Source organism: Aquila chrysaetos, chromosome 1 (assembly GCF_900496995.4).
Source record: "Aquila chrysaetos chrysaetos chromosome 1, bAquChr1.4, whole genome shotgun sequence".
In the NCBI taxonomy this organism is placed as follows: Eukaryota; Metazoa; Chordata; class Aves; order Accipitriformes; family Accipitridae; genus Aquila; species Aquila chrysaetos.
The window spans coordinates 42,544,737-42,616,825 of record NC_044004.1 but is presented as its reverse complement, the minus strand read 5'-3'; the positions used below and the strand labels follow the sequence as shown (position 1 = coordinate 42,616,825).

Below are 72,089 nucleotides of genomic sequence, written 5' to 3'. Positions count from 1 at the left end.
TGGTTGACAGGCTAGAGTCAATTTTTACAGTCTAAATGTTAAGAGTGGATGATGGCAGCAGTAAATACCTGTCAGCAACAGCTTTCAAATACTTAAAAAAAAATCCACTTGTATCTGGTCAGTGATAAAAGCACACGAAAGTTCACAAATTAACTGACTTTAAAAGGATTTGTCAGGTCAGAACTGCTGGATTTTACAATTTATTCATCTTTTTTGAATAATATTTGTAGCTACAGATTAACAGCTATTGTTACAGAAAATCAAGCCAGAGATTAGGAGAAGGGCAAGTATGAGTTTTTTATCTGCATTTTATCAGGCTGCCTGTATTTTTGAATAGTGTATGCAGAACTTGGTAGTAAAGTACCTCATCTCGTGCTGACAAGGCAAGAAAAAGTGTTCAGCTTTGGGCTATAAGCCTAGCTCTCATGTCATCAGCAAACACGTTTAGGATACTAACATTTTAATGTATTTAAACTTAAATACTATTGCTTTAGGTTATATTTCTTTTGGCTTCTATTGTCTTTCAGCTTTAGTACTAGAGATCCAAGAGACGTCGTATCTGACTTCTAGATTAATGCTTAGGTAATGCACAATAAAGCTCTCCAAGCCCCTAAATAGACTGTAAGTCTGACAGCTGCTTTGTTTATTTTGCCATTTGTCTTTAGTTTATGGTGGAAAGGGGGGGAGGGATGGGGTGCCGTTACCAGAGGTGCGTGAGAGCCAATCTGCTGGCAGTATGTTTACAGCATTGGATCTTCTCCTCCGTGTTTAGATCTAGGCTTTTGGTGCAATGCGATGTGGCCAAAATAAAGGCCTATGGCTGCTCCTTCCTTCACACTCTTCCCTGCTCCGTCCTTCTTGCTCACGTTCTCCACTCCAGCGCGGGTCCTCCGCGGCGGCAGGCCCGAGGGTTGCCAGCGCCAGCCCCGCCACAGAGCGCCAGCGCAGCCACCTGCCCCCGCCGCCCCCCTCGGCCGCCCCTGCTGAAACAGCTTCCCCTGGCCGTGCCGCCAACTCCGGCTGGTTCAAAGGCGCCACAGGCTCCCCACGTTGGCTCAGCCGTGTCCTGCGCCGTGTCCGTTGGGGAACCGGCTGGAACCGGCTGTTGCCGGTTAGGGGACGGCCCCCACCTTCTCCCACGGGGGCTCTCCCCGCACGCACCCCCCACCCCTCTGCGACCGAAACGCCGCCATTGACACGCAAGACGAGGGGAGGGGACCTTCAGCGACTCACGGGCCCCGGGGAGCTGCAACGACGCAGGAAGAGCTGCGAGGAGCCGGCGCAGCCCGGTGCTCGCCCTGCCACCCCGGGGCTGTCGAGTCCTGGTCTGCCAGCCCCCCGTGCCGGGCTTTCGCTGGGCTGCTGTCAGGCCTCTGATCTGTGCCCAGATCCACGGAGAGAGAGCTCAGCCCCGCTCCAACATACCTGCTACCGGGAGGAGCCTCATTTCCAGTTTCCCGTGCCACTTTTCCCAGGATTTAATTTACCAGTATGGCTTTGAAGTTAACCCTCTTCTATATGAATGGTAGGGCCCCATAAGCCCTGCTGTGGTTTTCCACCTGCCCCCACTTCAGTGTTGCTATTTTGGACTACTGTTGTCTTCTACTCCACAAAACCAACTCCTATAATAGAGATATCACTCGCAAGAAAAAAATACAAGCAGTAGAAAGTTTTACAAGGCCTCTACTAGAGCTTTCCCACAGGTTACCAGCTCAGCATTTGTCTCACATAAACCACAAATTATACCTTTTCACCAGAAGGGAATAAAAACATTTTACCTCCCTGCTTGCAACAATTCTTTTGTATTAAAAGCTCCTTCAATTTTAGGCTGTGGGTTTAATTTCTATTAGTCCATGCAAGGTATCTATGCCAGACCATCGTTCCCATCCTCTTCAGTTACTGTTTTGGATCCTCAAAGGATGCAACCTTATTTGTTTCTTGAAACCAAAACCACCTTGGGCCCATAACCAAAGAGCTGCTGAGAGACCAGTCACTCAGAAATGAGACATAGCATTTCATCAGTGAAGCATGGAGAGCTGTGTAGCTCCCACACCCACGAGGCCTGGGAGTTTTAAATCTGCTCTGTGCCTCAAACACCTGCTGAGCTGTTTCAAACCTTTCTTTTAAAAAGCAAACAGCTTTTCTTTCTGCTAGAATTTTTTCCTGACAAACACCTCCAGACTTGTTTCCATAGCGCTGTCTTCCCTTAAAAAGAAACTGCTTGCCACTCCTGTTATCAAAGTAACCGTACACTTCATGAGAAGGGCACACAGGTTGTGCCCCTATAGCTTGGATCTGAGCTATTCTCAGTAAAGATTTCAATAAAGATCCCTTTCCATGCTTTGCACATTACAAGAATCCAGCCTGGGCATCTTTGGAAAACTGCTCTGAAAAGCCATGTTCCTCATAAAACAGATCAAGCCCTTGCAGACAAATGGGCAGGGAGTGCAAACCTTGTGTTGCAAATATTCAGCAGCGCAGTGCACATCAACTGTTCATTCACAGAGGCACACACCCACACAAAGACATTTACTGGTGGCAGCCTGGTCCAAGCGGAAGTGTTTTCTGCTGTTACAGATCCCATGTGTGTTGCTTTCCAATCTTTCATCAGATCTGCAAATAACTGTTCTTTTGTTTTCTTTTTCTAGTACTGTGCTTTGTATTGTTTATGCATATGATTTATATCATTTATATTGCTTTTATATTGTTTATACTGTACTTTATAACCAGTTGTTTATACTGGTTAGTCTATGTGCACTCCCTCAGAGCTCAGCAGACTTTGTGGTTACAGCAATAAAAAGACTGCAAAGGTATTTTAGATTCATACTAGAGCTGAAAATGCTGACACCTGCATGAGCTGCATTTGAGTTAAACACAAAGAGATTGTCACATCCCCTATAATCAGAACGACACTAAGAACCTTCCCAAGACATGAATTTATCTAAAATAAACCCCCAACATTGTCCTCTCCAAACTGTACTGTCTTGAACTGATCTTTAAAAAGCCCCAAATCTTAAGGGATCCACTCCTGACGGAGGGTGCTTTTTTGACACCCTGTTCTATTTTTCAAACTGCTTCCCTTTCAGACAGTGCTTAGAAGTGCAAGGCAGTGAACGTTAAGCAGCAGTCCTCCAGCAATGTCCCAGTTTTGCAGTTTCACGTACGGTTCAGGTTCCCCTAGGGATCAGGATCTGCTTACCAACACCCTCCCCACCTGCCTGCAAAAAGCTGCTGCTTCTCTACAGCCTGCCATCCCCAATGGCTTGAGGAAAACCCAAGCCCTGCCTTTGGCTGCTGAGCTGGAGTCATCCTGTTATCAGGGGATACTCAAAAGCAGTGCCCGGAAAAAAACACCTACCACAGTGAACTCCCCCAAAAGCCTTTTTTTTGGTATTAATCAAGGAAGCCATTTTGTTTAAACAAAAGCAATGGAACTTTGGAACAACAGCACCATGTTTCTGGACTTAAGTTAACATGTCCAATGGGGAAAATGTGAAGTTATCAGTCAGGGAAACAAAACAGAACTGAAGAGGCTCACACCCACATGAATATTCAGTTTGAGCAATGATAGCAGCATCACAGGGAGCAGCCAGGGAAGCAGGACAATGAAGGGGTTATAAAGGCACTGGTTCCTTCTGTGTGATGAATCTAAAATGTGGAAAACCAGATGTATTTCTGTGCCAAAAAAGTGTTGAAGTTTGCAAGTTACCCACAAGTGCTATTGCTTTCCACTGGAGTAAATGAGTCCTCAATGTCTTGAAGTTCATGCACCGATGCACAGGTTGAGAGAAGATCTGTGCTCACAGGTTGCCCACTCTCTCTTTGGGTGGGAGACCTCAGGGCTTCTGCACAGCAAAACTGAAGTGGAAGGTTTACACTTATACCCTTAAGGGCAGAGGAAGAAACTGAAAACAGGCACTACTTACCTAGGTGTTTCAGTCAATTAACATGGTGGTTAAAATATCCTGAAGGGAAGAAGTAAGGCTGAAATCTCACCTTTCTTGGTTAGCGCTCTAACAACTAAAATATTATATAAAAACAGGGTTCACATTTCCCTTCTTAGATTGTGGTACTGTTTACTTCAATATTCCTTTACTTATATCTTCTAAGTTTTCCAGGGTTTTTTCAGTTACTCATAAACTGGATTTGATACTCCTCAATTCTGTTTCATGTGTGCTTCCTTCCTGTAGTTAGGCTAGGTTGGCTGAAAAGTGAGTAGCTACTGTGATGCTCATTCTGATTTTCTCACTCAATGATCTCCAGCTTTTTTACTGTTCTGTTCTGTGCATATATGGAGTATTTCAGTTACTTAAGGCTTATTTTCTCTTGATGGGTAACTTGGATTAAAGTTACAAAAGGATATGAATAATTATCCTAGAATAACTGTGTTTATGAGCTACAGAATTGCCACAATGGTTTATCTCAAACTGTTTTCAAAATGGATCATGTTAAACCAGATGTGGCACTTTTATCCTAGAACAAGAGTATTCACAGATGAATTATTCAGGGACTGCTGTTCTGGAAAAAACTATTCTTGAGTAAGTATTTCTGAGCAGCTCACATGTAGAAAGGCTTTTGTGCTGATGTTCTCCACAATTCACTCATCACTCACAACATTTAGTGTAACAGCAGTCTGGAAGCAGAGGTGAAAAGAACCACAAATCTCACTTGATGTGCCATGTGGGTTGTTTTTCCTGCAAGCAGCTTAGATGTTCCTTTCTAGCCATTGAAAGTTTATTAAAATGCATGAGACACATCCATTATAAACCAGAAAAAAGGTCCATTAATATTACATATCAAATGAGAATTATATCCACACATTCTCCCCCGCCCAAACCCCCAAACACTAAAAAAAAGCACATTTAAATGTAGAAATTTAGAAAGGGCAGAAGAATATTTTTATACTGTGTTAACCGAGTAATTGATTAAACTATTAAAAAGTGGATCAATAATGAGACCTTCTGCCTAGAAATCCAGCCAGTTCCAAACAATGCTGGCATAGCACTGTGACATGGTGATGCAGCTGACATTTCCTGACCTTGCATACTTCGAAGGCAAATTGTATGGCCTTCACACAATAGTTCTGGGAAGAACGAAAATAACCCATAAATATTAGAAGGGTAGTGACACTAAGGAAGAAGAATCCTTTAGAATAAACACAGTGGTACAACTAGAGTTAATAGGATGAAATTAAGGAAAAGGGGAAATGTAGGTGGACTGTCATGAGAAAATTCCTGTTTGTAAATTACTAAGGTATACTTGGATACAAAATAATTTCCCAAGAGAAGTGGAGATAACACTCTTACTGGGATGTTTTCATGCTGGTCTATGCGCAGCTATATTCGCATGCGACACTAATATAGTATTGATAGAGAGTAGATTAGTTGTTCAGTACTTGAATGTTTGTCTAGTTTACCCATGAGGTTGTCTTGCTTCATTTACATACTGGGAAACTGATACAGAGTGAGTTTCACAGATGTGTAGAATGTGAAGAAGTGAACAAGCATAAACTGATGTCCTAAAACAATATTCATTCCTGACTGCAGCTTTAAAGATGCTACTGGGTTTTTTTGTAGTCAGCTCTAGCTGTGTTTTAGCTTTTTAGTCCCCTAGGAGACTTCTTACTGCAGGATCCTCTCAAAATTAGGTCTTTCTTTTCCAAAGTATGTGCAATGTTAGTACATCTGTGTAATTCTTGCAGTGCAGCTCAGCAGGCTTTTGCCAAGTAGTAGCTTTCAAGATAACTCCCTATTGGTCTCCTCTGGAAGCAATTGATTAGTAGCTTGGCTTTAAACAAAATATTTTTCCAAAATATTTTCTCCTTAAATAAGCTTTTCATAGCTTGTAACCATTTTCATTCTCCTGTAAATTATAGGACATACATTTTTGGAGGAAAATTATTCTCTTTCTGATGCTAGGAAGTTAATATGTGCTGATCTCAGCCAGCAGAGCCAAAGGTGTCTGTGAAACATGCCAGGTGGATAAGCTGCTTTGCAATTAAAGATGAATCATCACTTGTTTGCATTTATTTCCCTCATCTCTTAAAATTGTAACCCTGAAAGATTAAGAAGAAATAAATTAGGTTTTAATAAATATTCTCCTTCTTTATGACAACTTCTGAAATTGTACTGCAGAACTTAATCCTTCCTTGCAGAAGGAGCTCAATTTTCACTGTATCCTCAGTAGTGCAGTACACTATTTCAGGTGGTCTTCTCCAGATAGAAGCTGTGAATGAAATTCTCAATATAGACATTAATCTGCTTCTGCAGAGTTTACCTGCAAGGTCAGGAAATGTTAACAACTTTGTCCATTGAAACAGCACAAACCTTTAACACGGCAACATGAACTGTAATATTAGTCACAAAAAGTCTCCTCTGTCTTTGAAAATGCTATGGTTTCTTCTACATATGATGTTAGACAAGTGGACACTGCAAACAAGTGCAGAATAACTTGATATTACATTTATAGTGAATTGGAAGCGTTTGGGATACATCACATCAACTTTGCTTACAAATCAGGTCCCAATCACTTTTTTCCTAATTTTTTTAGATACATTTCAGTATATATCAGCCAGAAGGAAAAGAAGAAATAGCTGATGTGCAAAATTCCTGACATTTTTTCTTGCAGCCAGGTGATAATGTGCTCACCTGGATGATGGCTGAAATCTTTCCGCATATCCCGCAGATCACTCAGGGATAGGGATCAGGTGATTGATTACCTCTGGTTCTGCCTCTTTCTCCTGTTCTCGTGATGACCCTGGTTCATCTTCATCCTTTGCTTAATAATGTTATTGTTATTATTATCATTATTAGTTTCTTCCTTTCTGTTCTATTAAACTGTTCTTATCTCAACCCATGAGTTTTACTTTTTTTTTTCCTGATTCTCTCCCCCATCCCACTGGGTCGGGGGGGAAGTGAGTGAGCGGCTGCGTGGTGCTTAGTTGCTGGCTGGGGTTAAACCACGACATACTGTTACGTATATGAGTAGTGACATATTGCAGTAGCCAATTTATTGAACAGTGTTGTTTGGTTTTGAATCAAGAAGAAAAAGGTTGTATTGCTCATAAATAATTGTATAGTTTCTATATTCAAGTTTAAGAAATGTACTGAATATGCTGTAGCAGATTTATGATGTCGAGCTATTTCTGTGGCATAGTATTATTGCAGAGAAGGGAAGGAACCAAATATGACCATCTTCTGTGAAAACTGTTGAACATTTACATTGCAAACTATTTTGTTATGATTGTAATGTCTGTATTAATTAAACTAAGGGTTAGATATCATTTTGAGAAAGATTAAAGTCCTTCAGCTGCAACTTTGAAATGCTTAGTTTCAACCTGTCATAGCTTAGATGGAAAGGGAACACACAGTTTGGGGCATATGGCTAGGGAATACTCAACACAGGTATATTACACATCTGTCCTCGTTCTTTCACAATCTGAGATTTGACACACGAGTCAAAAGAGCCTGAAAATGGACTTCACATAATGTTTCAATGCACATAGACTGGAGCCACTTGTGTGTATAAATCCACTTAGTATTAATGTGTCTGAATTGTTGAATTATACAAGCAGAAAGCTTGCTTTTTACTCAGATTTAAATCACTGAAACTAGTTCTGTCTAGAATAATACATAAACTTTAATGTTATCACAGTTTTCCATGGGCTTTAGGAAAGATTAGTAGCAACTGGTCATCTGCTCCAAATTTATATGCATTTAATCAGAGTGGCTCTGTACTGGTAACTACAAAGAAATTCTTTGTTAACTCTGCCCTTAGTACATTTCTGTAGATATTGCCAAAATATATCTACTGAAAATACGTGCTTATCTACAGGGAGTTTTGGAAATTTCCATACATTTTTTTATAGTTTTAGGCTTGTTTGTATATTTCTGAATTTTAAAATTTCCTGCCCTCTGGCTTGTAAATTATCTGTAAAAACATGTATTAATGAATCCTTGTATTTTGCCTCTAGATAAATAAAACCAATGTGAACTTGCTTACTCTAAAAGTCCAGAGTATTTCTAATGAAATTGTAAATCCTGTATTTCATACATTGCTATATTTACACCACACTTTTGAATTCAACTTTCAGGCACCATTTATCCTGAGAAAAAAATTAAATTTAATTTTAAATGTAAATATGAATGTTAAAGAGCATTAAACATTGATTAAATTGTAGCCAAAGGTTAGATTTCTGTGGCTATGAATGTGAACAGGGTTAGTCTGGCAATGAGTAGTTTTTAAAATCTATGCTATGTACCTAATTTCCAATGATTTTCAATAGGATTTGGTTTCTTATGCTCTGCAGATGTCATAAAATCATTTAAAGAATGTATCTAAATCTGTACTGGAGTATCATTGATTCACAAGGATGTTGCAGCAAACTTTAGAAATTAACAAAACACTGAGAGTCTGTGGCATGAATTTAACATTTAGATAGTATAGGTATCTAAGTTTTTAGATTTTGGCATTACTAGATAGAATGAATCACTAAAATATAGTAAAATTCAGGGTAACGTGGAGACTGATAACCTGTAACTCTTTCCCCTTTTGACTGTTTTTATGTCATGGTTTTACTAGCCCTGTAGTTTGAATAGACAAAACATACTTTAACGTCTTTCCAAAATCTGTATTCAAACTTATCTACAGAATTCTGGTTTGATGATAACAAATATTTTCCTAGTGTCATTAATTACGTTAATTCTTCTGCCAATTCCAAGTAAGAAATTACACTGTTTATCCAAAAAAGACTGCCTGAGAATTATTATCATGGAACCATGAGAAGGGAAAATAAGTTGAATGTAAGACCTGTATGTAGGTTAAAGCAATGCTGTAAAATGATATATAAAAGAACATAGAGAATATATTAGAAATGTGATGATTCAAAGAAAATAGTGCTTAATCATTGTGTTAATAGTGTTAATCAATGAAAACTATTTTTCTGCGAATCGGTACTTTTCAAAAATTGGGGAAGAGTAAAGGCGCTTTTCGTGTCAAAAAGTGAAACACTTTTTTAATCAAAAGTGCTTTAAAAAAAAGTCAATTTCCAAACTAGGAAATATTTGTGTAGCTCTTGTGTCTGGGTGAAAAGGAACAATGAAATAAGCAGGAATGCCTCTGGAATATGAACACTCCAGGAAGAGTCAGAATGGCCTCCAGGGATTGCCACAGCAAATGCAACTTAGTAGAATTGTCAATTATGTGTTGGGAAGGACCTGTTCCTTGGTTTATTCTGGAATGAGGAAGTAAAACTGAAGTCTTCTGCAGCCCTTTTCTGACACACTCATCTGGTGCTCAGTTGATGCTAGGCCAAATATTTTCCCTATAATATCTTTTCGGAGGAAGTACTGGAAGTGACAGTGACAGTCAGATATTTTAAAGAAAGGGGACTGATTTTATTTTGGTTTTTTAGCCTGTGAAAAAACTATTTTATCATCCGAAGTTGTCCTTTACTAGCTGAACAAAGGCAATTCATCAGTTTGGATAATTCTTATAATACAGATGAGATAATTGTAATAGTATAGGTAACTTAAATCTTTTGCTCTTTTGTATTTTTTGTGAATAATACGGCCTTCCTAACTCCATACATAATGTGATACTGTGAAACTAATTTCCAGTGAAACCATTGGTTTCAAGGCTTTCTTTTAGCCTATTTTGGTTTTGTTTCTCCTGACTCATTAGTATTCAGCTTCTTATAATGAGATTTTCATCAGAATAGTACAGGTTTATTCTTTAGTACTCCTCCGGGGGTGGAACAAAGCTGCTTAGATTAGCTTTTTGGTGCCAAAAGGGGTCAATACTTGCTCTGATAAAAAGAAGCAGCTAGACCAAATTTCCCGTTATTGCTCCCTCATCTGGATGTTTTTTTCTAATATTATTTTCTCTGTTCCATTTTTGTAGTTACAATTGTGTCTTGGTCTACCTGGACAGAGCAATACAATTTGATGAAGTACTAACTGCAGACATAAAGTCCACTTAAATCTTATCCTAAGTCTTGCAGAGTTACAAGAGCAAAAGTTGTAAGTCAAGCACCTCAGTATTCCTCAGCAGTTGGCATCAGAATATTATTTTACACTGGAAGCTGTGTAAAATACAACACTATTTATAAAAATAGTTTCTAACCCAAAGGGAAGGAAGTTAGGGAGAAAACTTGCTGTATGAGTTCTTCAACATGTCTGTTTCAGGGTCCACCAGGCCTGTGCTGTCATACAAACAAAACAATCCCGCCCAAACCAATCTTATTCCACAGTATTTATGAATTGTTGGCTTGTTCTTTGTAAATGAACAATTCAATGCCAACCATCTTTTTTAGTTTGGCAGGCAGCTGTCTTCATACTTTTGATACCTGTAGTGTTATCATAAACACTTGAATGTTATCATAAACATTTAGAGAAAATATTTTCTACAAATGAGTGCAAAAAAAAGGACATGCTATTATTCTGTTTGACTGTTTCCTATTGGTTTTCTTACGTTACCAGAATGACTGTGTGTTTAGTTGATTTTTCTGGTTGTTGACTGAGACTAAGTAACAAACAACAATAAAAGAATTCTCAGCTTCTGGTTGCCAGTCTTGCATTGCTCTCAGAGCTCCAGCTGATGCAGCTGACAGTTTCCATTGGAGTCTCCACTTTTGTTAAAGAATGTAAATTTCTAGCTTTTCAGGTGAAAATATAACCTGATTGCAAGGATGGAAAACTGATACCCAAACTGGTTATCCCCATGCTAATTTTGTGTGTTACATTTTGGTAAAGAAGAAGGAATTAAGAGAGGTCTGATTCACAGTCTTGAACACATAGTTGGCAGTGTTTAATAACAGAGCATGATAAATGAACAGTCTTCTATATTTCTGTATGTATTTTGCAGACAAGTCTTTGCAATGGAATATTTTTTGAGAGGAAATTGCTGCTTGGCCAAAACCAAATTTTGGGGTGGGACTGTATTTACTTTGGCTAATTGGCAGTTTGCCCGATTTCCTTACTTGATTTGGGTGTATCAGCAAATCATCAATATTAGGTAACTTCCTATTTTACAAATAGGTTCTAATCAGGTTGATGACCACACTTTACTGTTCATCTTGGACATATATAGCATCAAGACAGAGACTGTCTCTGACCACACCAATGTATAAAAAGATATTGCTCCATTCTTACTTTGTACATGTGGAGTAACACTTTTATGCTTTTGAGAATATGAAAAAAATTTAAGCTGTATGTGTGAAGTGTAAGGCAGTCACTTTAATTTCTTATTTCACCCTCAGTCAGTAACAAAGCATATATTAAAGAGGAGATAAGCAACGTATATCCCAGCTAAAGTGAAGCTTTATGTCTCGTATATTTCAACAGGAATTGACCAGATACATGAATTAATCATGGACTGGATCCACTAGGAAGCATATTGAAAAACATAGTTTTCTGTCCACTTGGTGACCTAAACACCATTAAAATAGTATTGCTAAAAGAACTGCAATTCTGGGGGAATCCTCTTCACCTTGAACAATGTGCAGTGCTCCATGTATAAAACTCCAACTATGCAATAGTGATCTTAGAGTTGTAACTGAAGTATTTTACTGAAAATAGGGCAAGAAATCTGGAAAAAGAACATTAGACTGGAAAGGGAAACAAAGAAGGGGAACCATGGTACAGAATAATTATTTGTAGATGTGTCTCAATCTATGCTTAACACATTTTTGCAAATTGCAACTCAAATTCATGCATTTTCACTTTCTTCTTGTCAATGTCCTGCTTTAAGCTTTGACGTAACTTTTGCAGTTCACATTTTTCCATTGAGAAAGCCGAAAATATAGTACATATACTATTGATATCTTCCTCAAACCTTTTGCAGGTCTTATGGGTCCTCTTATGGATCTGCTGTTTCAATTACACTGTCCCTCTGCCTTGTAACATCACAAAATGCTCTTTTCCTTGTTGAGAATCTTCACACTGATTTCAATTGCCCCATCTGAAACCTGTTGGTGCACGGTTGATCTGACAGCTCATTGGGCATGGATTTTGATGGTATAGTCATGCATATGACTCAACAGAAGGCTGAGACTAGTATGTAGTACAAAAGATTAATATGACTTTTGTCCCATGTAAAAGGACCATGGGTCTCTGAAATAATCTTGTCATCTTTCCGTAAGAGGTCAAGAGATAAATTCATTGTATACTGTTTTTGATATTTGTTTATGCTGAATTATATTCATAGAACTGTCTTAGTATGTTTTATTTCTACTAAACAGATTTTCTGTAATAAATACCTATTACTGAATTACCTTGTATTTAAAAAGAACATAGCAGAAATGAGGATGCCTATGTAGTCCTCTACTGCAGAATTACATCATCAGAATCTGATTATCCTCTGAGCTGGCCAATGATGTAATAAGATTTATTTTTAGTAATGAGAGTTAAGATATTTAACCTCTGCTATTAGAAGAGGATCAAGAGTTTTATTACAACTGCTAAAGGTCTAAGCCTGGATTTCTTGTAAATAATGCAGGATGGCTGGTCTCCACCAACCCTGGAAACTGAAAGATGCTGAATTCCTGTTTCTGGAACATATTTTACCTCAGGGGAACTGTGATATCTTCTCACACTGTCATCTAATGAGATAAGCAAAATTGAAAATAATGTAACCAAACCATGTCTTAACTCCCACCCCCATCCTTTCCCCCCTCCCTAGTTTTTGATCTCTTTGCTACAACTGCTAGTTTTTCTTAAATGTCTGGGACAAAATGCAAAACCAGTGAATGTATTTGAGGAGGAAATAGAATATGTATCACTACATTACAGTTCTAACAAACTGGATAACAAACTTGCATAAGTTTTTAAATACTAAGTTTCAGTTTGGAAATTTAAACTGGGAAAATTCTGTCCAAGGTTATTGAAAAAAAAAGCTCTCCTGGGTTCTGGTATTATTTTTGCACTTAATTAGATGTGTCAATGGACTGTGGTGGTCAGTGAGCTATCTGGAATACATACCAGATGCCAGAAAGAAAAATTGCATTGTAGTCTGTCTTTAGATGCTGACAATGAGATACTATTGTCTGTCCCCTGCCGAGTGTGTGTGTGTAGATAGGAAGAGGGAGAGGAGAAAGCTTGGCCAGATTGATATTTTCCTTGCTTTTGTTATGCTTTGCTTTCTCTGCTTTTATAGCAGGCTTATTAATGTCTGTGCTCCCAACAGTGCTTTTAGCTTCCCCACAGGCAGCTGCCTGCTACTACCTGTATCTGTAGTAGGCCTTTGTCTTGCTTGCTGTCTGTTTCTGAATCTGCACACCTCCAGTGCAATGGCATACCTACTGTTAATTGAAACCTCCTGATTAAGTATTCTGTTGCATCAGCACAGAATTAGAAGTCTAACCTCAGCTATTAATGACAGCTCACTTATCAAAAGTGTTGCTTGAAACAAATGCAATAAAAACATTACAGAAATGCTTGATTGAAATAATTTTTTGTAATTCATTCAGTCTTTTACTATCAAATAATGTTTTGGCTTGTTTTAAATATTTTTATCCTATAAATGGTTTGATGGCTTAAATATTGAAATACATCCAAATATATGCTATATACACTCAATATATATTCAATAAGCATATATACTTGATGTAAAACTGTATGTGTTTAACATTAGTAAAGTACAGATATATGAGACAATTTTATATTTATTGATAATTCATTTATTATAATATAAGACCAATACCATTACTATACTAATAGATATTTGACATAGGAACCATTTACTTACCCAACAGTTGTGTTTTATTCTTTGAAAGTGTTCTTGCATTTCACTTTCACATTTCAGGTTAAAAATAGTTTTCCTCACAATGTATAATTGCCATTTTTCCTGGCTTTGCTCGATACCTGTTGTGTAAACCATAAGCAACAAATGAGCAGGGGCTTTTCCAATGGTCTCTGCAGAGGATTGGTCTTGCCAGTGCTGAGCGCTCAGAATTATGATGGATTTTCACACTTCCAGTGGCTGGTTGGTGAGCTTTATGTTGATTTTTATGTCAACCATGCTTTAGCTACGCTGTACAAATGTTCTGAGGCCACGTGCTAGAAGCCATGATGAAACTCTGTTATATCAAAACTGCTTCATGTAAGTTTACATGTTTTGATGAGAAAGTTTCTGTGAACAAAAGCATAGATAGTGAGCCATTACAGAATAACTAGTAAACTGGGAGCAAAGGTGCCTACTTGGGATATGGAAGAGAGTCAAGTCCTTATTCTGCCTAAATGAAAGCAAAGACATCAACCTGAATCTCTCCTTTGAGGAGAGCTTCTTGTCTCAGTGAATGTGAGAGCATTCGGCAGTTCAGCTCTTTCAGCTTACTCCACAAAATAGGCTGACTTTATAACCTTCTAGTACTCCAGTAAATCCCTGTTCCAACCAGAGTGAGCTAAACAGTGGAAAAGTGTGAGCAAAGGGTCTTGCATCAGACTCGGTTGATACCTGTGTACTTCCCTCAGGCTGGAAGAGTAGGGTGAGCACGACACCGCACTGATTACCCTAAGCGACTTCCAGGTGAGACACCAGCTTGCACGCTGCTGGCATGGACATCTCTACATCCTGATTCCCTGGGCAGTATAGGCATACTCTGTTTCTGGCCTTGAATTGGCACAAGCAGGTCAGGTGCTCGAGCTTGGATTTGCCACTGTATTATTGCAGCCTTTTCTGGATAATGGACTGTTTTTGTAGGGATCAAAGGAGAGAAGGAGAGTTCTTGATCAAGATTTAGCATGTGTGCTTTATTCTTCATGCTGTTAAAATACTGCAGGATGTTTTAAGCCAATAAGACTATATGACTGAGCATTGGAAAATTTCAGAATAGGAGACTTGTAATGATAATAAATAATTCAGTTAAATAAAGGAAACATGTTTTTTTCCCCTGGTAATATTCTCTAAAGTCATACTGGGAGATTGTAGCAGCCAAACTTCTTCTCAGTTCAAGGATGTTCAGGACTAGGATTTGGTTTCTCATGGACTCCGCATAGATGAGAATTTGTTGTCAAATAAATCACTAAAGTGTCTGCTTTGTTAGTTTTGTCTGTGAAGTTGCTGGAGCAGTAAAGCAAAGCACTTTGGGGATGTACAGAATGTGAATAAAGATTAAAAAAATCTTTAGGGAAGGAGAGAAGGCTGAAGCAAGAAGAAAGAAAAGCCTGACTATTTAGCATATATGAACTTTACCAGTGTTTCACTAAAATGTGACAGAACCAGATCATATCTCAACTGAATTTATTTTGGAAAGTGTAGATTTACAGTAAGAGGAATTAAATGAAGGTAGAAAGGAACTAAATGCCCACCATGTTATACTGGATTGTCTATATGGATTAAAGATGAATTCTGTGAAGCACTTTTTTTGCCAAATGCGTGTGTACTCACATGCAATGATTCCTACTCTTGGAAAGTTATGGTAACTATTTTCTTTACTGTTTAATTAATGCTATTAAGTGGGCATTCCTGTTTTTCATTGTGATTTTATTGTCCTTAAGCCAAGATCTGAAGTTCTTACAATTATATTTCAAAAGGATTTTGGGACATATATGTTGACTATCTGAGCTTTAATTGATGTAATTGAAACAGTAGCTCAGCCAAAATTCCTGTTGATTTCACTAGGATACAGTCATTAAAATCAAAGTAAAGGATTCAATAAAAACTACCTAAGCAAGCCCAGGATGATTTATGTTCACAGCAATGATGAATTATATGTCAAATTGAATTATTTGATTCACATCAGGCATTTTATTTACAGTACAGTTCCCATAAATAAATACTTTTCGTTCAGAAAGCAGAGTGGATTCTTCAGCAGTTTGCATGGAGTTAATCCCACAGCTATTAAAAACAATGAGAAATTTGCTATTAACTTTGGTAACAAGTCAAAGTGAAGAGGATTTGGAAATCCTTCTAATTTCAGGCTGAAAAATCAGTTACACAGGAGTGTATGAATTGTGGCAGCTGTAGATGGAATAGTTTAAGATACTAAGCTCCATTTCCCTGTTCTGTAGTTCTTACCTGACTCATGAATACTTAGTTTCTAATAAGACTGTCAGAGTGCTAAATCTTTTTTCAGACAGACTTTAAAAATCCCCACAAATATCTGATAGCAAACTGGAGATAGATTTAAGGGGTTTTTTGACCTTCTTCATACTGTCCTTTTGCAGAGATTTAACTGGTGACAAAAAGATTAGTATTTATCTTTTCAAGCATCACAAACAATGAAAATCTGAATACTTATCAAGTCTCTTTCTCAATATTTTTTTTTCCATTCGGACCAACTTGCGGCTCCCTGCTTTCTTGAATCAGTGTTTTTCAGAGTAGTGGCTCTTGTCAGTCACTCCAATGCTTCTGTGTCTGGGCACGCTGATATGTAACAGTGGGCAGCTGACATGGAAATGGCCAAAGCAGGAAGAAGGTCTGAGCTGCATTTTTAAAGATAACTAAAAAAAAGGAAAAAAAAAAAAATCATTATGGGAAAGATTCTCTCAAAAGCAAGGCTCGTTTTTGGCTAGCCCTTTTCTGTACTTACCCCTGAATCCTATAAATAGTAAACATTAGAAAAATGTAGTAAGTAAACATTATGACTATCACAATAAGAGGCATTTACATGAAGAATTTTTAGAGAAGTAGATGGTATTGCTTTATGTATTGAAATTGATAACATAGTCTTGTCAAATTACCATGAAGACATTGTTTACATTTGGCTTATTTCCTAGGCAGCATTGCTGCCTTTCTAGTACAGACAAAGCTTATTGAAAACTTTGTCATGGTGTTTTCATGTTGTAGAATTGCACAATTGAAAACTATATTAATTATATTTTCAGAAACTGATTGTTCATTTTGCATTAGGCGAAAAAAGTAAGAGCAGCAAAACAAAACTCAGCATGATATAAATCCCATTAAAAGTTCAAGTAAAGAAACTCATATTTATTTCTTTACGTAAGCAAGTATTGCAGGAAGATATTTAAGTTATGCTCACTACTTTTCAGGGGAGAGTGCGAGGAAAAAATGAGTAAACCCACTACAATTACCTAAATTTTGTTTGAAGAAAGTAAAAGCTTGTGATGCTCTTTCCTAATTCTGCTTTTTCCTAATTCTGAAACTTTCCCTTATACATTTAGACTTTTTTAAATTCAAGGAAAGTACATATTTTTATTGCAAAAATGGATGTTAAGTACTGGCTTGATTACGACTTATTTTGGAAAAGCAGCTTAACACATTTAATTATCTATGTATTCCCAGTGATCTTAACTTGTTGGCTATTTTCTTCCATAATGAAGCTTGCGTGTTATCAGGGTTTTTATCACAGGACTCCCCTATGAATGACAGCATCAGGTAGTAGTGAAAGGCATACAGCCAATAAAAAGGGAGAATATGCATTTTACAGCCCATAGACAATATGCTTTTTTGCCTTTATCTTGGTGAGTGTGGGAAAGGTGGGAGGTGTTGCAAAACGCCCCCTTGAATTCCTTGTGAGAATCAGCAAAAAAAATGAAAGTGAGTTTATAAAACCACATCAGCAGTGCAAATTGGTTGGGATAGCTTTTGTTAAGTAAATCAGACAGTGGTGAAAATCCACTTAATGCATTAAGTCTTCTACATGAGAATAACTGGCTGAAGCACAGGAAACCGGTTTAGTCTGGGACAGTTGGACTTTTTCTGGTAGGTTATTTTTGCAGTGTAGTCTTTATCTCATTTTACAGTCCATTGTCTGGAAAAATCTTACAGCTCAAAGTTGGGGAACTTGCAAGAGCAGGTAGCTTTTGGGCAGAGATTTTGCTAAACTGAAAAGAGAAGAAGGAAGGGCTTGGGGTGAAGCAAGAATCTAAAGTTATTACAAGTCTTCCACTTTAATTCACAGCAAATTGAAATAAAATTTAACCACATTTACTGTTACGCAAACAGTAATGTGTTTAACACATATCAGTGAGATTCTAGACCATGGTAGATATTTATGCTATGAATGATGACTAGGTACTAAACCACACATACAATAAATCATGTGCTTAAATAGTTTTTATTGATCCATTTGATCAATAGAAAATGATTTGTATAAATATATGAATACATGTGAATTGCCTATGCCATTTTCACTTCTAATTTAAAAAAAAAATCCTAATGAGAGGACAAGTAATTTCCTGTAAACAAGGAGATTCTTACTTGTTACATTATTTAATGAAGCTGTGGCCTGTGGAACACTAGGCAGTAATTAGTGCTGATTTCTTCTTTGCTACTGTGATGCCATTTTCTTCTTGATGTACTATTTTTGAGACACCAGCAATTTTTTTTTCAAAGGTTTAAATGGAAGTCAGCTGTTTAACACTATTCATAGGAAGAAATGGATCTTATACTAACTGATATAGGTCCAAAATTATTTTAAAATGCTGGGAAAATGTATTAATAACTGGAAGAAAATTACATATTAAAAATTGCATCACATTGTTACTCTGAATAAGTACTGCAATGAGGTCTTTGTAGGAGAACCTTGAATATCTTTTCCAAGAAAGAATTGCATTCTTCAATCAAGGACAATTTTTTTAGAAGGGTATGTGTGATGGCTTGACCCTGGCCAACACCCACACAGCTGCTTGCTCACTTACCCCACCCACACCTGTCCCAGCAGGACAGGAGAGAGACTAGAAAGAGCAAAACTCAAAAAAATCATGAATTGAGATAAAGACAGTTTAATAAGTGAAGGAAAGAGGGGCGGGGGGGGGGGGGGGGAAATGAGTGATGCAAAGGGAATCATTCACCACCTCCCACAAGCAGAGTAATGCCCAGCCAGTCTCTAAGCAATGGCCAACTTTGAAAGCCAACCCTCCTTTCCCCTTCTTCTTCCACTACCTCAGTTTTACTGCTGAGCATGACATTATGTTGTATGGAATATCCTTTCACCAATTTGGGTCAGCTGGCCCAGCTGTGTCCCCTCGCAATCTTTTGCCTACTTTCAGCCTTCTTGCTACTCGTGCAATGCCTTGAAAACTGCTACTGTTCTAGTACAACAAATGATGTCTTTGTGTTTTCCTCCATCTAATGCTATGAGTTTGGAGGCCAGTCACAGCTGATTCTATGTCTGAAAACTTATAACGTAGAGACAAGCAAGCCAGAGAGTGTGTCAGTTCAGTTATTTTCTTCTCTGGGCTCCCCCATATCACTATCATCAGAGCCAAGTGAAGAAGAAAGCTTGGGCAGAGTTGCTTTCATTTCCCATCCATGTCGAGACAGAGCTCCTCCTTCCCACTGAAAGGGGGATTTTTCCATCTTGTTTCATGTTCCTCTCAATCCTCTTGCATGATGTGGCAAAGTAAGTGTCACTCTGTAGTTTTCAAAGAACAAGAGAAGTTTGTTTCATGTTACAACCTCTCTTCTTCTCCAGTAATGTGCTCTTTTTATATCACAATAAAACATTATCTGCCTAAGGCTTTGAGTCAGGGGAGATGGACTGTCAAAAGCCTTTGACTCTTTTACATTTAGAGCCATTGCATGTGCAAATGCACCAGGAATTAATGTGTTCCATTTCTGGAGTCCCACTTGCTTTCTTAAAGACTTACCAAATACTGTCAGAGTCAAAATGCCTTCAGGCTTGCAATTGAAGAGGGGTTGCATATTGAATTGGAGAGCAGGCTGATGGCAGATGGGAGGGACCCATCTGTGGAGGGTCTTTGAAACGCTATCAGTTTCACCCTGAGCAGTTTGGCTTCATCAGAAGAATCAGGGTTATCCTGTGGGCTGGAAAGTAGGGTCTGATAAATAAAGTGCATTAAATCTGCTTACCATTCTGCTTACAAGATCCTGACTTCTGTTTTACCCATTTAAAAAACTGATTGAATGGAAACTATTAAAATAGATTTTACTACTAATTAAAAGGTAAGCACTGCATCATTTTCAAAAAAACTCTGGAAACTTGACAGCAACTTAAAAAAGATGGAAAGCTTTGGAAATTATTCTGTTCATCTTTATTGGATGTACAAAGAGACTTATTCTAGGATGATGTAAATTGATAGAGCATCACTAAATTTAGTTATGCCTTTCTTGCACTAGCTACAAATTTGATTTGGGGTTATCTTTCATGCAGTTTAGATACTCTATTCCCTTCCTAACACTCAACAGTCCGATTATGTGTCTCTAACTCGCAGAGGTCAGAAATCAGTCCACTGGAAGAAATCCGCCTGCTTGGAGATGGCTCTAGGCAAGTTCACCACACAGGAAACACTGAATGTCTCTCCCTGAGGTGAAGGATGGGGCCAGGCTTTGGGATGGTCCTTCCAAGGGAAAGGCTGGGACCAGGCTTCCCTACTGCTGTTTCCCTCCCAGAGGAAGGATGTGGGTGGAAGGGAAAGTTTCCGCTTCTGTGAGGAACAGTGCTGTCCAGCTCCCCCACGCTGGACCAGCCACCAATGGCAGCAAAAGGCAGCCATCTGCGTTACCAGAGCTCTGTCATTTGAGGCATTTGCCCTTCCCTGCCTACACCTTGAAACAAGATGGTTGTCACATACAGTGACACTGAATTGTAAGAGATACCGGTTTTCAGAAGGCACATAATGTATAATATTTATCTGCTTCCTCTCCTCCCTCAGTTGCTTGGTTGTAGCACTTTGTATCTAAAGAGTAAATTGTAGTTGATCAGAATATCTGGAACCTTAATACATTTCAGGAAGAAAAATGTTTTCCAGTTCTAGCTATGTTGAAGAGCAACTTCTGTTTTACCAGTTTGAAACTTCAGGGACATACTCTGAGTTTTTCCCGTGTTTCTGAGCATTCAGGTTAGTGGCAATTATTATTCTGTCCCCCCAAATGAACTTAAAGGTTTTCTGTCTTCTTTTCTTTTATTTATAAAACCTGAACATCTGTATCAGTTCATCTCTACTCAGGAAAACACTGAGGTACATGCTAGAAATTGCTCTCCAGAACAGCAGTGTCATCTTCAGAAAAATGAATTCATAATGCAAAAGGTTTGAAAACACCTTTGTGATAGTACAGCACTAACTGTTGACATGGACATAACTGGGGGAGATACGTTTTGTGGTTTTTTTTAAGTTAGAATCTTAAAGTCACAGAGATCACGTCCAACTCCCCAAAGTGGTTAATATTTTTAATTTAATCTTTCTGCCCTTTCTAATGATAGAAAGTACTCTGCTAATTAGGGTATCCTTGGAAAACTTATCTTCTTTGACTACCAGCATTATTTTGATTTTTTTGTAACAGCCTGATAGTTTCTTGCAAGCCGGAGTCAATGATACTACTGACTCCTTCATGTTTAGAGGTAAAGTAACTACAGATTCTTTTTTCCCTTCAAAGGTGAGAAAAGTACAAAAGTAATTGCTCTTTGTTATTTAGTATTCCTGTGTTTGGCCCTATTTCTAATTGTATTTCATTAATTAACATAGATGAGACATACAATGTGGATGTATAGTGTATTTCACATCTTTGCAAATCAAGACCTACACAATATATCAAAATGTTTGTGGGTTGGAAACTTAGTTTTATTTTTGATAAAACTTATAAGTTTGTAGAAGATATTAATTCTAAAACATCTGCTTGCTCTTATAGATACATTAGTGCCAACTGATTTCTATAATTATATATTATGGTTCATAATTAATGCTGCCAAAGATTATATAATTTGAAATATGTTAGTTATGAATGGCTTTTGTTCTTTAGAGAACTTATTTTTTTCCCTATGCATATTGAGATAGGTTTTATCTGTGTCCAGTTCACATTACCCCAGCAGTTTTTGTGTATACTGGACTCTTCAGAAAATCTGCAGCAATTTAAGCAACTCCTCAGAAAGCATTTTGCAGTGCTTTAATTCTGAATTTGTTTGCATGTATATGAGATGCTGAGAATGGGCCAATGTGAACTTTAAGCCCAGATGTTCTTTTCTCTCACTGTATTAACCCAGATATTTTAGCACATGAAAACTGCTTGGAAGTGCCAGCTCTGCCAGAGACAGTGTTGAAATGCTGGTAGTTTGTAAATACTAGCTATTTATGTGTGGTCAGTTTTACATCCATTGCTCACTATGTACGTTAACTTAGGTATGCAAACAGTTCTCTTGGTTAGATGAAACATTTTCTTTTAGCTCTCTGAGTAAAGGGATGTATACATTTCTGTATCAGGACAAAAAAAGTATGTGCTTTCTGAATCCATATGTTGTATATAATTTAGAGAGATTGTGCAGAAGCTTGTATGAGACTGTCTTATTCCCTTTCATATTCAGCAAATTCATTTCAGAACATTATCTGTTAGAAAAGTTTTGTGCCCAGTGTGGGCTTATTCAAATGACATAGATTAGAGAAAAGTCTAAGGACCAAAAAGGCAGACAAATTGTTTAGTACTTCCTGTGAGTTATAACTGGAATAAACTGGATCACAAAAAGAGCTTCAAACTGGTGTGGATGGGAGAAGATCATCTCAAAATTCCACTCTACCCCTACAGACCACAAATTGTGCTGAAGCTGAACCACCCAGGCATCTCAAATTGTACTTCCTCATCCATCAGCTGAAAAACAGGGAAGGACTAGACACCTCAGCTGTGATGGATGACCCTGGAGTCCCTGGAAAATTTATGACTTTGAGCAAAACGTGATATTCTTCTGTCAAGATTCTGGTGTCCAGGTGATAGTGTGAAATTCACTCCGGTGCAATTACGCAGCTAAACATCCACATCACTGCCCCCGTACAGAATCTCAGGACCTGCTTGAAAAGTCAGTGAAGTTTGGAGACCAGCAATGGCTGGAGTAGACACATAACCTGTGGTGTTAACTCTCAACTGGTGAGGCCAAAAGCAGGGAGGCCAGTAAGCTTGAAGATGCATGAGTGTAGTGATACTGAAAGTTTGAATAGATGCCTTCAGCGGGCAGTGGGTTAGAAGGTGAACACCACCTTTTGGCAGCCAGCTGGGGAGTTATCAGTATCATCTTTGAGATAAGTCTATAGGGAAGGAAGATGTGCTGGATGATGATGCCTATTTCAGTGACACGGTCATGCATTTTTCCACACTAGTCTGAGTTAAATAGCCAGAATCCAGGGACTGGAGGCTGCTGCCCACTCGGGAGCTAGAATAGGATTTTGAACATTATGTGTCAGTGTTGCAGATATCACAGGTGACACTGCACGGAAGGCAGGAAGGTAATTCTCAATTTTCTCGTCTCCCATAAAATGTGCTAAAGGATAGACATCCCCTTAGATGGAATCCATGCAGTGCCTTTCTATGCCAGGAAGCTATGAGAGACATTTGTTGCACTTGGCCTCCACACAGAGAAAGAAATAGGCTTGAGGTCTTCTCTCATGAAGGGTTTCTGATCGCTTACTATCAGACCAGCAGCTGGTAGAAAGCTCATGCAAACAAATTTAGCACAGACATTATAATGATGAGGTGAAGCCCCCTCTAAGAGGATGTGTTTGGAGAGTCTTGTGGTGGGAACAGGGCACAGACGTTAGCTGAGGAGTGCACTTCATACTGCGCTGTTGTGGATGGGTGGCACACTAGAGGGACTGTCTTGTACAGCATGTTCTAGTGTCTTGAGCCTGGGGGCAAAGGCAGCTTAGGATGGATATTGCTGATGCAGATCACTTGTCTTGGTAAATTTGAGGCAGAATTTAGGCATGTCAAAGGCAATATAGACATTACCGCTGAAGCTGATTACGAAACTGCCACTCAATACTGTGCAGGCCACCCTTTGAGTTTGATTGCAACTGTGTTATTTTTTTCTAATATGAAAAGTTTATTTCTTCTTACTTATTCATATGTCAAGCTTATGTACACATAGTTTTTGCAGGTGAAACTTTCTGTGCATGAATTCTATAGGGAATATATACTAGCACAATGACTCCAGGAGACTGCATATTTCATAATAATCACTTCAGTGTGGATATAAAGGCTCCTGGCAGTATTGTGTGTATGAAAATGCCTTCAGGACATAATAGACTTATGGTACTGCAACTACAATTCACTTTTTTTTTCCTAATTCTGTGGAGCTCTTTTTTTTCTTAAAGAGAATTAAATTTGTAAACCTCTTTCTCTGATTCACTTTGGCAACTTTTACTCCTTTTGCCCTTTTTATTGTGAGCATGAAGCACAGATTTTACACAGCTGAAGAGTACAGAGCAATTATTTATTGGTAAACACACTGTGGATAGCAAGGACTAGTGAGCTAGTAGGTAAAAGGTTAATATTATCAGACTGAGCATTATATGCTCACCAGTGTGATGAGACATCTGACAAGCACTTGCTGCTCGGGCAGTTTTAAGTCAGGTGAGGAGGGGTCATCTTTGCTCCTTAAATTGAGTTGATCCTTGATGTTGCTGAGTTACCATCTTCTGGTTCACCATTTTTGTAGCATTTTAAACCTCTTAATGTCAGTATTTTTCCTCTTAAGTCCTCATGCTACTAACTATCCCTGTATCCACACTTACACTTTCTCCTGTGTTTTTAGACTTCTTACCTCACGTGGCTTTTGGTTTACTTCCTTTTGGTCATCTCAGCAGTTTTCTCAGCAGACTGACCAAAGGTCACACAGCTGTACTGCTCCAAACTGGGCTTGGGTTCATAGACAGCAGTAGCCTTTGTCTGAGGGTTGCATGTTAATGGTGTCCCCAGGTACTTTTCCTTTTCTGTCTTGTTTTTTATCTGAAGTTTCTAAGAAAATATTAATATTTGCACTCATGGATTTAGTTACATCCCACTAAGCTTAGATAGTATACAGAAACAGCCAAGACCAAAATTAGTGTCTTGGCAGTGTGCAAGTCTTTACAGAGTTTAGAACAATAAAATAAAATAAAATAAAATAAAATGTCACGATAAAAGACTATGAATAATACTTAGGATTTCTGTTGTGTTTTGCTGTTCAGGGTTCTATACAAACATTAAATAACTAATCACTGAATAAAGTATATTTAAAATAAAATATAAAACATATTCTACTGTTCAGAAGCCAAAGAGCATTGCGCTCCTCAATAAGAATTATATGGAGAAAATTACTTGAGTGAGAACTCCACAGTAAATCAGATATTACTTTCATTACTTGCCATTTCCTGACATACAGAAGATCCTATCATGGACTAGAATTCCACCCCTTTACACACTATAGAAGCAAAACCAAATAATGATCTCCCATCAATGAATTTACAATCTGAGCATAAAATGAGGGATGATAGGCAACAAAATTTTAGGATTTGATGAGATGCGTTAGACTATAACATAGGTAGTGTACTGCTACATGAACAGCCTAACTTCAATCTGACTTTTCTTAGACATTAAACAAAAGAAGTTATAAAGAAGAAATATGTATGAATTTAATATGAGTCTTGCAGCTGTCTTTTTTACAAGATTTATGAATCTTAAGCAGAGATCCCATGGGAAGCCTGGATTCTGTTTAACTATAAAAACCAAGTAGCTGAGACTGCTACCTTTACTGCAAGACTGGGTTTCTTCCATCCATGCTGGAAGAAATGTCAAGTTAATTATCATCAGAATAAATAGAATTTTGCTGATATTTAGTTGCATTTTTATAATTTAAAGCTGTGATTCTGCGGGCATTTAAACAGGTGTGTTCCTTGGCTCATGTGAGCAGTTATCAGCTGACGTGATTAAGTGAGTCACAAACACCTTGGCAGCTTTCCACTCGGAAAATACACTGCTCTCTAGCAGACTCTGAATCTAACACTATTAGGTCTTCAGGAGCACTTTTAAATAGCCTTCCAAGGTGTCTTGTCTGGTTGCCACTGTGCTCTTTCTCTTTGAGACTGAAACTTTAAAAGAAAAGAAAATCCCCCTTAGATGACTGATATTCAAATGTCTCAGAATTCCTCTGGAAAGCTCCTTGATTGTTTCGTGACAGCCTTTTTGTGCTTCACATATTAAAGTACCAGAGACAGCTGGTGGAATATCTTCTGCTCTCTTGAGCACCTCACCTGTTACAGTAAACACACAGCAGTGTGTTACAGGTTGTTTATCCAAGATTTACAGAGATACAGACAACAGGTTTAAGGTTTGGACTTTATTTGTTTTTGATGAATCCAAAGACTTTCAGCAAAATTTTTTCATTGTGTTATTGAGAGCTTGTATAGTTTCACATCTGTCTTTGAACTTTCAGCTTGCTTTATGCTCCTACGTACAGGTTGCAATCTATCTGTGTACGGTGCAGCACATAGGCACTTTACCTGAGAGTAGAGTGGCACCATATGGACAGATAATATCCCTGTCTTCTCTTCTGAGGTATGAAAAGGTATGTGATTAATGATCTCTGACCTGCAAAGCTAAGATGTATCATGAGCCATGATGTAGGAGGTTTTCCACCTAGAAGCCTTGATTATGGAGATGAGTGTATAATTGATAAGAAAGAGGGAAAAAAGCAAAACATTAGGGAAAGAAATTACATGTCTAAGATGGTTTAAGTGTCTCTGATTCCATCTTGGGATGTAGAAATGGACTGGGTAATCTCTCAGGATTTCCTCCATCTCTACTTTTTATTATTCTGTTTTTCTAGAAGAAACGTAGGATGCCAGGATTAGTACCTGTCTGCATGCAGTGCTGTTTCTAAATAACATGTAACACCAAAATAACATCTTGTCTACAGCCAGTGGCTTCCTCCATGCAGCTCTTTATCTGAGTTTGTAAGGAAGGATTTGCAAGGGGAAAGAAAGAGACCAAACAAGAACATAGGCAGAATTAAGATGGAGGCTGAAAAGAGGACTGACGTCCAGCTGGCTCTGCAGTGAAGGAAAATCAGTCTAAATTCAACAGAGAAATATAAAAACGCATCTGGTGATACTGCAGACATTTAGCATGTTTATAAATAAATAAATGTAATGCATTCTCAAAGCCAAGCTCTTTTGTAGTTCTGCTTGCTTTAGCAGGGCTTTTCATGTCCCTGAGGGCACCAACCACCCTGACTGTCCCTGCCCTCCCCCTGGGGCCTCCCCCCCACCCATCCAGGGCCCAAGACGCCATTTCAGCCCCCCAGAGCTGTCAGTCCCTGTCCCAGCGACACCGCAGTGGTGCCAGTCTCCAGCTCCCCACAGTCCTGCAGGCCAACGTCATGGCCCAGCCTCGGTCCATCCCTGTAACCAGGGAGGTGCCTGATGCCCAGGGATGGGGCTGCCCCCCCAGGTGCCCTGCTCCTGGCTGGGGTGGTGGGATGGGCTCTGGCTGTGGCTGCCAGGCCCTGCCCTGCTGTCCCTGGGGAGCCCCTGGAGCCCCTGCAGCACCCTGGCAGGGGCACAGAAATCAAAGTCTGGAGTTAATTACTGTATTTGTTACGTGGAGCAAGCCTACCCAGCCCAAAAGCCGTAACGAGTCTCATATAATAAAGTTTTGTGAAAATTATGCATGTTCTGCACGACCATATTTAATAACAGAAAAACAGGGCTGGAAGGGACCTCGAGAAGTTGTGGAGTCAGTCTTGATCCAGTACAAGTCCTGTTATCAGCCATGTCCAGCACATTTTTTCCAGTCTGTAAATACTACAGCTATTTATTTGTCTATGTTATTTGTCGGTGCGTATCCCAGCTTCTTAACCATGGAAGTTTGAAATGTGTGGCTGAGTTTCATCCATTGCTTTAAAAACAGCAGGAAATAAAGGAGTAGAGACAATCTTGACAGGAGAACTTCCTTGTGTTTGTAGAAGAAGGAGCTAATTCAGGTTTAAGTTAGTAATACAATTTTCAATGCAATTCCAATGTTATGTGAATATTTCAATTCTTTGCTTTTTCCTATTTTTCAACAACTCTTTTAAAAAATTTTTTTTTTTTTTTCAAGATCCGTTTTTTTCTTGGACCATTATGTAAATCCAAAAGCCATGTTTGCATTCAAGTCTGTGTACTGTCATTTCCCTCCTTGTTTTCTAAACATGTCCAGGCTGACTCAGAAAGCTTGGTTTATTCCATCAAGTTTGGCAGAGGCATTTATGGATCAGATTGAAGAAGCTGCTGGTGTCTGAACTGAGATTTCTGTTTCTCTGGGACATGGAGAGGGCATTTGGAGAGACTAGAGCAGAGAAACTTACCAGAAATTAAGGTAGTTCTGCCTTCAAACAATAAAAGCTAAGCTACAGTGATGTATGACACTTCAGTCTTGTACAATTCACCTCACTCTAGCTTTTGCTTCCAAAAATGATTTCTCGTATTAGTCGATCTTCCTCGAACTATCTGATATTTCCACTCTTATTTCTTTCCCTTTCACTCACTTCCCAAGACACTGCTTGAATTCTGTCCTAATATAATTTCTTTAGCTGAGTATCTGCAGAACAGGTTAAATAGATGAAGAGAAGAGAAATTTTGCAAAGACTTGAAGGCACTGAATTTTTTGTTTGTTTGCTTTTTCCCCCCAGTGAACAAGCCCTAACATTTTTAAATTTGTTGCTAGGAAAATCTAGATTTTTTAAGATAGGTTAATCAAAATGTATCTTTACAAAATCAAACTGTTGTGTGTTAAAATTTAGACTTCTTACGGTATTACACAAATTTAAGACTTTGAACAAAGAATGATTTGAAAACGAAAAGATGGAACATTTTTTTTCTGCTTGCATCTTGTCAGAGCTTTATTTTCTAGTTTTCTTTTGAAATTAAATTACAACATAATCCAGTTTTATTAAATGCTCTGATTTCAGCTAAGCAGTCTATTTTTCAGAATTTTTCCACCAGTTCTACTTCCAGTAGCTAGTGCTGAATAGGCACAAAGAGAAAAAATTCCTCAGCAGGAGAGGAAATAATGTTGTTAAGCAAAGACTTGTGCTGAATAGCCACCACTGAATATGCAAAATTAATTTCGGTGTGTAGTTTTTGATATTCACAAGAATTGTGATGCAGTATAGTTCCTGCAAGAATAATTGTGCTATAACTCCTAAGAATGAATTTCAAATAAAATAGAAAACTTGGAGAAAATAACAGGCATGCAGGACAAGCACTGCCAAACCAGCGAACCACAACATTAATTTTTCGTATCAATTCTACTCTCTAGATAGTAAAAATTTATACTTTGTCCAAAAGAGATGAAGATACATCGTAATAGTAATGCCCTGTGTGTAGGATTTTGAAGAAAATGGGTTTTGCGGTCCTGGCACTGGCTGGTGTGTCAGGTTCTGTGTTGAAAGGTCTTTGGATTTTGGTGCCACTTAAGTTAGGGGCCGACATGGAAAACATACTAGATGAGATATTTGACATTACATCACATATAGTTTGATATAAATGTTCTGTGGTAGTTTGGGTGGTTTTTAATTTTGCCTACTGCCACTATTAGTGCTTTGGGACATGGTGAGAGATTTATAGGTGTTTGAGTTTCACATGAGTTAAGGTGATAAATAACCTTTAGCACTCTCTGGAAGACTAAATACTTTAATCCCTTCCTAAAATCCTTTTATACCTTTTGCTTTCAGAGGTAAAATGAAAGGTACAGACTAAGAAACTCAAATCATGCAGTTGAATTAAAAAGTAAAATATTGATGACAATGCCAAACTCTACAGCTAAAAATAATAGAGGTTAGGAACATGATATAACACATAATCTATTATAGTAGCTGTTACAAATTAGAAAGGTGAATTGGGGTAGGTTGTAGATAGACATGAACTGGACGTGATTTTAATCTAGTACTCTCAAGTGTGTTGCAAATTAAGAGAAACATTTACCTTTAATGTAAACAATTGGTAAGGCCCTGTGTAGAATTATTAATACTGCAGAAAATCTTAAAATTGTAATGTGCTTAGTGTGTGAATGCACTCAGATTGAAGCCCATAAATAGCTTTGAATAACAGTAATTTGAAGTGAGAATATGTTGCTGCCTGCATTCAGTATCATTGCAATTTATACAAAGAAGCCCGCCTTTTATTTATTAAAATAAAGCACAGTCTCAGAGTATACATTTACTCATAAGCTTTGTTACCTTCAAAATAGTTTTCAACAAATGATAAAGTGCTTGGAAATATACTTTTCTGTAAGAAAAATAATAAATTTGCTAATTTTATGCTGTTAGAAATGGAAGTAATAAGCTTTTGTGTGGAACTAGGTGGACAAAAACTTAAATAGCTCTATGACTTACTAAGAAACTGGTATTTTTTTGTCACTCTGAGATTAGCTTGTGCTTAAAATGCTCCTGTGATACCTCATGATATCACGGAGAATACCCCATTCTTTCCTAATGGTAATATTTCTTGCAGGATTGCTTCCACATTTCTCTACGGCCTGCTTTTTGGGATGCATCCCACTGCCTGTGAGATACATCAGGAGAACCAGCACGTTGTGGGTTTGTCCAATAGAAGAGACTCATGTGATGAACAGCATTATGTAGATCCTATACAATTTTGTGGAAATGTAGGAGTGTGTCTTATAAATGTTGAATCAAGGCAAAGTGAAAACTTTCTATTACTCTGATGTTTCAGTACCTCATCTGACTTTCAGAAGAGCTGTAAAAATTAATCAATAGTTTACTTCATAACAGTTATTCTGAGTTTGACCAATTCTAGTGCTTATGTAAAATATTCCTCCATGGTTGCACAGTGACTAACACAATAAGAACCTCATTGGTGATTGCAATGTCTGTATCTCACCAAAATATAGATGATAACGGTGATAAGCTGTAGTTGTATGGCACATATCTGGGAGGGAGAGAAAAAAGAGAGGGGATGCTTGATCTGCATATTGCAAAGTAAATGTGAAAGCGTACAGACTACTAAAAAAGAGGCAATAGCTCAGAATAAAACTCCCTATCATGGAAAATGGATTTCTATGTTAACTAAATGAAAAATTTAAGCATGCTGCAAGTAGCCTTAAAAAGATTGAAATATATTGTATCTATTAATTTCTTAATATTCAAAATTATCAGAAATATTTATCATTGAAAAGGAATTCCTTAGCATGCTCAGCTCCTTGCAGTATTTTGAACCATTTAAAGCAGCACAGAAGTGCAAAGCCAGGAACCTGGGCAGATATCCAAAGGCACTTTGAATTTTCAGTCATGGGACTTTTGATCTAAATATTCTTTGATCATTTTAATTAAATTCAGGACAGGTAAAATTGTGGAAATTTCTGGAGAAATATTTTTTATTTTCACTAATATTCTATAAAAGGGAACATAGATATTTTTCTTTGTTGTTTTGAAAAAGAGACCTTTTTGAGGTCAGCACACTGATACATCATGGAACTGCTCTGTTGTGATGCCCAATGATCCTAATGATCCCTTTCATCTTTATTGCAGCAGTTTGTAGACTGCAAAACAAATCAGAAGGCAATCCAATGTAAGTGCATCAAAAATTAATGTAAAATTTTGTATAAAGTGCTTTGAGAATCAGAGTGATTTGCTGGTAGAAACGATCTCTATATAGAGCTTGGTAGCTTAAAAGAGGATTTTAGTGTTAGTAGTAGTTACAAATAGTGAGCTTTTCTTTTAATTATTAATAAGACAGAAATAATTAAAAAGTCAGTATTAGCAGAACCAGTGCATTCAATAGAATAAGACCTATTATGTTTTCCTAGATCAATAGTGAGGATGAACTTATATGGGATAGTTGGCAGAAAGTTTCAGTGCGTTCTCTGTAAAAGAATGACTTCTCCATGTAGACAATATTGCTTAAGCTGTCCATTTCCAACTTATAAATCATGCCTGGACAACATGAGTCTTCAGAAAATCAAAGGTCTTCATAGTTGCCTTTTTTTTTTTTTTAAGTTCTTGTCTAACTCCGGTTGATTCTTTCAGACTTTTTTCCGTGGAAAAGTTACATGTATTTTTAATTCAAAGATTTTAGTAGGCTATACCAAGCCTGCTGCTGCAAAAACCAGAATGCTTCTTGCAAATCACAAAACATAAAACAACGTTAAAATGCTCGGCTCATTAATACTGAAAGCAAAAATCACCAAGATGAATGAACGCATACGCGTATCTCTGAAACTCTCTGGAAGTCTGTTGTGGTTTAACCCCAGCCAGCAACTAAGCCCCACAGAGCTGCTTGCTTACTCCCCCACCTACCAGTGGGATGGGGGAGAGAACTGGAGGAATAAAAGTGAAAAAACTCATGGGTTGAGATAAAGATAGCTTAATAGGTATAGCAAAAGCCACATGCGCAAGCAAAGCAAAGCAAAACAAGGAATTTATTCACCACTTCCCATGGACAGGCAGGTGGCAGCCATCTCCAGGAAAGCAGGGCTCCATCACGTGTAACGGTGACTTGGGAAGACAAACACCATCACTCAACGTGTGTGTCGTCCCCCGCCCCCGCTTCCTTCTTCTTCCCCCCGCTTTATACGCTGAGCATGACGTCATGTGGTGTGGGATATCCCTTTGGTCAGCTGGGGTCAGCTGTCCCAGCTGTGTCCCCTCCCAACTTCTTGTGCCCCCCCAGACTCCTCGCTGGTGGGGTATGGGGAGAGGCAGAAAAGGCCTCGGCTCTGGGTAAGCACTGGTCAGCAGTAACGAAAACATCCCTGTGTTATCAACACCGTTTTCAGTACAAATCCAAAACATAGCCCCATACCAGCTACTATGAAGAAAATTAACTACCCCAGCCAAAACCAGCACAAAGTCATTGTGATTGAACATTTTTTTTCCTGATCCTCCATATGGAGGCCTCCTCATGTGGACAAATGATTGGCCCACAATGACCAGAATTCAGAAAGATGGGAGTGGGGAGGGGGCCAAAAGAAGACTATAATTAACAAGTAATTAATGTGGTAGGACTGGATACTCTTAAAAAACAGGATCTCAAAATAAGTGGTTGTAGAGAAAGGTTCCGCTTTTGCCAATGGGTTCCCCAGTACTTATGCCTGCCCTCAAGGCTTTTCAAAATGCAATTGAATATGTTTTCCTCATAGGTGCCTTAGAAGGGGAAAAAAATTGATGTCTGGGAGAACATAATTGGGGATTAAAATGTTAATGAATCTCTCATTTTGCATTGTTAATGCATTTATTGAAAGATAGTTATTGATTTAATTATACTAACAAAACAAATTACATTAAAAATGCAGTCTAACTCAGTTTTGAACCTTGGAAATGGAAATAGGTTTTTCACCTTCAGAAAAGAATAAAATCCTATTTCAAAGACAGGAAATCAGTTGGATTATGTCTAGAAATTTATTATGGATGCTTTTGAAATGCTATTGGCATTGAAAGTGGGGAGTGCTATTATTCTCCAATGTAATTATAATTGGCTTGATTGCATAATCTTACACATCCTAGTAATAACATTTGCAGAAGTAGATATGGTCTAACTGAAATCCAGGCAGACTTAAATTTTCTGATAACACTGTTGAAGCCCTACAGTAAATTGTAAAGGAAGTACATTCGCAGTGCTGCTGCATAATATAAGCACAGTTTGATATGTCCATAGAATATGAAGACTCAAGGTACATAAGGAATGATAAGACTGCATATTACGTGTTATATATAGACAGCAAACATTCTAGTTATGAATGGACTTTTTTTTGGTAATTTTTCTTCCCAGAGTTTGGGAGACAGCCTCCTAATAATGATTTCTGTTCATACAAAAGAGCTAAACTGCAGCTGTTCAACTTGCATATATTTTGAGTACTTACGCTCATAAGTGGCTGTTGAGGAAGCAAAATTTCACTCCTGAACTAGGGGCTAGTCCAGGATCTTGTTCCCCAGCTATTCAGTTTCTATTGCTGGCAGGCAATAAGTAACTGGGCCTTCACTACTTTATGTTAGTGTGCTGACAGGCAGCTGGCTGCCACCCTTTGACTGCCATTTAGCAGAATATGCTGCATCTTAGCTTCTCCGAAGCCAAGGCCCTATAGCATCATGTGGCCATGGAGCCATATGTTGTGCAGAGCTGTTGCAGGAACCTATCCCTAAGTGCTTTTTTCCAAATATGGCTGAAATTTGCTAATAGATCCAAAACAAACTGTGCAGGAGGGATAAATATGCAAACACAGAATGACATTAAAAGCTGTTCTCTTAGGAAGCTGAATTAGAAATGGTTTAGGCAAATGTTAAAAATTAGAACTTTTAAAAAACCAATTATATGCAGATGAAAATGCTTTAGAAACCTATGTCTCTTTTTATTGTGGTTATTTCTTTCTTCTTCCTCCTTGATTTTCTTTTCAGTTTAACTTTTTTTTTTAGACCGATGTTACTATTTTCATTTGAGGAAGCTGAATAAGTTATGAAGAGGTACAGACAGAAAAAAAAATGAAGTGCAAAAAGAAAAAGAAAATAAAAGTGAAACAAGTATCCCTACACACTGCTCCTTCTATTGTGCTTAATGGCAAATGAAGAAAAAAATAAGAAATTCTGAGAATGAATATGACAAATATTTTGAAACATCAGAATTTTAAAATGTCTTATTTTGGCCCCAAACTGAAAAATGTGAATCATTGTATGGAAAAACAAAAGTTTAACGGAAAGCTGTTAATGAATATAAAATACATTTTCAGCAGTAAAATGTCAAACTTGTAGCATCGCTTGGTCACAAGATGGTTATAAATAATAAGCCTTCTTATTTCAGCAACACTACAGAAGTATAATAGCAGGGACTTCTGCATGCTGAGCAGAAAGTACATTCAAAAACCTTAGAAAGGCTCTGACAGAACACAGTTTTGAACCACGTTTTTCTGCTGACATTGGCTATTTTATTTTCTCCGTACTGGCCAACAAAACAGTGTTAACTACACTTATATTCAATAAATACTCTCTCTGAACAGTTTGTTAATACCATTCTTGTTTTGGTGGTTACAATCATTCTTTCTCTTAGTTTCACATTATGTTTTCTTGTCTGACATAATCTTTGGTAATATGTCTATATTTCCACGTTCCCAGTCTTTCATTTCTCCTGGATTTGTCTTTACTAGACAATGATTTGCTTCACCCTTCCCATTGATGTGTCTTTATGCTTTTTGCTAGTACATTGCATAGAATCATAATTTAGGAACCTCTGGAGGTCATCTAGTCCAACACAGGTCTCATCAGATCATGCTTCTCAGGGCTCTGTTGTCTAGTTTTGAGTATCTCCAAAGATGGAGATTCCATAACCTCTCTGGGAAACCTAGTGTGTGTTTCAACCTGTGGCCATTGCACCTTGTCCTACCACCATGCACCTTCAAGAAGAATCTGGCTCCATCTCCTCTGTATCCTCACAAGTGCTGAACAGAGGGGAAGAATCACTTACCTTGACCAGCTGGCTGCACTCTTACTAATACAGCCTGGTAGCTTAACACTGGTAGCATCTCATGCTTTAAGACAACTGATGCTTCTAGTACTTATATGTATTTTTGAGAACTTGTGCTATTATTAGAGGTATGTAAAGGTTGAATTAAAGCTTTAGTCAGTTTTTGTCTTTGGCCTATTGTTTTGCCTCATTTGTGGCTTCTTACAGAGAAACCAGCAGCTGCTATTGTTAGTACCACACTGACACCTGCAGTTATTGACTGTGACAGAAGAAGCAGGTGCTCAAGCATTACCCATCCTCAGTTTTGTCCCCTTGAAGAAAGAACTATTTAAAGAAAACCCCTTGTGCGGCTCATCATGATATGCAAACCTGAGGCATGTTATGTTGTTGCGTTTTGCAGAACAGCTCAGTGAAGAGAAAAAAAAAATCAAACCTACAGTAGTCCATGAAGGCCATTTCAGACTCTAATCTTTTTTTTTTTTGGAGCAAAAATAGTTCGAAAATCATCTTAACTGTAGCTCTGGCTGCATGAGATAAGGAATAGTGCTGAGACAATCCTGTTTCTTCCTTTCAACCTACACGTCTATACCTGTGAGCGAGGGCTTTGCCTGGCAAGATGAAACTTAATATATCTTGCTTATATTGCATATTTCCTTGAACAGTTTAATGGAATTGGCAAAGAAGGAAATGACTTAAGGGCAGTATATAGATGTTTACTACTATATGTAATACACTCTGTAAAATGAAAATATGTGTTTTAAGGAAACAAATTCAGCCATTTAAATCCAAAAGTTGAAAATCACGAGTAGAAGTCATTCTTACATACTTTTTTTTTGTGTTTCGATGTCTGCATTCACTCTACTTATGATTAATATAATCTAGTGGAACTATTAGTACTCCATTTTTTCAAAGAGTTTAATGGAAGTGAAATTTGCCATTTCAAAAGTGTTGGAGACAGAAGACTTGAATATACAAATACTGAATGGCAATGCAATCTTCAACATCAGTGGACTTCACCCCTGTCTGCTGTGCAAGAACTGCTTCTCTTGGATGTCATCACATTCTTGAGCTTTCCAGTGCCCAATACTGAGGACAGCCCAGGTGATTCAGAGGTTTGCTTCAGTTGGGCTGCTGATAAACTAAATGTGGCAGGGCTTTCTGGAAGACGTTTCCCTACTTTAAAGGAAGGGGGGATTACCTAAATGTTTCGATAATCTAGGTGCATATCAGTTTGCCTATACACTCTAACTTTATTCTTGTCGCTATTTTCACAGATCACCAGCAAGAGATCCTATAGCCACTACGTTAGCACTGCAATGGTTGAGGCAAAAGGTCTTATCTGTAGCCTGCATGAACCTTACCAGCATATGTTCTTTGATGCTTTTATTTTTTTTAGCAATTGAAAGCATACAAAGTTAGTGGAATAGATAAGAAGTTGATATACTAGCCTGTTTCAGTTTGCTGTGTGTATAAGATGCAATGTATATTCTTGACTAAGCCTTTGCCTTTCTCTCTTGTCCCACCCCAGGGTGTTTTTGTTCTTCATAAGCATTCAGAAACTATATTTAATTATATGATTTTTCTAGTAAAGTATACTGAACTGTGGCTTTAATTTTCTTTCACATACTTTCCCTGTTGCTTTGTTTTGGTCAGAATTATAATTAGAATTATGGGGTCGTTTCTTATATCTGTAACCTGCTATTGCAGAGAAATAAACTGTTTCCCAAATAATATTACAGTCAAAGCATCCAGCTGACTTTCAAGAATATTCAGTTCCAAATTTGCTAAGTGTCCCACAAAGGCACTTTGACTAAATGGGTAGTGAGGCAATTTAGCGTGAAAGGAGAGTTTAATCTATTTTCCTCAGTCTCTGTATTCCTTAGCTTTTGGAAGAAGAAGTGGATGATTCCTCCCAAGAGCAGGGCTGTATAAAGGCCATAACAGAACACTGTTAGCTTCTAAGTCAAGATGTGAGATGGAGTATTGACAGACCCATAGAATAGGGGATTATGTCTACGACAATTTAGCAATCACAACATCCATAGTTTCTGTTTAAATGTACTCATCAAGCCTCATGACTATGCCTTGAGCATAAGCTGCTAAGGTAATACTTCTGAACTCTTCCTGAGAATAGCTTCTCCCCTGAGAGACAAGCTGAATGAAGTAAGGATGATATTTTTGTGATGTATATCTCACTGAGAAGTGCTGCTAAATTCAAATAAACCATTGACCATCCTGCAGTGGCCTTATTTACAGCATAATAAACTGAAACAACTATAAATCTAGAGCTGTGATACTGACTTCCCCATCTAGTACACTCCTTTATGTTATTAAAAATAAAAAACAGCTCTAAAAAGCCTTATGCACTCAAGCTAGCAAAATGTTTGTTTCCAGACTTCACTAACAGTATAGTAACTCTCTCTCAAGCTAACACCCTTCCCTGACAGGGATGGGGCTTCTAATTAAGCATTTAAGTGTAAACACATGACCTTAACTCCTGGTATAAAACAACACTGATGCTCAAACATAATGGCAGAACTGAGTTGTGGGTAGGTCATGTATTTCTCCAAAATATGGTTAGGTATAAAAGTAGATGGAAATTGTTTCCCTATGTTGAGAAAACAAACTGAAAGCTCTAGAAAATTACATTTTCAGGTATGATATTGTAGCATGCAAATAGTTTTATCATAGATGCTCAAATTTTGAAGATTTCTGTTTTGCAGGAATAGTATTCTAGCAGTAGATAGCTTATTGATTAACACTAAAAGGAAGGGAGAGGCCTGAGAAAGTGGAAAATGGACTAACTGAGCTAGCAGGTTTTTCTTATGCCTGTGTTCCTTGGAACTCTTTTAATGGTATATGCAAACTTTTATCTTGTTTTGGTTTTGCTTTGTATGTAAAAGTAAAAATATTTGAGAGGTTAACTAGAAGTTATCATTCAGACCAACTCAATACTGTTCAATGACAAAATTTAGGCTTCAGGAGGGATTTAACCTGAAAGGACTTGATCAGACTGTTTGTATAATTAGAAAATATAAAATATTGAGTTTCTAATGAAAATACTGCTTCTGATCCCAGAGAAAATAGTTTCATTAACTTTTCATTCTGGTAGGTGAAACTATCATTAAGATATGATACATAAATCAGAGTTGGTATCTGAGCCTGATATACTGAATAACTCAAATTAATTTTGGATAGTAATCATGTTTTGCTTGGGTTTTTTAGTATGTGAGGCCTGTGTGTAATGAATTTGTGATTGTTTATAGTATCCTGTAAATTAATTACTCTCTTGAAACTGAAATGCTTGAGGTTTTGGTGTTCTGCCCCCCTCCTCCCCTTCTTAACTGAGGGCACTATTTCCGAATAATTCTGTGTAGAAAAGCATCTGACATGGTATTATTTTTAGGGTGCATTATTTAATGAGTAATCTAGGTCAATACTCTAAGTGCTTCTTGACATTCTTCAGCTTTTCCAGGGGAAAATGAATTATCCAACCTGTAGAAAGAATTTGTTGATTCTGGGTCCTGTATGTATTAACGAGCAAACCAGAAAGGAATTTAAAATACACTGAGTTACAGAAGTATTATATTTTTTTATTAGTATTTCTAAACTACAAAACTAATTTACTATCCAGGCTTTTTGTCTGGACAGCTTGATTAAAATAATAAATATAACGTCTGGCAAGCTCTGTGTTCTGTATCAGCATCTGACTCAACAATGCTTAAAAATTAACTTTGCTTTGAGGCCTATTTCAGAGACATTGATTTCAAAAGCGCTTTCTTTGCTACAATTTAGGGCTGCAGACTGAATTCCTAGAGTGTTATCTGTCAGATGCTAATTGGCTAAAAATGTGAGCCTTCTTTTTTCCATGCTAATTCTCATTAATAACAACGTAGAGGTATAAAATATGTGGCTAAAATCCCACCATTTCTTTTTTTGTATGTAGACTGCACTTTTTTCAAGTATTAAGCATTTTTGTTTATACTTTCATGTGCCAAAGAAGGGAAGGAAATTTCTACTTAACTTCTTGAGCTCTCTTGATAAGGCCAAACTTGCATGAAAAAAATACTTTGTGCAAGTCAAACAGAATTGCTTCAAGGCAGGAGGGAGGAAACACTTTAAAATGTGCAAGGACATGTAACGCTTCCCGACTGCAGATCAAGGAAGTACAGTAACATGCTGGGGAAAAGTCTCTTTTATCTGAAGAACTGTGAATGTATGGGATGCCAGCTTTTTCTTAATGCGGTGAGTAGTTTTTGCAGCCTTTGGAAAGGTGAGTAGCCAGGTTGACAGGCTGCCCACTGTATAGGAAAGAAGTGTCAGTAAACAGACTTCAGTGGTCATGTGAAGTGATGGCACGTGAGCGAGGTGAGGTTATTGCGGTTTCAAGGTGTTACACAGGATAGCAAGAGCCTATGTCTTGCTTTTGAAAAGGAAGCAGGGATATAAACTAATGAATGCTGAATGTCAGAGCTATGAATATTAATGTGCTATTGAAGGTCATTTTTCAGAAGATACTTGGAGGAAAAGCCTGCTTCATGAGTCTGCTTATCAGCTTTCTAAAAAGGGGGAGGGGAGGAAGAAAAATGTTGTAAACTCATTCAAACAAATATTTCTTTTGGTTGTTGGAACTTCATTGTATTTGCCTCTAAGGCTTTCCTTTTTACTAGCATGCATTATAATCCCTGAAGGATATATGCTTTAGGGCACAAGGAAGCAATTTCCCGTATGAGTGGCAATACCCAAACCCTGTAGTATAAATCGAATAGGACATACTGATTGATTGATTGTTGTAATCATACTTGAATGTATTGATTCTATGTTGCATTTAATATTCTGTATTGCATTTAATAAAAATTATATACAAAATATTAGTTGTGTTTAAAATCATCTAATATGTATCCAAATGTCATAATGGTATACACAGTAGGAAAAAAATAATAGAATAATGCTTTCAGTATATTTCTCTTTCAAGTATAACTTTTTAAGCACCTTGCATTAACAGATGAGGTTAAAATCATGCTTTCCATCAGACTGCTTATTTTCCTTTTTTGGGATATTTTCCCCTACAAGTATTTTTACTGCAAATGACATTTCAAAGTAAAAGTAATTTTCTTATAATTTTTATTTTAACTGTTATTTTAGTGCTAAATTGAACATTTACTTTCCTTGTGTGTAAATATATTATGTTAGAGAGAAGATTTCCATTTAAGTCTTGAGTTTTATAAAGGAAACAAATGGTAATGTGATGTTTTTATGCCAATACTAATGAAATAAAACATATTACTGTCATCTTTCTTGCTTGTATCATTCCTGGCATGTACACAACCCCCCTATAACATTAATTTATGCATGCTAGATATGTATATTTCAGTGCCTGAGAGTATTTCCTACTACTACTCTTGCATACAAATACACACATGTGCACACAGGAATGCCCTTTGTTGTAGTTCGGTTTTTTAAGGGTTTTACTTTGGGGCAAAACTTAAGCAGCATTTTTTAGTGGATTGTAGCACCATTACAGCAGTCACTTTTTTTTATTCTTCCTGATAAACCACTACCATTTAACAATCTTTTATGTGAATGCAGAGCTCATTAATGGGATCAGACGAAAAGTGTTTTTTATAATGGCTTTAATGGAGATCTCAGATTTACACAGTGCCTGAATAAGCAAGTGAAAACATCTTACAAAGAAAACCAGAGGACTGCTAAGTCATCTATTTGTTTTAGAGAGGCAGTGTGTTCTTAAGTGAATTCAGCAGTTCATGTAAAGGACTCTGTTTCTGCACAGTAACAGAGAACCCTGGAAAACTCTTGGGTGCTCCTGGTTTACGGACTTCACTGCAGCTCTAAGCCGCTCTTTGCTGAAGCAATTGTGCTCAGTTACTATTTAGTGAAGTGATTGAGCTGAGTTGAAACACGGCTAAGGAAAGGGTTGTCCTTTCTGCCTAGCATCACTGACATGCACAGTCAGTAGTTTCTGCCAGGGCTGGGGTGACAGGTCAGTTCTGTAACCATAGTTTGGGGCTCTTTTGGCTTATTCTATGAGGTGGAAGCATCAGGGAGCAATTTAGTGAATGAGAATGTAGTCAGTTGTATGTAAGAAAGAGTGGCAGCTTTATGTAGCTCATACCCTTTATGGTGCTCAAATGTTGTATCCATCTGTACTCCATATATGCGTGTCTGTGTATTGCTACTTGTGATTTGAGGACATCAGAGCTTGGTCTAGCTACCTTATACATGTCAAAACCATCATAGTATCCAGTATCACTCTGTCCATGCCACGTGGCAGTGAGCATGGTTCCCAGTAAGTATCACTCACAGCCTGCACACAGAGGTGAAACAAAAAAAAAAAAACCCAAAGCAATAAATTACTAATTAACCACATGTTTTCATGAAGTATTAACACATTAATCCTCCTGCATAGTGCTTAATGTTACCAAATGAGTTGCTGTTACTGAATGAGTTAAAGCTGATATAATCTATGCAGTGCAGCAAAGTGCTGTTAGATGGTGTAAGTACAAATTAGAGTGAAGGGTAATTTATATCTTCTTGTGACCTTTTCTTGACATGTACCCTGACCATTCGATGTGTAATTTACCATACAGACTGGTTGCATTCATGGATGGAAAATGGAAACGTTGATGTGCAAGTTTAAGTAACTCTTGGATTAGTCATATGCTGTGGCAAATAACATCAAGGAAATAACAAATATGTTGCATGTATGAACTTTCTAACATGATCTAGACTTCCTCACACCCCTAAACGATCTTTTGCATCTGTTGATGTATATGAAACAAGTGACTTGATTAAAAAGACTTCATTTCACTTTTCAAACTGTTGAGGGGCAGTAATCACCAACCAAAAGAAGGTATTTATAGCTAGTGCGTTTTTTTCCTTTTAGAAGATGTGCAGACTGGTTTGATTTTGCTTGCTTAAATTGGTTGTCAAGAAACATATGTTAAAATGGCAGTTACCTTCTCAGCCAGAATCCTTAACTATGTAGTGATTTCTCCACTTCTCACAGATTTATGTTTGATTCATTATCAATTATGCAGTAGCTTTCACCCTGTATCTGGAATGTGGACTACTTTCTCCTGTGCTATTACTTTCTATTTTGGCCAGACACTGGGATGCATTCAGGAAACAATTTGCATTTGTTCCCCTGCTTTCTGAGATTGTAAATCAATGGTCTTCTGTGACCTTATTGATATTAGCAGCTCCTCCAAAATTTCGATCCTTGTTTCGTTCACAGAATGTGCTATTCATAGTCATAGGAGTGGTTCTTACAGGAGAAGCTGTATCTCATGCACTTTGTGCTACTCATGTAAGGATTAGGTCCATAAATAGCAGAACTGTTCTTCTTTCTCTTCATTTCAGTATCTATGCTACAGAAAAAGTGACATGTTCCTTATTAAAAAGAAAAATAAATCTAGGAAGTGGTGATGTAATGAAACCATCATTATGACCAGAGAACAGAAAGGATATTAGACTTCTAATACATATACTTTTGATTTTAAATACTTCATAATTTATGAATGGTTGTTACAGCCTTTACTATATGCCGTACAATCAGAAAGTCATAGAGAGCATAAGGAAAGCTGTACGAAATTAGAATACAGCCTTAATGTTTCTCCAACCCTCTATCTACTTTTCTGTAAAGTTAGCTGATTAGCTTTTTGATTTAAAATTAGAGTTATGAATTTTACTTTTAAGTGATTCTACTACTTTCGAACACAGATTTATCAACATGATTTTCCATCTTGTTAAATACTGATAAATTTTATGAAAGCTGCTGCTTGGTCTGTCTTACAGCAATGATGAAAACTCTTTACTGCCCAGAGGGAATGTGTGGATCTTTGCATGCTTCGGTGCCTCATTTAGGAGTTTCTTCATGGGTTTTCATTGCCTTTGGAAAGACAATAGATTTTTAGACTGATAAAATAGATTGGAAGTTTCATAAAATGAATAGGGAGAACTGTAATTGTTGCTAGTCCTAAAGCTGATACAGGGCTTATTTGGGACTAAGTTCTGGGCTGAATGTAGGGTGGCAAAGATCTTCCTAAGTATGTGCAAATCTCTTATTTTAATGCTTTTGTAGAAGAAAATGATCAGTCAGTAGCTTGGGAGTAGAGAGAACAAGGAGAGGGTAAAGGTCTCAGGGCTTATTAAGTTAGGTGACACTACTAACTGATGGTAAGGAAGCTGAAGTTCACAGGTGGTACAAGTCAAACCTGTGAAACCTGATTTGTAAAGGTCTACGTTCACACATTAAATCCTCGAAGATGTAAAGTCTTTGCCTCTCCTCACATGAAAAAAAGGATGTGGTAGAGGAGGTGGAAAGGCTTTTTGAAGTGAGTTGTTTTTTGGTTGGTTTGTTTTTGTTTTTTTTTTTTTCCTTTTACTGGAGCATGAGACAGGATGGGAGTGGCTGGAAACAATTCGGTCAGGCTGGTGAGATGCCTGGTGGCACTTACATGAATCAATACCTTCATGGATGATTAAAACTCTTCCTTTGCAGGCATTCAGCTTCAACTTAAATAGACTAGTGGGAAGAGGTGCTACCATCAGGCTTGAAGTACTTATTGGGGGCAGACAGATGGTGGCCAAGTGTAATTGCATGGTAACTCTAAGGGGAAAACATGGCTTTGTCTTCTCCTCACAGTAGCTCAAGATTTTGGGACTTGCAGTGTCTGGAATAAAAGGGAGATGGCCCTAAAACGAAGTAACAAAATCAATGTAAAGGCTGGGAGCCAGCTATGGAAAGAGAGATTAGAGGTTATTCAGAAAAATGTGTAGTGAAAAAGCTCAGGGTCATATTCCTAGCACCGTGAGACCATGCATTAACACAGCTTTATGAACTTAGCTGCCAACTGAATACAGCACCAAGCCCCCGTTCCTGAAGGTTAGAAATAAATATGGAGTAAGAGGTGTCTGAAATGCTCTCCCCTCATATGTTTCTTTTATTAGGTGAAAAGTACAATGTGTTAATCTATGCATATATATGAATCCTTTATGATACAGTTTTTCCTCTCATCATATGGGACCACCTGAGAAGATGAACAGAGCCCAGATCTGAGGCTCTTCTGGAGAAACAAGTACCTCACTTTCATTTCTCTCCTTTACTATTCCAGTACCCATCTACTATTCATTGTTTCTTCATTTGAGTTTGACTCTCATATTGACAGCTATTATTTTACCATGCATCTGACATTTCCACCAGTTCCACATATCACAGAAGGAGCACAATAGCTTGAAAAATTGTCAGCCATGACTCAGAGAACATCATGACAAAGAAAAGACCTGAAATAATTTATTTTCAGAACAGTGTGGCCTACTAAGTATGGCCTTGAGTGTGACCCATGTCCTCAGGCTAGAAATTCCTTTTGCGTGTTACTTACTCATCTGAATGATACTGATACTAGTTATTCCATAAAATGCTTTGAGTTGTGCTGGTAAGAAGTGCTCTTTCAAAGCAAAGATTCATTACTATTCTCTTTTATGCTGCATGATTTTCAAAGAGCTGCTGCAAACAAAGGAGTTATTAAGGCTTCTCAAGAAATGATGTAAGAATCTATTATTAATTTAGTCCCCCATATCAGACTAGACTTCCGCTACATTAAGAAAGGGAATTCTAACCATGGTTACTTCATTTTAAAATGAGACTTGCTTCATTCTGGGAATCTTGTTTCCTTAACACAGCCTTTTTTTGAGTTAGTACTGTGATTTAAAAGATTCTGGACAGCAAACAAGCCCCATTTATTATTGCCTGATTTATTATTGGAGAGGAAATATGGAAGAGATATTTTTGAAGCTTTTTGGAAGGCTAGAGTTGTCAAACTAAGCAGTTTTGTTATAAAACTGGTGAGACAGGACCTCTAACGTTTTCTTTTCTGAGATGGCCAGCATTAGCAGCAGAAAACCACCCATTTTAGTGAAGCAATTTCCGGAAGTGTACAGTTCATTGAACTCCTGGCATTTAAGATCACCAGCTGGCCTTTTAGTTAGTGTCTTGAGAAAACTTTCAGGGGTTATGAGAGCTGGCTATTCCCCTTTACACTTAGAAGGTCATCTTGTGCTAAACTCTGGACTTACAGCCTGGGAAGCAAAAAAAGTCAGACTGACTCAAAAGGGGAGGTGTACTTATCTCTTTGGCCTGCTGTGTGGGCCTGGTGAAAACCTGTGGCATGTTTGCACAGGCAACACCTTCAACAGAAGAACTGAGAAGATGTGAGTCCAGGTTCCCCTTTAATCCAAGGTTTAGAGTAATTTTCTGAAAAAATAATTTTTTGTTTAAATCCAGAAAAGTAGAAGAAGAGTTTGAATCTTGACATCCCACGTACTTCATGAAAAATTCTCTGCATGGGTACACAGAATAAGAGTATTAGAAGGATAGGATATGTCCTAGTTCCTCTTCCTTTTTACAAAAATAATGTTATTTGCTTGTTATATACACAGAACAGAGTTCCTGGGTGTAAGTCCTGAGAAGAGATGTATCTGCAGAGGGAAGAATTATCCCTACAAATGTGTGTGGTTTTTTGTTTGTTTTCTATTTTTTTGAGGGCTATGAATTTCATCAGTACTAGTGGTCACTTAAAGCAGTAAGCCACTTATGCTGTTTTGTGTCTCCTGTTAATAGTACCTAAACTTTTCCATGCAGTGAGAAGGTTGTGTTCTTTACTTAGGCTTGTGAATCTCAGTGAACAGTGAAGAATCTAAAAGTAAGGCCTTGTATTGGCCTGAGCTGATAACTAAGTTGGCCTCTAAGTGCCTTTGGTCTTGGAACTGGTGACTGGGTCATTCAGGGAAGCAGAACATGAAGATATAAGAAAGCATACGAAAGACATGGACCTGCTGGACTGGGTCCAGAGGAGGACCACAAGAGTGATCAGAAGGCTCGAGCACCTCCACTACGAGGACGGGCTGAGAGAGTTGGTGTTGTTTAGCCTGGCAAAGAGAAGGCTCTGGGGAGACCTTATAGCAGCCTTCCAGTACTTAAAGGGGGCCTTCAAGAAAGGTGGGGAGGGACTCTTTATCAGGGAATGTAGTGATAGGACGAGGGGTAATGGTTTTAAACTGAAAGAGGGTAGACTTAGATTAGATATTAGGAAGAAATTCTTTACTGTGAGGATGGTGAGACACTGGAACAGGTTGCCCAGAGAAGCTGTGGATGCCCCATCCCTGGAAGTGTTCAAGGCCAGGCTGGATGGGGCTTTGAGCAACCTGGTCTAGTGGAAGGTGTTCCTGCCCCTGGCAGAACTAGATGATCTTTAAGGTCGCTTCCAACCCAAACCAGTCTATGATACCGAGCTAGAAAGTAAAATGGTTAAGTGGAAGGTTCTGCATAGGTAAAGTCAAAGACACTGCAATGAAGGTTGCAGTCAAGGCAAAGTAACTCATGGACAGCTCCAAATGACATGTGATAGAAGAGAAGAGTGTCTAATCTTGAGGGAGAGGTCAGGCTCAGCATAATACTGAGAGTTGTAATAAAACAATTGCTTGATTTCTTTTCTTCTTTTTTTTTCTTTTTTTTTTTTTCGCCCTCTTCCCCATAAAGGAAATTTAAACTTACAGCTAATAAGGATGCCATTAAAGACATCAAGAATAACCTCTTTTGAGCACAAAAGCTTTTATCTTACAGTATTGCTGTCCTCACTCCTGGCCTTTTTTAAGACTTTAAATACTGTCTTTTGGACTGTACCGTGCTGTATTACAAGTAAGCATGCACTGCTTGTTAAGTACATGGCTCTTGAACAATTTGTTCTCACCAAACTTTGTCTGTTGCTTTTGCACTTCACCTGAACACATATATCTCTTTGAATTTGCATTAATTTTGTTTAATTGCACTTGGGGGGCTAGTAAAGTCATGCAATAATTAATAAACTTTATTCATTAGAGGAAGCTTCAAAATTACAAAAAAAATAAAAAGAAGAAAAACATAAGTGGAAGACATCTCATTTCACAGTCAGTGGTCTATTAAACTTTGCAGTGCAGGCAAAAGCATTCCCAAAATAATAACTCTGCTCATGTCATTGCACAGTATGTCTTCTACACATACCAGCTTTAGATTACTTTGATATTTGCCCAACAAGTCTTCCAATTTCTTTTCAATGATATCTGAATTATTTAAGGCTTCAATTTTTTTTCTTTTAGAGACCGGGAACTTAGGAATGTGCTGGCAGTGTGACCCTGACCATTAACATATAAATAATGTAAGCTGCTCTATACTTTGAGAGAGATGATTGGCTCTGTAAAGACATTTGGACAAATGTGTTCACTATTTAATCCTCATCCACACAAAAACTAATCATAGTAGAAACAGCCTATGAAAGATAAACTAATAAATCTTTGCAAGAACTATGGACGCCTACAATATTTGTTTTGAAAAAGTAGTGAATAAGGATATGTATTAGTGAGCAAAATATTGATTGATAAACCTGTCATTTCCAAGGGCTGAAAAAGTATGGCTCTTAGACTTATTGATGCAGAGATGACAGTCATTTTTATTTTAGTAACAAATCATAGTATGACAGATACAAAGGTATTAGGTGATAAATCATGAGATAGGAGGATTCAAGTAGCAACTTTGAGAAAATAGTCCATTTATAGAATAACATTTACATTTAATTTATATTTTAAATAGAAGAAGTATCTCTGAAGCTGGATACTTATGTCTGAAAGGTATTCCCATTCTAAATTAGTAAGGGAAAGAATGTCGGGGTCTTAAGCCACAGCATATTTCAGTGACCTAATTGTGAGGAAAGAGTAGGGCACTTCTTATGTGACATTTCTACTTAGGGAAAATGGATTTTATGTTCTGGTTCCTTAAATTAATTATTCAAAATGCTGAAACAACTAAAATTGGTTTATCTGTTCATTGACTTAGAAGTGGCATGACCTAGAATGTGTAAAGCCAGGCCATTTGGGGTCCATTTGCAGATCTCCAGTGATCTGCTTTGTGACCTTGTCTTGCCTTGGCTTCCTTTTTTCTTCAACCTTCTTTCTGCCTTATTTAGGGGTTACTCTCCAGTGCAGATGCTATTCTCTGTTCTCATCAACAGTTTCTGTCTACACTGTTCTTTAAAGGCAGCTAAATCCACCATCTAGGTGAAACACTTCTGTACATTAAAATCCTTCAAAAACCATTTCAGGTTTTGTTGGAAGATGCATTCTCACATATCCTTTGGGTTAGTACGTTGTCAGATCTTCCAGGGTAGGTACATTGGCAGTCTCTGTGTTGTATGTGAGAAACCAGCTCGTGTGGGCTCACACAGAAGATAAGGAAATTTAGAACTAAATTAGTAAAAAATCAGGGGTATGGTCACTTTGGAAGTCACTATTACAAAATTATGCACACCTAACTGTAGTGCTTACCGCAAGATCCTACAGTAATACTAATGTATTACGAATAGTGAATAACAGTATTGAGGCAGTGTTATCTAGTAGGTATTCTCTCAAGTGATGCTTGCTTTTAAACTAGATGTAGTTCTACTGATCCTTCTGTCAAAATCTAAAAGAAGCAGCTGCAAAGAAGTGGGAGTTGGGAGCAAGATCTCATTAGTTCCTGGTTGGTAGTGAAGCTCGGTAGCTCTTTATTGCAATTTTTTTGAGAAACTGTATATGAAATTTTCATTCTTCAAAATACAAAATGTCGGGATTGGGAAAAAAATCAGTCTGAGAAATTTCTGTGACATCTGATTAGATCCAGCTTCTTGAGGGAACTGAAGTTTTTCTCTTAAGGTCTCATACAGTTATAAAAGTCTTTTCTGCTCAATCAGCAGATCATATTTGTCTCCAAACTGGCCAGAAACTGAGTAATGAACATGCAATATTTTTAAACAAACTTTTAAATTGCTTTGTTCTGTGTGTAATTCCTAGTGTATCAGAGAACTAATGCAATACTTCACCGTTGAATAACAATCTGGGAGTTACATTCAGTGTTTGGAGAGATCAAAACATGTTAGCATAGTGGACATAAGAATACCACCTGACAGTAACAGCTTGAGGTAGTCTGTTCTTAGAGGATACTGGAATAAAGAAAGTGATCAGCTGCTGTGGGAAATGTGCATCAAGCAGCAGCAAATAGTACAACTTAAAATTGGGACCTTGCTTTGACCACAAACTCTGAACATGTGATGCACAGCATTGATGAGTTCTTCTGTATTTGCCTGTTAATTTCTTCATGATGTTTGTCAGGCTTGTCACTATGTTCACTATGTAGTCTGAAGAAAGTTGAGCAGTCCTGATTGCCTAGACACATGCATGTGGTAAAGGGTGAAAAACGCATTTGGAGGAGAAGGGGCTTTGCTATGTACCCTGAATGTACCCATTTACCTTGTTTGTGGTCCTGCTGGCCTTGGATAATGAATGAAAAATGAATTTTCATCATTAAGGTTTACAGTTCACCTTTGAACATTCATACACAACTTATAGTCTTTGGATGCTCAACTGTAATTCCTGCTGAGACATCATGGTCCTTCTTCCCTGCAGCAAGGAGAGAGAACTTGAATTTAAAACATGGAATGTATTTGTCTCTATATGTTAAACAGATATAATATGAATTTCACTGTATGCTCTCATCTAGCTTCTATTCTCTCAACTGGAACTAAAATTTAATGAGGAGATCAATGCTTTTTGTATCTGACAGTCTTAGTACACAGTCTTAAGCTGCTTCACTCTCAGACACAACTGACCTCTTGTCACAGAGGATGGGGAGTAGCCCAAGGTTTGCTTTTTCAGAAAACAAGCATATGAATAACTCTTTGACATTTTTACATGAAGCCTGGTTCAAGGTGATACCAGAAGTATTGGAGAAACTGGAATTAATGGACAGAACTGTGGTGCTCATCTGAATTGGTGACTGTTTAAGGCAAAGAGGAGTAAGACTTCCTCTGGGGCCCTGGGCACTCATGCTCATTTCTTCCTAAGATTGCTGATACAGCATCTGGTAGCTTGCTCAGACAGTTTGTGACTCGTATGCTTGCTGATAAAAGAGAAAGGTGAGGAGACCACCCTATGGTCCTCAGTCTCTACTGTGAGATTCACCTTCCCTCAGTGTATGCTTCCATATCACTAGAGACCCTGTCTGTCACAGTTATTAAAAAGGTCATGACAGCACCTGAGGTCAGTCTCACATTTATTGTATGAATATGAAATAGAAATTGAAGGGGAGATGATGTGAATCATTGTGCTTGCTTATTCTCTGGGACCTGAAATTGGTGCGAGGAACTGAGAATCCCCTCAAACGTGCTGAGCAGTATGCAAGCAGCATTTATATCCGATACGTTAACGGAGCAGGAAGGCATCATGCTTCTTGCAAGCAATAACACGCTTTTGTTCTCTTGCCAGCACAGAGGTGTCTAGTGCCATCTGAGATGCTCTAGGACATCTAGATGTAGCAGGCAGATATAATGTAGGATCTGCAGGAGAGCTGTTGACTTCAGAAGTTGGCAGGGGAAGGCTGGCTATGGTATCTTGGTGCATCTCGGATGACGCTCCATGCCTATGTATGGCAAATGACTCAAGGCTTGATTGCCTTGTGTATCACAGGGTTTCTGAGGTTTATGAAGTTTAAGGCAAGACCTGTGGTGGCCAGATGTAATATCAAATAAGTATCTAAAAGCATTGTGATCCTGCAAACAATGTATCTTGTGCACATAGGAATGCTTTAATTAATTAAATTAGTATTCTCTATACAGAAGAGGATTTGAGCACATTTACTTAATTAGTCATGTACCTTTCCTTTGTCTATACTAATTGTGAAATAAAGATAGCAGGTATCAAGAATCTGAATCTGTGATGTTGGCCCCTTACCTGGATTTCTGTTATTTAGATAATATCAGTCTTATATTGAATTTTACATTTATCTTGTGTCCACAGTCAGAGATTTCTTTAATAGAAAACTTTGCTGTTAATTATAGCAATATCTGTCCCAATCTCCATCCTTTTTGTTTCCAAGCCACTTGATATTTTAATTTTGATTTAGGTATTAGATACTTGTACGTGTTCTAGATGAATTTATCAAGATAATAAACCAAACATGTTTTCACTTTGTAGTTTTCTCTGTTCAGAATTTGCAAACAGGCAAAACTTTCCAATCAGAATAAGTTAGCCTTTGATTCTTAAACTGTTCTCTTTTTTTTTTTTTAATGTAAAATTTTTATTTTCTCTAATTCTCATTATAATCCCATCAACTGACATTTATTAAAAGTATGGTGGCAAATCTCTAAAACACTTAAGATTTCCAACTGGTAATAAAGCATGAGAATTTAAAAATGAGTGACCTGATTTACTTGCAGGACAAAAACTAATTTCATGGTAATACTGGCTCTTAATCAAAGGGATATGCTGAGAGTGATCTGGTTTGGGGTTTGTATTAAAAATAATAGTAAAACCTTGAGCAGTCACTAAATAGTCTCTAGTATTCCTCTCAGAATTTTTAGTTAACCTTCAAACTCAGTTAGCATCTCTAAAAAGAACTGTGCTACATATTCATTTATACATACAGAAGTAACATTACTTTTTTATTTTATTAATATAGGCACAGTGACCTCTATAATGGCTAGCAAAATCGGTTTTTCACTTCAATTGCTTGTGAAAATGTGAAAAAAAAAAAAAGTTACAATTATTTCAGACCTGTTTTCATGCTTCCTAAATATGAACTGACACAAACAAGTTTGACGTATTTTTCTTTTTTCTTTTTTTTTTTTTTTTTTTTTTTTGTGGTGAAAAAATAGAGACCAGGATTAGTTTACATTTGACAACTAATTAGGCAAAATTAGTAAAGACTGCATTTTTTGCATTATCATTACTTCTTTGGGATGACTTATAGGGAAAAAAACCAGACTGACATTGGCAGCTGCATTTGTGATATTATAAACATTTCATCTGGTTCTCAAAATTGGAATTTATTTCAATTTCCAAAAGACTATCCATTTCCAAAACTGCAAAGATTTTTTTTTTTTTAATTTGCCTTTGTGACACAGTATTGGGAATATAACTAGATAAGTTATGAAGAAGAAACAAATTCTTATAATTATAAATAAGGCTGATTGAATATAGTGTTTCATTTATTTGAATAAAGTTCATTATCTCTTCTGAGATGTATATTTAACTAGCATTTCATATATGGAAGTTGGAGTTTTCACAAGAGAGTGAATACATTTTCAGAAGGTATTTTTGTTGGGATTGCAGCATATTAAGACTGAGCTGTAGCTGAATAGCACTGATTTCGTATTCAAAATATTAGAAAATTATTTGTATTAATAGCAAATGCTATATGTGTTGCTTCCCAAATTTCAGCAAAGATCGACATTTAAAAGAACTTCAAATATATGCAACAAGAGCATGTAGAACTAAGATGCTAAAAACAACCACAGTGTGAAAACTAAGACATATTTTAGCTTAGTTAATGCTGTGAAAAGGTTATTATGAAAAGGTATTATGAAATCTTAAAAAGAGTAGTACTAGATAATTCTTAAATGTAGAGTTAGCATTGCTATTTTTATTATTATCTTTCAAAAGTTTATCCCTAAGCAGGATTATTAAATCTCCTTCAAAAAGCTTCAGGAAGAACTGCTGTTCCTCCAAACTCTCTCATAACCTATTGCTCTCGCGTGTCTGAGGGCAGTAAGACAGCACTAGCAAAACCTGTCATTTCTTCCCTTAGTTCCTGGTGGGTGAATACTAATTGTGCTCAGGAAAAATGTTGGTTTTCTCAGCCGTGAGTAATCAGAGCAGGAAGGAGAAAAGGGGAGGTTGCATATTCTGTTGTCCTAAGAGCACAATGATCCTATACAAGCTATGGGTGCATGTTCATGGCATCCGTATATATAGGCTTATTGTGCTCTTAGCATTATTTCAAGGAAAGGGACATTAAGGCCATTTAAGAACTCTTGGAGTTTATGTAACCAAGAACATTACTCTCTTGCCTCTGCTTAATGAGAAATTTCTGAATGTTAGGTACGATGGATCTTTAAAAAGTTATTTGCCTCACCCCACCCTATATTGCAAGTGACATACAAACCCAAATCCACTCAGTGATCACTTCTCTGCTAATTTTTATGTAAGCAGAAGATACTATTTTTATATCTAGTAAGTTTGTTAAAAAGGCTGTTTTAAGATTTCTTACACTTGTAAGTTAACAAATAGATTATTTTTTTGTCAGTTCATAAGAAGTCATTCTGTACTGTAATTTTGAAGAGGACTAATAGTGCATTTTTTAGACATGAAGAAACTTAATGTTTGCTCTAAGTGCAGAATAAACCGAGAAATCTAAAATATGGAGCCAAGACAAGGGTTTCTGCAATGAAAAGAGTGCACAGCTTCACAGTGGAAGCAGTACTCTTGCTGTGGTAAGGCTTTACAATGCCCGTGTAATCCTAGAATAATCAGAAATACATCTAATAACTTAAATGTGGGATCAAATCTCCACTTTATATTCAGAGTATAGGGAGGCAAGATTCCATTGGAGATCAAGATTCTCAAAGCATGTGTTTTGAAATTAAGATAGATTTACAAAGTAAGCATAATATCTTTGTTGTTCTTTGGCTTCGCTTATATATTTTAAAATTTTAGTTCCACTTAAGGTAATCAATTAAATAAAGTTAAAGCTTAAACAAAAGACAATGAGAAAGTGACACAGCCAATTCTTCCTCTTGCACACAAAAAAGCCTTTGAGAAGTTAGAATAAAATCCAGAGGTCCCCCCATACTTTTAAAATTTCCTTTATGAAATCAGTCATCCTTTGAATTCAATGACTGGTTTTTGCAGTGATCTGTGTAAAGTGTGAACGAAGACTGTAGGCTTTGAACTCCTGAATGTTTGAAGTCCATTGTGATGCATGCTAACGATTCTTTACCAGCCTCAACAGCCATGCTGATTTTACTGTTGGTATAGAGGGTTTATGACGCCGCTGATCAGCACTGTATCTACCCAGATTTTATTTTTAAACGTATGTGGATATTATTATGCAACTTTATTTTCTTCATTGGACTGGGGACAAGCTGATCCCCTTACGGTAATCTCGGTTATCTGGTCAGATGAAGTTTTAAACCCAGAGTGGGGAAAGAACAGGAGTGGATTTCCACAGCCTGTAGCCACTGATGCTGTGGTCCAGCACAGAGGTGGGCAGCTGGTGCTGGAGAAAGAGCTCCTGCAGCAGCAAGCAAAGGCTGTGAGGGGGTCTGCAATCCACCTCAGAGCCATGCAACTGTCCCGCAGTGTTTGCTTCTCAAGCAGTCGTTTGCTTTTTCACCACAGCAAAAGGCAACAGACTGGATTCAAATGTCCCGTGGGCTGGATGGGTTTATAGACTGCTACCAAAGATCAGTCTGAAGGAGCCATTGTGACAGGAGGGAGATGCTGGGCTTAGCAGTGCTTCAGTCACAGCCATTGTTCTGCAACTGTAACTTTGTTCCTGTACAAAATGAATGCTTTATTAATTTGTTAAAACAGATTCAGAAGTACTCTGAGACATCAGCAGCCCTGTATTAAATGTCCTTGGAAGGCCAAAAATTTGATTTAAGTCTTTTTCCTTTTTCTACAGGTATTTTCCTTTCAATAGACAGGTTGTCTCTGTGTCTGAAGGTCTATCACATCACGCTTGCAGTATATCAGGTTAACACATGATTTCATTTAGTAATTCTAAAGATTATTTCAGGAGCAGTGTGTTGAAGAAATTCATTGGCAAATGGTTGAGAAATACCACTGAAGTTATTCCAGTCACTGCTCTTTCCGCTACTATTTCTTATCTAAGGAGTGGATTTCAGTATTACATCTGACATGTTAGCATGCAGAGTGCTGTCTCTAACCACATGTTTTAGGTGTCTACATTAGCAATGGATGTGTGTGAATAGTAAATTATTCTATTCATTTATTATTCCTGATGACTAGTAAATTATTTTAATGACATTGACTATCCTATTCATGCATTACTTGAAAGTGATTGGAAGCGAATTGCTGTCAAAAAGGCTTTGCAGCTGCAAAAAATTACACTTCTACTTTTATTGTATTTCCTCTACCCCCAAATAGAATATACTATTTCTATCTTTCCACTCAATTCAGCCAGCTGTCACTCACACATCCGCAGACAATTACAATGTACTTACATCATATCCCAGCTGCCTGTGATAGACTATTGTTTTGTAGTCCAGTGTGTACAGGATAATCTCTGAATATCCATCTCCCACTGGAAACTATTCTTTCATTGGCCATACTCTTTTTCAGCTGAATGATCTATGATGTTCTGGTCAGGTTCCCAGCATGTCTTAATCTAAGAAGAGTTTTGCATGATCTCTGTAACACAGGGCTGTCTGAAATGAACATCTCACTAATATTTCCAATGATTTTGTTTCAAAAGTGAATTAGAAATAGTTTGATTTACTTTGTAGAGCTTCTAGCATCTCAGATCAATAATGTATTTTGTAATGAGCATATTATGTCAGTTGTATAATTACAGATTGAAAACAAAATCGTTGCTTTTCATATCAAGTGGTCTGTGACAAATACCGTATAGAATGCTTTCTAAAAGGCACTTATTTTCGAAGAATACATTATTTTCATTTAGGGTCACTTGAACTGTGATATTATATCCTGGTCTATTTTAGTCATTAAGTGTCCATGTGTTTAGTATTTTTCTGAGTATCAAGAACAAGTCCTTAAAGGAATATGCAGAAGTAGGAAAAAAAACTATGGTCTGGGGACAGCTAAAGTCAGCTACTTCCATCTGTGTAACCCAGACTGAGTCGTACAAAATTTTATGCTTATTCTGATGTCTCCCCTTTCTTCTCTTAGTGATCAGATAGGAAGTAGAGCAATTTCAAATTTATTAATCACGTGTTCTGTTTACTCTGTAAAGCAACAAAAAAGATGACCCTTGGTGGGGGCTGGGGCCGGGGTGGGGTGGGGCGTGGGGAGTGGAAAGCAAACCTTATATTTTTCTTACAGAAATTCGGGTAGCCAAAAGATTATTGGCCATTTAACTGTTTATTTCAGACATAGTAGATACAGTATTACAGATTAAATCTAATTGAATGTGAAAGAAAACAGGGATTGAACTAGTAATTTTTAATAATGCCATCCAAAGTCTTCAGCTGAGCATTAATGATGCTCAGGAGATAAGCAACTTGAAGTACATGGTTTGCCATGTCTGTGCAAGCAAATTCTGAGGCACTGCTGGTTTTACTCCCTGCCAAGGGCACAGAGAGAGAGAGAGTGGATTTTATCAACTGCAGTGCTAATCTACAGAGAACTTAGCATAGCTTTCAACCATGAGTCATTTTTTGTGGTGTGATTTTTGACAGTTAGCTTTGTTCTGGAGAGAGATTCTGGGTTTTAAGACAATTTCAGGAAAGTCTGAGTCTTGCCTCTTTAACAGCATGACAGACGTCTCCCTCTGCCTATTATTATTTCTCCTTCACGTTTTATGCTTGCTTTAAACAATCCTTTTCACACCTAATGGTGCTTTTCTTTTTTTTTTTTTTTAAACCACATACTGCACTATCATGCCCAGTTCTTAAAATAATTCTAAACTGGTCGTTATACACCTTATTGGTAATATTTCCCATCATCCATGGCTCTGAAGTAATTTGCTAATTATTAAATGTACCTTAAATTTTGTCTTGTGTGTGTGTGTATATATATATACACTCATCTTCTTTTTATCACTAATTATTATGATATATGATACAGCAGTCTTTCAGCCACTCCCTTGCTTTCAGTATGGTTTTCAAAATATCAGTCTTTTACTTCCCTTATGAGTGGTTGGGCTAAACTGTGATGCTTTAGGTAGGCATGAGTTGGCATGTAATTCAGTGATGCAAAATGTTGTGTTCAGTTTGTCAAAAGAACATTAGCTTCCAATGTGATTTTTCTTTGTGGTAACAGTGAGATTTACCAAAATAATGTACGATCCTTATTTGTGTTGACACTGAATTATAGCTTTAAGAATACTAAAGGTATTAATGTATGTTTTACACTTTCAATTCTTTTCTCTGAGTTCTTAATTTAGAATGACCGTGTTTCTTTCATCCTTTTCCTTTCTAAGGGATAATCCGTAACACCCTTGTTTCAGCTTCAGACTATGAACTTCAGTGAAGTCAGTAAATAATGTCTTTAGAATCAGTTGCTCTTAAATCATATGGTCTTTATTGTCAGCAAACACGTAAGTGAATTAGAAAGGGTGACATCCAATTAACACAGCCTTTTACAGGTTTAATGAGCAATGATAAATTTAAATCCTTTCTTTTGCACTTTCAAAGTAAGTGAAATTAAAAGTAGAATGAGCTAGAGAGATTGTTGTTCTGTTGATTCATAATAAATTATTTGTATTTTATTTATACTGGGATAGGAGGCATCTTCTTTGAAACAAAACCCATAGGTTATTTGAATAAATGTCTGTTACCATAAAATCCAATAAAACATTAATTCCTACAGCATGTGAAGTTAGATGGTAAGTTGAACAACGTTGATTCATTACTTGTGTTTTGGTTTTAAACATTCAGTTAGTATCCCTTATACCACTAAAATGTGTGGCTTTTCTTGATTTCCATTGACATTACCTTATTAATAGCTCTGAGAAGTGTTGCTAGTTTTGTAGCAGCAATTTTATAGACTTTGGAAAACAATTAATTACAGTTTTAATTAGCAAGTATGGCCTCTGCATAACAAATAATTTATTCTCTTATTAAAGGTAAGGAAGAAGCTCTGTGGTTTTTTGTTTCAGGTTAAGTCAGAAAAATTTTATAGTTATTCAGAAATAACTACAGTTATGGAATATGGTGCATTTGATTATTCTGGTTCCAGTTTGTGTAGACAAACTATTTGTGACTGGGGTTTGATAAGGACAAACTATTTGAGACTGGGGTTTGATAAGATGATTTTTGGTTTCCCTGGACTTTTCTGATCAACAGCAGCAGAACCACTTTGTATTGTTCTGTAAGTTGTCTTCCTGGTGAGAACATCTCTGCTATGTGCTCTTTGTGTATTCCCTGGGGTACTTCTATAAAGCCAATCATTTATATTCTCTTGTTGCATTAAGGTCCACCAAATGTAGGAGCAAGTTGGCTCATCTCACTATGGTAAATAAGAGTGAAAAATAAGACTTAAAAGACAAAGTCAATCTTTATATAGTTCAAGTGAATTCTGTGGAGCTAATTATCCTTTTCCTTAGTATGATTTTATTAGCTCTAGATGTTGTGTTCCTGTCTTGCATTGATATAAGTATTATCAGAGTTAAGGTGGTCAGAGTTTTTATGAATACCTCTGGGACACTGTGTTGAGGAATTTTTCACTTATTGAGCATCTTCCATTGAACAAAAGATAAACTGATTCAGAGATTAAAAAAAAAAAAAGTGTAAACCTTCGGTCATGCTTATATCCCATTCTCTTTTGAAATATGAAGGAGGATTAATTTAAATGGTAGTCATTCCTTTCTATGAATTTGTATTTCTTGATACAGAAATTAAAACCTAAAATTGAAGTTAGTCTTAGAGTTTTGAAACAATAAGGGCTGGAAAAACAAATAAAAATGAGTTTTTGTGAGTGCAGTTCATCTAAATGTATGTGCTAGTAAATGAACAATTTATAAACTAGTTTAAATGTATCCTGCTGTGGGTATTTGAGGGCACTTCAGCATAGTTGAGATGCTAAGGTATAGAGGCATTGTCATCATGAAGTACATAATAAGCAGTTGTCAAAAGATTGAAGACAGGATTGAAAATTTTTTTTCCTAGAAATGCATACATTTTCAGATAATGAAATAAAAATAGCCTGATCTTTTTCTTTAAAAAGTTGCTCATGCTTCTTACTAATTTCATTTCAAATGGAAATACACAGTAACCTGAAATAGGCCATTATTTTACTTTAGGAGTATAAACTTGCATAATTTAATCAAAATTATGACGGTTTTGCTCACTAATATTAGATTTAATTGAACATATCTCTTTTCCCCCATATGAATAACTGTCCCAGTTGTTCCCTTCACTTTCTCCCCTTCTTGCTGAATAGCTTCTCTAACCTTAAACTCCCAACATATTCCAGAATTCTCCCATTTCTTCAACTCAGTGTCCCCTCAAAGTCTCTTGCTTGGCTTATCGCTGACTCTGCTTTCTGGACACTGGGATATCTTTCCCTGTGTCCTTGCCAATGTAGATTGTTTGCCTGAAATAGTACTTCAGTTCACTGTGTCGTCTGTTGAAACAAAAGTTCACGTATAACATGCTTTCATTTAATATATTTCTGGTTTTGATCATCCTTCTTTTATTATAAAGTGTTAATACCTCATGTATCTCAAGGGAACAGTGTGAAATGCAACTGATTAAACTTTACAAACACTGAGGTTTTGTTTGAAGGGTGGAGGTATGGAGAATATAATGAAGATTCAGATAATGGTCATGTCCACACTTGAATACTAATAGCTTTAACCAAATACATTCAAAAAATAACTGTGGCTTATCTTGGAGAATAAGAATGAAAAGGAATGGTGGTTTTAATAATTATAAAAGCCCTTAGGAAGAAACCCTCATGAAAGATGTGTTTTCCACTTCTGGGAGAAGCTTGTGAGAACTTAATGGAGTACTGAAGGTCTACGCTTTGAACATAAACTCATAAACAGTGGCCTTTTGTTTCAAGGGGAATGCTTAGAAAGCATTCATGAGACTATGTGCTGTAAAAATAGCTGCTCCTCCACCCTGTATTACTACGTGGTCATTACACTCTCATCAGTTATTTCCCACTCTAGTCTATACGGCTGAAGTTTCTAGAGAGGCACACATCAGTCATCTAGAAAATGAAAAGAAGGATCCTTTCCTTCTAGAAAAATTATGGAACTTCTTTTAGATGACTGCTTGTGGGTGGAATTCTTTTTGACACTAGTAGTCCCTCAAAATGCCATGAATTTACGTATTCAACATTTTTAAATTTGAAGATTTTGTGTGAAACTGTTTAATGCCATTTGAGGGACCACCTACAAGCCATTTATCATAGCCTCAGTGTTTCTTATACTTCAAGGATCAGGATTTGAGATCTACTGTTTTCCTCATTATTTTAATGGGAATTAGATATTTAAACATTCATTACACACACTTGCAATTCTCTTATTTATTCTCTTAGTTATCTTATGTATACAGCTGAAGTAGAGTCAAAAGAAAATAGGCAAGAATGAATTAATTCAATTTTTTTGCAACCATATCTGAGAAAATTGATTTATTGTCTTTTTCTTCCCCTGAACTAACATTAGTATTCCTATGAAATATTTCAACAAATAACTGATAGTTTTTGCTATTAAGCATTGTGAAGCTAGACTTGAAGAAGGAAGAGTTGTTCAGTTTCCTCATATATTTTTGGTTCATTGACACCTTGCTTAACTGCGGAAAGTGCTAAAACTTCTTTGCTTAAAGAATTTTTTTCTGGTTATAGTCTTTCAAAAAAACTATATCATAGCCTTTTGTTTTCATCTACACTAAACCAACAAAATAGTAATAATATTTCTTCTTCAAAACAGTTTGGGTTTCTTTTGTTCTCTTCCTCTATTAAATATATTTCTCAAAAATGTTATATTTACATTTTTTTCTGAGAATTTTGGCATTCTGTTACTGTCTTTCTGTGCTAATGCATACTTGACAGTTACACAAATCCCTTCATTTTTATAACTCTACGCTTTTGCCAAAATTGTTTCTCGTATGATATGATTTAGCTTAATTTCCTTAGGAAGAACCATAATGCTTCACATCCCCTTAAGGGAGAAGACCACTTTATTGTTGTTGCTTTTTATTATTATGCCTAATCCTAGATTTCTAACTAAAAGTTGTATTGTATAATCAATCATAAAGCTAAAGGCTTCATCGAAATGACTGTCACCGAGTAGCTGAAAACCTGATCTATGGATCAATTGGAGAATTAAGACTTTGCATTGAGAATAGAAAAGCATTGAGAATCTGTGGAAAGACTGGTACTCGGCAGAAAGTGCTCACGGTCACTTGGCTCAGTGAGGCGGCGGGCAGCTGGATGAGATGCAGATGGAGGATTCTCATTATTTTCACAGTCTGTCCCTAAATAAAGTGAGATACGGTAATGCTGTCTGAATATGATGATTGTATGGCTCATTGTGGTCATCTTAGTGGGACAGAATACATGGAAGACCCTGGGGAGCTGCTGCGACAGATTTATTTTGTCAGTGCTTGAAAGGATCAGGCTGCTTTGGCTTAGCAATTAGTTTGAGCAGAACCTCGTGCCTTCACAGATGTGAAGAACAAAGAGAGGGAGCATGGGAACTGGGTAAGGATGATGCTCAGTTAGTCATCAGATTTCTTTTTCCTTCCCATTGCACACTATTACCTCATTTTTTCACCTGCTTTGGTCAGAGCCGAGTGTGTTTCATCTAGCAATAGAATGTTTTTCAACTTGGTATACTTGCTTGGGAAAGTGGGACCTAGTAGTACATAACAGAAATCCAGCCACAGATAGCTGCAACTTGACTGTATTTGGGAATTTTCCTGTTTCTGAGCTCTTCCTTTGTTTCTTAACTTATAGTGAGTAGACTGAGAAAAGGAAGTATTTCCAGGCATGTTTTATACTATGTGCTATTTAAAAATTCAGCTGTAAACCTAAGCAAAACTGAAAACCAAATTCCTTAAAATAGTTGGTGCTGAAAATTCTAAACTACAATGATGCTTTTACGTCAGCATTGTGACAATTCTGGCAGAAATATGACAGAATTCAGTTTCATGACAGTGATATTTAATAGGACTGTGTCTTCAACTGGTGTTGCCAGAGGAATTATAAATTGATCAAAAAGTGCAAGTATCTTCCTTTTTTCTGCTAGTAGTAATTTCATGACCACATTGGATATCCTGGTCTCTCCCTTGTCCATCTTTAAATGGCAGAGGCTGGGCAGTCCTCTGTTCCCTGCCCATGCACAATTTTAATCATAGAAAGTAAAGCTTCAGTGCTCTTGAGCTTCATGAAAGGCAATGCTTCAGACCAGATTCCTTTTACCTGATGAGCTTTAGGAGGTTACTAGGTATTCTGTTTTATGAGGGCCTATTAGATAATAAACCTTGGCCTGCAACTAACAAGCACAATTATAGACTAGTAATACCTTAAAAACTCCAGTCAGGCAAGTTTCAGACATTTATTAACTGAAGATTAAAGACTAACAGCAACCCAAGAGTCTAAATTAGAGGATGGGGTTTTTAATGGTTGATAGCTGAGTACCAGCTATATATGCTACATCTGACAAAATTTTTACTTCTAATATTGGGGTTTTTTATCTTCTCTCTCATTTCTTCACATTTTTCATATCAGGTTTAAGCTACTCAAATGGATCATCTTCTTAAGACCCTCTTTTCAGAAGAGCATTCATAGCCAAATATTTTAAAAACAAAACAAAACAAACCAACCAAACAAACAAAAAGCAGGTCACTCTGGAAAAATGCAGATCCTTCCTTCTTGTTTCCATCGTTTCCATTTAGTCCTTGTTAGCTGAAACATGTCTTCTTAAGAATCCCTTCCCTATGGTATTTTTATGCTATCACTATCAGAGGTAGTAAATCTGTTTGGAACTTGTGTACGCAGCTGTTACTCTCAAAAATCATGTGCACTCAAAACAAAGCTGATTTATCAAGGGGTCATCTGAAATATTTTAAAAAGAAGTAATGACTGAATATAAATGTGACAGCTGTTAAGATTTATTTTGTACCACACATACATTGCAATCTTGGTTTAAAAATACCCCACACCACTACCACCACCACCCCCAATACAAACCTAACCCCCCAAAAACTCACCAAACCTCTCCTAAAACCTTGCACAGCTTGAGGCCTTTTTCTACAAATATTCCAGAGAAGTTTTTTTCCATGTGTAATTTTCTATTATTGTGTATGCTTCAGAAGTATTATGGGATGTACATAATGAGGGCCTATTTTTAGAGATGAAGTATGAATACTCAACTTCCCAGGCTATTTCCTTTTTCTCTTACTGAAAAATTAAGCTAGAAGGTACTAACCTACATATGTATTTAAGTGAGAATTAGATATGAAGAAGGCACAGATGTTCTAGGAGTGGCTAGTATATATTGAGTACCCTTGGTACTTCTATTAAATATGGCAGTTTAAACTGACAAAATTACAAAATTGGGCTCTGGGTTCATATGATGTAAATTATAAGCACCTGATTGTTTGAGTTTAACCTTTCTTGTTGACTTTCATCTTATTTTGAACACTGGGAAATTTAACTATAGCTAAATGCCTGGAGATCATAATATTTTTAGATCCCTGTCGTCTTGCCAAGTAAAAGAGTTTTGAATGACCTTCTGAAGAACATCTGAGAAAATTGCCTACTGTAGATAACACAGTAACTGTGACCAAGGACAGAAAGGACATATAATTCTTCATAGTGAACTTTTTACTGGCTAGTGGCAATCTATTACTGACAGTTTGAGGCTGAAATGAATATCAGAGTTTCAGAAAAACCTCCATCTTTCACATCTAAGGAAAGCAGTGTGCCTTTTGATTAGTACTGCATTAGGCTGTTCAGCAGAGATTCAGACACTTGCAAACAATTCTCTTTAGATAAGGACGAGTGAACTGGCCTTTTTGACGGTTCAGTTCAGCATGCAGTTCAACTAATTCATTTTGATTTTGGGGAGAACCAGTTTCCTGGAGTCTTTTAATAGAAGTGAGAATCCCACCTATACCCTTTTCGTTTACTTTTTATATTATTTCATTTCAGCTAGCTCAATCTATTTGGACTAAAAAGATTATCATTTATCTGAGTGTGAAGGCACTGCTGTGTTTATTGGGCAACTTGTTCATATATTTCTGTTAACATTTATTAAAATATGTAGCACAAAACCAAGAATATAGGTGACATGATCTATGTGAACCCAAATAATGAGCTCTACATCAGTATGGCTGATCAATATGGCCAATTCCATTTTTTTCACAAAAGCTTCATATATTGTGTTTTTAACTTCTCTGCAGGCTGGCCCTTTAAGCAGTTTAGTGAAAGAAACTTACATTTCAGCTCTGCTGTCATATTTCAGCTGACATTTCTGCTAGTAACTTATCTAAGACTTGGTGGGAAGCAATGTATTTTGGAAGGAATTCTCAGAAATCCACTGGAAAATAGCTCAAGTCCCCTTGACAAACCTTATATCAGAGATAAGCTTTGAGAAGCCTGTCCAACCTGAAGTATTCTAAAGAATAGCTTGTGAAATATTTCATTACTATATACAAACAGATAAGACTGTGCAGCATAATCCAGGATATAGAAATACAGTTATTAAGAAGCATTATAATCAAGTCACATATTTAAATGATCAATATTTATGTGATAGATAAAATTAAAATGAGAAAAGTTAGACAATCTATCTCAGCAAGGTCCAAGGTATTATTATACCTATTCATCTCAGTTCATGTGTTAGAAAACAAAGTCACGATTCCTTGAAAATACCCTTTTTGTATGAGTAAGGTTGGTTTAGGGAGTTTTCTGTAATTGATAGAATCTCATCATCTTTTGCCTACTATGCTTACTCCTAGGGGGCAGTCAGGAGAGAAATATAAGTCTCTGTCTAATCTTAGTCTTTACCTCTGGAATATATTATCTGAGCACGATCAACTATAGAATGGCATCTTTGCAATATTAAGTCTACTTTTATTTTCACTGCACATCACTTTCACTTATGGAAACAGGAAAATGTGTATTTCAATCTAAAGATAACACCGACTAGGAAGAAATTTAGAGTCTCTCTCTTCCATATTTTTTCAGCAAAACTCTAAAAAGTGGTAAGTTTTTACAGGTAATTACCATAGGGAAGGGCTTAAGCAGACATAAGGTCTTACATTTGTCAACAGTTGTTCTGTGAAAATATGATTTTCCAAAGAATAACTTGTAGTTGCTTATAGGCTACAGGTACCAACAGAGAGTGGTGTGCCAGTAGTATTTAAGTCTTATTCTTACCATAGTATTACACCCTGTTGGCAAAAGTGGCTTTCAAAGACTTTTGTAATGTAGGTTCCATCTTAGTAGAAGGATTATCTCAGGTACCAGCTGAGATCGCTCCTTATGAAATTATAATTGAGTACTAGAATAAAAAAAACCCAACCATATAACTTTTTAATAGCAGATGGAGATAAGGGGAAAAGTCACCAGTACAAAATGATCAGTTTGCTGTAAAAATGACTTTGTGGACAACGGAACTGTGTGAAATATTCTACTCTGTTTTGTTCTTCTTACAATGTACTTGATTTAATGTACCTCACTGTAGTACATTCATCCTTCCAGTAATGCCTAAAGCACAGCAACATGAGTGCGTATTTCTTTTAACAATCTATGGCGTAAGTCGTTGCAGTCTGTTCTTTAAGGTCCACTTATATTTGATAAAGTATTTTTAGAGTGTATTTGTGTCTTGGGTGATCAGTCAGGGAGATCCAGTAGTAGTTTTCAGACCATCAGCTTTGGAAAATGGTGCCATCCTATTTTCATTCTTTTGACAAATACTAAAATTAACTTAACACATTGCTGTTTTCATGGATGGATAAGTAACTCTTATTTCTTCTGTCTGATTTTTTTTTTTTTCTATCCAACATGCAACAAAAAGAGGGACTTCACATTTGGAAATTCTAACTTTCCTGCTGAACTTCAGAGCACAAAATTAACACTACTGGTTTATCAGTCACGGTATTTTGTTTTTCAGATAGAAGCTTCTATTTTTTGCAGTATTTAATTTGTGTATAAATAAAGTTTGTAGCTGTTTAAGAAATTAAATCTTGAGTTTTCATTCCTTTGCAATACATCAAATTAATGAAACTAACTAGTTTTCTGCTATCAAAACAGATATTAAGATAAGCAGCAGCAGGGTGAACCTGTAAGGGATGTCATTTGATTCCTCAATTTACATATCTAGCAAAGTATGACATGCTATGAAGATCTCACCCAAAAGGTATGATTCCTGACTTGGCCATATCAAAGCTTCTAATGCTGTCTGTAGAAATACAACTTAATTGATGGCAAATTATTTGCAATGTACAGATTCCCCAGTTTTATTGGCTTTTTTTGTATTGTGATGTTCCTCCTTCCCATTTTTCTGTTTCCTTTGGCAGATTTACCTTATTCCTTTCTCATGCACTTTCTTCCCCTCTTTAACTGTATATTTCTCCACTCTGTTTTTCCCCACTGCAGATGTGCTCTCCACCTCCCACACCTCCAATAGTCTCCTGTTCCTTAGCTCTGATGTAAGACCTGTCAAGTGTTGCACATTCTGCACACCTTTGTCACCCCTGTCACACTTTGCCGTGGCTCTTGTATGCAGCTGGGCTTCTGTAGAACTTTGCTCTGTTGATAGCCAGACAACTTTCCTCCATTTCTCTTGCTGAGCTAGAGAAAAGAATTTACCATTTTAACTATGCTTATATTTCAAATGCTCAAGAAAATGCAGAGAGAAACTGCAAGAAATATGTGATGAAGACAGCCAGGCTAAAATCTTGTGTGCTTGGGAATACAATGAAATACTAAAAAAAAAAAAAAAAAAAAAAAAAAATTATTTTTCAGTGTGTACAAAACCTTGAGGGAAATCCTCTAAAATGTACTAGAAAATAGTAAGAGTTTGAGAAACCTGAGACCCTTGTGATGCTTTGTCTCTCCCACTCCTTTACTGTAGTAAATGGTAGTTTTGTGTCTAAAATTTGATGCAGGATTTTCTTGTGAATGAGAAACAGTCTGTGGACCTTTTGGGGTAGTACTTGATTGTGTGGGCTTGATGATCCATTCCCTGGTTTTAGTTCCTGAATCACTCTGTGTACTTTGATAGTGGTTATGTTTTGGAATTCCCTAATGAGTAGCTTATTGTTGCTTATAGATTTCAAAGGAAGACTATGAAATCCCCTGGAGCTCATCTGTGTAATTCCATAGGACTTGTCTGTAAGGGAGCTTAAAAACATGCTGGATGCATCTCACATCTCTAACCTTGTTCACATCCTATTTGTGTGTTTATGTATGTCTCTCTGTGTCTATGTGAGAGAAGGAGAGAGAATTTATGGTGGGAATAAAGTACAAACTCCTTTTCAAATAAAAAAGGTATAGATAATTGTTTGTAACTGTGTTGGAGAAAAGAATGAAAACTAGATGATGGAAAGATGATAACAGGATAGATGACCTCTAATAAAATCGGAAAGGTTAATGAACTGTTCTCCAAGAGAAATAAGATAGAAAATGAGATTTATTTAATTTTTAGCAAAAAGTGACGTTTATTAGTTAGTAGGATAAAATGCAAATATAACATTAACAGAGCTTTAGCATGAATTAATCTTAATTAAAGAGGATGTGGCTTATAGGTGTGACTGGCAGTATTAAAGTGACTCACCATGCCTGATGGTGTGGAGTTACTATGATTCTCTCCTTATTGCAATGTCACATTGGTGGCCTGAGGTAGAAGCTTTGCCTGCATTTCTGACCAATGAGTCTTAGCTACTTTAACACATCAAGGTTGATTTACAGTTGAGGCTAGTCATGAGCAAGACAGATGTGATAACTTCTGAATTGGAAAGTGGGCAAAACATAAGCATTCGTTGCAAATTGGAATATGAAAAAGAACCAGGAAATGGATAAGAGATGGAAGACTGAAAAATATGCATCTTTATTCTCACCTGATCTAAATAAAAAGAAAAAATATTTTGAAGAAAGCTCAAAGTTTAAGGGCTCATTGGGGTTTTATAATCAGAAAAATAGGCAGAATCATTTAAACTTCTGTTTTAAAACTTGCATTTTAGAATCTCAGACTCCTGAGAAACACATTTGTCTTATTTAATATCTTCAAAATGCCTTGGACATTGAAAGACTAATGCAAGTATTAATCGAATTGAAACATCTAAATGTAGGCTTTATTCAATGTCTATAGTCTTTGTTCATCGTATCTCATCTTATTCATTCTATCTAATCTATCCTTATAGATTCTTCAAAACAAGAAAAAAATGTCCATGAAAGAAAGTATGCAGTATGAAAGCTGACAATCTAATAGACATATCAAATATATGTTAGTCATTGAAAGGACTGAAAGCTCGAATTCAACTTCTGAGTGAAGAGCGGATTATGCCTACTGAGAATTGTATTTCGCCCCTCATGTCTGTCTGTTTCTTGGTGTCCTTACCAGCTTCACTAATCCTTTGATTCATAAAGACGGAAGTTTCCTCTAGGGTTAAAGTGACATGTGATTGACTAGTATATTCTGCATTCTGCCCAGCAGGGTATGATGCAGAACAAGATAGTCCAGTAGACTATAATTGCTGTTTTACAAGAGAAGAAGCTTTCCTCTTCCTTTAAAAGAGCAGTAGTATAATTGGGGAGAAAAATCGTGTTTGAGTTCTGACATTTAATATCATGTTGAGCTCTCGCAACTTTCAAAATCGTATTTGTAATGTTCTCAAGACAGTTCTTTTTACAATTTTCATAGTGATATCAGTGTATAAAAAGTTAATTTAATAAAAATCAGGAAAGGCATCTGTACAGACTACAGTGCCTTTTGTCAAAATTCAAGCTCTGTGGCTGCTATTTCTGTGATACCATATATCCAAGCTTTATACTTTGCTTTTATTTTCCATTGTATTCGTGATTAGACATCGTTCTCTTCAGTCCACTCCATGTATTTTTCACCCTAACTACCTTCAGTCTCTCTCTTGTCTGGAGTTAATTTTCTTTTTTTATTCATTTCCTTAAGAAGATTGAATTAAATAAAATATATTGTTCATCACCTTAAAATGCGAGGTTTTATCTCCAGGACCCTGAAGTATATAAATGAGTTTCCTACTGAAAATGTCACATAGGTCATTTTTCAGTACCCTCACTTCCAGCAAAACTCTGGGTGTGCAAATATATAACTCCAGCTACAGTAAAAGAAGTAATTCATCTGCAAATCAAAAGACACTGCCACATAGTTAGAAGAATTAAAGGCAATTTACTGTAACATTCTGAAGGTATCAATTTAATTCCATAGGTGAGATTGTTATTTTGTTTTCAGCTAATTTTTTGACAAGCCTTTTGGCCTTTCTTTAAGGTTTCTGTGAAATGTCCTTAAATTCTTCTCCTGCACTGAAACGGTTGTGGCTGCAGCATCGTCAGGGGTAGTAACCATGTACTTTAGATTCAGGTCCATCAGAAAAGGGACAAGCCAGACAGCCCTTGCTGGCTGGGAACAAGTGGGATTAGAGCAATGGAGTGAGAGACCGTCCAGGGGTATACTCAGTGAATCTTCCCAAAGCACTGGAAGTGGTGCCTTGTTCTTGGAAACTGTTTGCTTAGTCTATTTATTTAGTGAAGCTACCCTGCTTCTGTTAGATGTTACGACAGATATGACAGCAGCATGAATGGTACTGACCTGAGGACATTCTTTGCTTTTTTTAGAAATCATAGACAACCAGTCATGTAAAGGAAAATAAATGCCCCATGATTTTCAGGCCCCTGGTTTATAAATCAAAGGAGAATTTAAAATATTGAGTGCTCATTGAAACATTCAAGATGATTGATCCATAAGCTGAAAAGACGTATATATTACTAGAAATGTATTTGTTTATTGTATTTCAAATATGGTAAATTTTTTCTTATTTTTTATAAGGAATCATATGAGTTCATGGTTATGCATTAATTTAAGCACCTGCATACTGGTGCTTATGGTCTCACATAAAACTTACATTTTGCTCCGCCTTTTTTCTCAAGAACAACTTTTTCCATTTTTTTCTATGATAACTGGTTAATAGATGTATAGATCTAATATCAGTACTGTGCTGACAGAAACATGTGAGTGATTAAGTTCAAAATATTACATGAAATTGTTTTCTGTGTATTTCCAGTACTGTAACTTGTTTCACAACAGTTCTGTCCTCCCTTTGTAGGTATTCTTTGCTGGGCTTGCTTCTCCTCTCCCATTTCATCATTTACTTCTGCTAGCAGCTTGCAAGTGTCTGTTTTCCCTGGGCAGTGTTTGCTGTTCAGGTATGTTCTGCTATTTACTGCTGCTTTGTATTTAAATAATACAAATAAATGTTGAGCACACAAATGTTAATTTCTTACACAAAGGGAATAACAGCAGTCATTGTCAAGGAAAGTATTGGAGTATTATAAGCAATGCCTAAAACTGTGCTATAAAGTACTATTATGTGGTATTTCAGATGAAATAGGAATAATGCAAAGATGCAAAGGAATATAAGAAGCTCATCCTGTCCAAGAATCTGCCTCTGGAAGCACTTAATAAGCAGACTGAGTTAAAACTAGGACTTTGCTGTATATGCAAATACATACAGTGATAACTGTAAGTGCAAAATGCAAAAATACTGCCTGTCTGATTTTATAACCTCTTTTTCCTTTGCTACTTTTGCACTTATTTAAATAGCGATATGGACTGCAGGATCATGCTGATTGGGACCATATGAGTGACTGAACTGGCTTTCATTTTTTATGTGACTGCCAGGTTAAAAAGTAGATACAGAATTTAGGGATATCCCATCTTTGTGACAACAACTGGTCATTTTCTTGGCAAGGCAAGTCTAGTTTCTCTATATCGACTTAACCTGCCTACTGGTAGTGCAAAAGGTATAAATTAGGAGCATCTTCTCCCTAGAAGCTCAGCAAGGGAAATCTTGAGCCTGAAGGTAATTTTTGCTTTAAGAAGTTGATGTAATGTTAACTTCCTATATAATGGTTTTCATAAAGTAGTCATGCTTTGAGATCCTTGGCACATTATATGGTTAATGGGGAAAAAGGCAAGAAAATTTTAGTAGGTATATTAACAACTAAGCCTTTAAAAATCACAAGAGTACTTAAAGATAGCTCCACGCTGGCATTTTATAGCATATCAAATACATGCCTGGAAGTCAATGGAGTTGCACTGACAGTTGATTTTGGCTTGGCATTTCCACATTGAAAGAAGCGATGAGTGTATTTGCTTCCTTGTACTCACAGTGAATTCTGAGCTCCATAAGATTATTGTTAGTCAGTTAAACTTTGAAATGCTTTAAGATAAGAGATTATCTAAGCCAAAATAGAGTGCTCTGCAAGTGTGGATGTTACAGATTATAACTGTGTTTTAAACTCTGTGAAGGTAGGAAACTGTCAGGAGACAGTTCTGTATCTATTCAGTTCACTCCATCAAATACAGTACTTCAAATTTTCAAGATTAGCAATCTTCACCTACAAACTGCTGAAGGACAGCAAAGTTTTACAGATTTCATTTCCAGTGTGTGTGACAGCATCAATGGATTTGTCACTCTCAGCAGTAGTTTCTTCCTGAAACATTTTGACAGAATTTGGAAGCATTAAACTAATTTCTACATCAACATTAAAAAAGTCTAGCAACAACTTGGTATTCTTCCACCGTATTCGAAGTATGAGTGAAAATACCTACAGCAAATTTCAAGGTCACATGTGCATTGTGAGTCTGAAAGACAGCACTAGGGTTCTGAGAAGATGCTGGACGTTGCCATATGCAGACTTGAGCATTGTAGGTCAAACTCTGCATTTGGATCATTGCCACTGAAGTTGTTAGAGATTCCTGGGATAATGGTGTTTTACTCCATAACTTGCTGAGGTAAAATGAAGGGGGAATACAACCTGATCCATTTGTCATCTTTGGAATTCTGTATGTGCATCCTTTTTGAGTAAAACCTGATTGACAGTTGTACGTTGTCATTGTTGCTGTAGGGCTATTCATTTAATCACAATTATCTGTAAATCTTAAAATAAGTCAGTAATATTTGAATTTGCATGCATCTTCCCCACCATGTGTCCATTTTCTTTTGGTTTTTTTTAACCCTTATGGTTTACCTAAGAAAAAGATTGCAGGGATCAGTTAGCCCCTGCTTGTTTGCCCAGTAGATCGCTTCTGTGTTTGGGCTGCAATAATAAGCTGTACAGAAATAGCACATTTTAATGTACAGGTTGATTTAAAAAAAAAAAGAAACTTCAGGGAAAGAAACATCCCTCTTTGAGGAACAG

General features: G+C 37.1%; 1 long non-coding RNA gene across 1 annotated transcript; it reads left to right on the top strand.

The window, feature by feature from the left end:
* The first annotated feature begins 39,037 nt into the window (after positions 1–39,037).
* On the top strand, positions 39,038–70,085 carry LOC115343480. Its single transcript, XR_003924132.1, has 3 exons — positions 39,038–39,356; positions 65,946–66,051; positions 69,992–70,085. It is a non-coding gene; the product is annotated as an uncharacterized LOC115343480 (long non-coding RNA).
* The last annotated feature ends 2,004 nt before the right edge of the window (positions 70,086–72,089 follow it).